Source organism: Cannabis sativa, chromosome 2, assembly GCF_029168945.1.
Source record: "Cannabis sativa cultivar Pink pepper isolate KNU-18-1 chromosome 2, ASM2916894v1, whole genome shotgun sequence".
In the NCBI taxonomy this organism is placed as follows: Eukaryota; Viridiplantae; Streptophyta; class Magnoliopsida; order Rosales; family Cannabaceae; genus Cannabis; species Cannabis sativa.
Window position 1 is genome coordinate 7,199,993 of NC_083602.1, and position 72,089 is coordinate 7,272,081.

The following is a 72,089-nucleotide window of genomic DNA, read 5'->3' on the forward strand; positions in this document are numbered from 1 at the left end:
CAAGACAACAAAGAAATCCTACAAAATTCACAGAAAAAAATGCCAAAAACAAAGAAGCACATCATGGCTACATTGCTTATCAGGTAAGATGAAACATGTAGACCAAAGATTGTCCTAACTGACAAAAAATTGAATTTCGAATTATAAATACAGGCTTCACGCAAAATTGCTTGAACAATAATGACTTACGCGATGTCCCCAGCAGTGGATGGTGAACCATACTCATCAAAAAGGCGCATAAGATCTCCAAATTGCCCGTGTAAATCACCAAATATCTTAATAGGAGCCCTTAGCTGTAAGACACTAGGTTCACTAGAGAATATCCTCTCAGCACTATCACACAGATCTGCTATTTCATTGCAATCTAAGAAAAATTGTCGACGAACTGGAGGTTTCCAGCCACGAGGTTTCAAAAGATGAGCTATCACCTGAAGGATAAAATAGGAAACTCATTAAAAATGACAAAACTTGACAATAATAGGACTTACACATACACATTAAGTCTTAATAATAAACAATAATTTAATCATTCCACCAAAGGAAAAGTAACTCATTATTTTTCTCTAAACCTAGGCCAAAGAAGATCCAAGTCTCACAACTCAGAGATTACAACTAACTTAGAAAAAAAAAACAACGCGCTTTCATTCCGATACATTTCGAGTTACTGTAAAGAATGAAAAAGAAAGTGAAGCTTCCCTAAGGACCAATGCATCTGTACTATCACAACCATTGACCCAGTGCGTCCCACTGGGCAGAGTCAACAAACGCATCTATCCATTGCATTTCTTAAAAAAAATGTTTAGTTCATAGTCAAACAAACTTGGTCACGAGTGAGACTACTATTTAGTTTAAAATACATAACTCTTGAATTTTAAGAGAAACATCAAGTCATTAACTAGAGTTTCATAGCATTAAAATCTCAGGGCCATAGTGTCCAGCATGATCACATAGGGTTAGAAGTTAAGGGAATGTGAGATGCAACATGTTAACCTGAAAATCTTAAGGTGAATTAGAAAAGAAACAGACATGTAAGTTGGCAAAAAGTGACTTCATAAGGTATGTCAATGAGCAACATGATTGCATGCTATACCTTTTTAGGAACACTGTTGATCGACATCTGTCGATCTAATAATTTCCTTGCTGCAGTCGCACTTTCTGGAGTTCCATAGCAAACTCTCCTGCCTTCATTTTCAAATTGGTCAATCGAAAGCTGTCTGACCATGCCACCTAGAGCTCCACCAGTCTCAGCAGCTACAACCACCTGGAAAATGTATGTGTGAGAATATGAAGTATAGCAGCATCAAGTAGCAACCTAAAAGTAATACTGACAGCTCTGTGATGCAACCGAACTCCAGCTGGAGGAATGCTATTTGCCCCTGCAGAATCAGGCTTGATTAAGGTAGATATTTGCTTCCCACTAGGGGTTGCCTCTGAACCACGGTCTCTGTCAGGTAGCTCAACTTCTCCGTTGACTTGACGTGCTTTAGCAGCAGCCAACGTGGCACTAATTGCCTCTGCTTCGGCTGCTGCCGCTTCAACTAAATACTCAACACCTTTACTTGTTCTCCTACATATTATTGAAAATAAATAAAAAATTAGTAGCTCTTTTATGAGAAGGCACAACTTCCACGACCACTTCACCAAGACAACTTACCGGGTTCCCTGTAGCAAGGCATTCTCAGTGCTTATATCAGTATACATGTCTCCATTTACAGGGGGTGCAACTGGATTTCCCACTATAACTGTTCCATCTGGAGCTGCTTCAGGCAACGACCTTGTTCTTTCATCAACAAAATACCTGCTAGGCAAACGACCTGCTTGTAAATTTGATGTCGCAGCTGCAGCAGCCGCATGTGAAGCTGCACTTGTAGTTTCAGCAGCAGCAAGATCTTCAGCAACAAGTAGATCATCAAGCAGCACACCTATTGCACAAATAAACCACATTACTATGTAACACAATCAGCTTGCCAGCTAAAATGACAATTTGAATTCTTGGTAGGCAGTAATAAGAGTTTTATATTCCTAAATAAGTGGGATTTTTCAATCAGGTTTCATGCCTATAAAGTGTATTACCAAGAGAAAAAAGAAATGCTTTCAATATAGTAGGCATTTAATTCATCACCAGATCTGATTTAACTTGGGCAATCTAAATGACACAAAGCTAAAACGAACTCACATCAAAATCCAACAACAATGTTTTGAAAAGTGTGCATGCCAATAAACAGCTCTTATAGAAAGAAATAACATCTGTTTTCCCATACCTATATAACTATTTCCATTGAATAATCCATCTTAACTCCAAATGACTGAGACTCTTAAAATTAGTTTCCCAAGAAAATTAGTAACAGGCATCTATAAATAGGTTTACCAAATGTAAAACATTCATAAGTTTGCTGATCAAATAATCAGAATTATCATTTAGTTCAGTTCAAATTATAAATAGTATCTGGTTGAAGGATTCCTGTTCTAAGATAGAGAATGATAACAAATTCTATTTTCAAAAGAATAGATTCATGTCTTACCACCACGTAAACCACCATAGATAAAGATTAAATCGCCAACTGCCGCAGCTGCATGCCTGCATCGCCTTGTCAACTCTACTGCAGCATCTCCACCAGCAGCGTCAGCACTGTATCTGCCAGTCCTGGGGCTTGTAACAACAGATTTTGTATCACACCAAACCCCTGCTGCGGTATCCAACACTGTACACAAGAGAATTGTTAGATTTTCTACAGCAGTCTCAGACATTGTAGCCTTAAATGAGCAACTCCCAGCGTTACACAGATATGCAGCAGAAGAACTTTCCTATTTTTTCTGAATGATAGGTCAGTTTGAAAATTTCTAATGACAAGCAATCAATAATACTAAGTGCCAGAAATAAATTAAAGTTTTAGCGCTTTTGTGTTTTTATTCCCAGAACAGAAAACAAATTAAGAAATTAGAAAAAAGAAACAGATGCAAGGCAATGGGCCAAGACAATGAAGGTCAACTCCAATTAATAACAAAATAATGGCCAGAATCAAACAAATGGGGAAAGAAAATACAAATGGCAAAGAACATATCAAACAAAAAACACATGTCACATGTACATCTGGAACTGCCATTCCCGCATACCATATCAAAAACTCCAAAACTGCCAACAGCGTAATCGCATACCTGCAACACTTGATGAGTCTTCTACCATGCGTCCACCACCAAGTGCACCACCAGAGACATGTAACCGTGCATTAACAAAAACCTAGGATCACAAAATATAAAAGGGATTCAACATTCTATGGCAATTTTGTATGAAACAATAACATAAAAACAACATAAATGCATCAATAGAACCAAAAGACAAAAAACCCACTGCTGCATGTTGATATCTCGGAGACGGTGAAACACCCGGAGCAATAGCCCATTCCCAACGGCCATCCCTATGTTTAGCAAGCCCATATGCACTTGCCAGTGGCTGCACAAAGACCAAAAAACTATTATACATGACTTCACTAAATCTTTGAGCTTAAGGAGACTGAACAACTTCTCAGGACTGGACAAGATACATGGCTTAAGAAAAGGCAAATTTGCAAACCGAATATAAAGATTTTTATGATGGAGAGAAAATAATTCAAAGTTATCATGTCCTTGCTGTCAAAGTATAAGATACTTGTACAAATATTATGAAAGCCCCTGTTGTTCCTAAACTGTTCAAAGGGTATACAAATGTTTGACTCCGATACAGGGACAAACTATCTAAATTAAAAAGTTTTTTATATATTAAAATAGGGGGGAGGGGGGAGAAAGCATAATTTGAAATTCATGAACAACTTTCTCTTTTTTTCAAATCCATAAGAAACAAAACAACTTATCATTAATGCATTTTTATTTGGAAAGGACCGGCTAGAATAACTTCCATGTCTTCAAAAGATACAAGTAAATGAAGGTCACTAGATTGAAATGTACAGCTCAACAAAGTTTAGCATATATGATTGCATTTGACTCCCAGGACAATCAGATAAATATCCCACATTCTATACTTGAAAGTGAGACTTAAATAACAATAAGATATACCAATGGTAAAAAATTCCTAAAATCATCATGTGCAACCACTAAATGCAATAGAACATTTTCATAAGAAAATGCAATTAAATTTTACAAAAAAGCAAATAAAAAAAATTATGCCAATAAATAATTTAGCTCACCACACTGTTAGCATCTCTCCCTCCGCAAAGAAGAAGAAGGCCATCTGAGCGTGCACTTGCAGTTGCATACCTAGTCAGGTTGAAAAAACAAAGAAATGACCGTCAAATCAGTGAAATACAATGTTATAAAAATGAATAAAAAAACTAAAAGGAACCCATATAAACAGGGTTCTCTTGTTAGTGAAATTTTTCGCATATCAAAGCATACATGATACTGATGCTCAGGAAAAGAAAAATTCAATAGAGTTCTATCTGTACAGTGAAAATTTTAACATCTATAAAATAATTTTCAATCTGATTCAATATTATTTCCTATTGACTATTATAACTACAACAAAAATTTACAATGTGCAACACAAGAAGTAACAAATTTATCCAGCTGCAAGTATAACTAAAACAAACCAAAAAAAATATTGCCAAGGAACTCTTTGAATTTCTTTGTTCTACCAAATCAAAATTCAAAACTCTATACTAACAATTTTTCATGTTATATCAGATAGCATTTGTATTGGTCCTCTCAATGGATCCTATGATTATTGGAAGGCAAAGCTCTAGCACATTGCTAAGAATAATCGAACCTGCAATCTCGTGAGAGAGACAAAGTATGAATCCATTATGTAAAATTATACATCATCCCATTTCTTTTGTTTCCTTTCTCCTGATACTTATCCCTCCAGCTGATACACACTTTAGGAGGCAGGAAACTCTAACAACTTTCTAGGTAGGTCCCCATAGTGAATACAACCCAGACCTCATGGTAGCAAATCATGCGCCTAACCACTAGATCTCATCCATGTCTTAACACTCATTTATTTCTGGTTTTCTTTTCGGCACTGTAACAACCTATTCTTGCTTGGAATCATAGAAACTTAATAGTGACAAAAGCAACGCCAGATTCCTTTACTCGTAGATGCTCCGTGAATATGAAGGACAACATTACAGCAATTTTCAAGCAAGCAACAATGTCTAAACCAACTGAATAGAGATTCTACCAGCAAAAATAATTGACACATTTTATATATTGATAAACCAACATTTTCCACAGCAATATAATATTAACATTCATAGACCTGCCACCTGACTTGACATTTTAGGTTACGTCAAAATAAATTGAGAAACTAAATCATTAAAGCACCCCAAGAGTTTCACAGTTTGACAGAGGAATACTTGCATAACAGCACTCAATCAACAAGGGTAGCACATCAATTTAAGAAATATTTAGCATCAAGTTCACACAAATTGTTATAATTAAGAGTGAGAGAATGAATTACATGCACGGTGGAGGACCATCTCCCTCAGGTTCCAATTTCCGCCATTCATAAGGCTTTGCAGCTGTGTCTAGAGCCCAAACATCAGCTAAAGGACGTTTCCCTGGAAAGCACATTCAGTTACCCTTTTCAGAATTATTTTATTTTTAGCATTTAGTAATTATTCCTCTCATTTGGATAATAAAAAATATAAGGATAGACCTCAAGTGCTCACCATCATTTCCACCAATTGCCATAAGATATCTCTGCCCCACTAAAGCCATCACATGACCATAACGTGGCCCAGGTCCTGGACCTTGAACAACAACTCTACAAGAACAATAGCTCAAGTTCATAAAACATATAAAAGAAGTAAGAGCAAACGCAAAACCATCTAACAACTCAAACATTCGCAATTCCTTACCTGTGCCATCTAGGTCTTTGTTGTGTGAGATCAAGAACATGAAGATCTTCAGCAGATAAACCAGCTGGACCAATTCCACCCTATACAAACATGAAGACTCCAGTGAGGAAATAAATAACAAATTACAATCATACACTGGCCCGGAAATATGATTTGAAAGCAGAGACATAAAAGAGCACGTAATATACCAACCTGAATAACAACCATAGTTCCAACAGCAGTTGCTACATGCGCTGCCCTTGGTGTGGGCGGTTCGCCAAAAGGAGTGATCCTACAGCAAAGTGACTAAATTTTAAGTGACAAATTGAAAATGTGATAGAGAGGGAAAAATGGACACAAAAGCAGAGAAGGGTACAACAATAAGCAGAACTTTTTAATTTCAGGCCTACCTAGACCACTTATTTGTTAACACATCATAACAATGGACATCAGCAGTGGCACCTGCCAATCCTGAAATTCAAGCAAAATCATAAAGGTGATCAGAGTTTAATACAATTACGAAAAAAATATAATTTCTCTGTAAAGCTCAAAAGATATTGCCTTGTTTAAAAGATAAGTACTAAAATTTCATCAACTTTGGGTAACAGGTGAGCTACGAGCAGCTTCCAATGAAGTAAAAACATGAAAGCACTAGTTTTTATGTTTTCTCAAAAGATACTATAGGCTTGACATCTACAAGGTTATAGGCATGATTGAAAATGATGAGAATAATAAAACGGCAGCACAAGAGGAGGCTCACAGTTTCTATAAAATTAGCTTCATGTCTTAAAAAAAAAAAAAAAAAAAAGCTCCATGTCTTCAAAATCAATGACAATGATTGTTATTCTCCACTTTAATAAAAACAAAAAATTTTCACTGTGACTAACTAAAACTAACAAAAATAAGTCTTTAAAGAGTAGACCGAGAACAATCAGGCACGACTATTATGAGTACTGACAACACAATTACAAATACCACGTAACAGTTAGAAACAAGAGAACAACAAAGCTTAGCTTCCTTTCATCAGAAAGGACAAAATATTGAACTCCAAGCGCCAAATAAAAACTCTTGCTAAACAAAATTAACTAAATATGTAGCTCATAATCACAACGAATTCATTGTCACCCATTATAAATAGGGGCTTTTTTATTTTGATATTTCAAAACAGTTTTTTTTGCATTTTTACAGAATTCCACATAGAAACCCCTATTGCAACTAGCGCTGCAACCTAAATTACAACAAAAAATCGTATAGGAACCCCTATTACAACTAGCGTTGCAACCACTTTAGAAACCCAAACCGTAAATTTGAAAAAAAAGTTAAAAAAACAGCATATGGGGTAATTCCCCTTATAAATAATAATGGACTCCACAAAACCAAGGATCAAAATTAATTTGCTTGGAAAATAAAAACCACAAGGACAAGCAGCATGTGCATTAATCAACTAAAGTTTTAACTATACGATCAATAAAAGATCCCTCCATCTCTCAAATTACAAATTAATAATTTTCTGCTTACAGCCACTAATCAATGGTGCTCCGCTGTATACTATAAGATAAATTTGGCGAGAATAAGTTGTTTTAGATTACATAATTAGGAAGATATAAAACAAACTCAACAAGTATTCAATCAGCTTACAGGTATTAATCATAATCAAGCTAAAGAACTAGGAATTCAATTAGCAGGGTAACTTGTTTTAAAACACCCAAAGCAAGAAGAAAATGACCAAATTCTTAAAACAATCATTGCATAAAAACCAATAAAGTTAGGTTTAACAAATTATTCAGTCCGACTAGATGTGAAAAATGGAAGCACATATAACTTGAAACAACTTGATAGGCACAGAAAAAAGAACATGCAGCTTATGTTAGAGTTCCATAATTTGTTATTTCCAAACATTCAAATAAAATCATATTAGAAGATATCAAATTAAAGAACGTACGGATGCCGGCACTTCCAGCGGAAGATGGAGTCCCAGAAGCCGCAGAATTTCCCTCAAGGGCGGTGGCACCGCCAAATAAAATCAACCTGGGGCCAATGTAACCCGGCGTACCCTCGTCTCCCACAGCTGCAACCGCCGTCAACGTATGACCGCACCTCGGCCCCGGTCCATCCTCTTTCTTCTCTATAATTGCATTCACGACCGTGTAGGTCGGGGCATGGCGCGGACCAACCACCGGAGTCTGCTGCACCTGAGCACCAGCAGCCACGCCCTGCTGCTGAGGCTGAGTTTGCTGCGAAACCGGCTGTTGCGCAGACGACTGCGGAGGAGATCCACCTCCGGCTTGCGACTGCTCATCTAACTGCTGTTGCTGCTGCTGTTGTTGTTGTTCCCTATCCATGGCAGGAGGCGAAGCAGGTGTTGTTGTCGTGCTATGATTCTCCACCGCCGGATCGTGATCGTTCTCCGGCACCATCGACGCATCCACATCCATTATTCCAACCCTTTGATTCAAGTCCTACTTTAAAGATCGGAGCTAGAATTTAACCGAATTAGCATTCCTAATCAACATTTCGATCGATTCCAAGAATCCAACCCAAAAAAAAAAAACAAAAACCAATATATCCACACAATCGAAACCCTAGGCCCGGATCCTCCAGAGTTGTATTAATATGATCCAAAAAAGAAAATTTAGGCGGATAAAACTCTCCCGATAAAATCTCTAGGTTTTCCTCTCGGAAGCGCTTCGAGCTTGAGGTTGAGGAATAGAAAAAGGAGACAATCTCAAAGCCCACCCCAAAACAATTACAAAGCACATCAAAAGTGAGAAAGCCAAAAATAAAAATAAAATAAAATAAATTAACACCAAATCTCTTCCTTTCTTTTTCCTCTCTTTCTCTCTCTAAAAATCTCTTTATTTTCTCTCTCTACCTATGGCTGGCTCAAAAAAAAAATTAAATGCAAATTGTAATCTGTTATCACTTTTCCTTTTTTAATTAATTTTTCTGTTTTTTTTTTTTGGTTATTTTTTGATGATTAGATAGGATAGGAATTGGGAACGGTGTTGCTCATGTCGTTTTATTTTTCAATTTTATTTTATTACCAAAAAAAAATAACAAATTAATTAGTTAACCTAATCGACCGGTTAAAGGTGGAAGAGCGCCGCCTGGTAATGGTGTCTAAACGGAGTGGGTTACCGGATTAACCGGGAGGGTAAATAACTAAAAACGGTAATCACCGGTTTTAATCCTATTTATAAGGGAGTTTTTCTTTTTTCACTAAACATGGAATTGCACTGAATTTAGAAGAGGTTAAAACTCACGCTCTTATACATATTTAATTTTCCTTTTGGGTAAATTAGAATAAAGTTTTTTTTACCTTAGATTCTATCACAACATGTCTTGTACTTCTTTTTTTTAAAAAAAAATAAAAATTGCTGCAAATTTATTATGCTTTTTTTCAAACATTCAATGCAACAACATTTTTTATGCTTCCAAATTTATTATATTTTTAATTTTTAATGATATGCTCATTAATTTAGTGGTTACAAAGAAACTAGGATATCAATTCTCTTATGTTGACTTAAAGCATTACAAAGAAGAATATGCAAAACATATCATATTATATTATGATGATACTATGTACTCTAAAAACATCTAAAATTTTAATACTAGTACGTAATAGGCCAAAGTTGTAGTGGTAATTCGTAAGTTGGAAGTTGGAAGTTAACATCAACAATATTAAAATTTAAATTTATTCAATATGTGAAAATTTTAAAATGTAGTTACAAAAATGAGTTTTGTTTATTTTTTATATTTTTACGAGTAATTATACTTTAATACAAAGCCGTCTCAAATATTTTGAAGGCCCTGTTTTAATTTAAAAAAGTAGGCCTCTAATAAAAAAAATTATAATTTATAAATAATATTTTTAAATGTTATCATATTATAAAAATATATTTTACATAATTAAGCACCAAAAAATTTAAACAATTTTATTAAAATTGTTGTTATTTCTAATAAAACTTCAAGCTAATATTTAATATTATGGAAAAAAAATTAAAAGAAATTAAGGAAAAACTTTTTTTTTTATTTGGCATAACACATTAGTGGAAGATTGGGTTAAAAAAATTCTAACAAGTCATAATGGGCCTTTTTAATTTGTGGGTCTTGTGCATTAGCACTTGTTGCACAGCTAAATAGCCGGTCCTGCTTTAATATCTATATATATTTGAATTATTGATAAAAAGAAAATTATACATATATTTAAAAAATAAATAAAAAAATTATTTTCGTAAAGAAATTTTTCTAATCAATTAATCTCATTTTTATCTATAGTGCATATTTTACTAAACTATATACTGTAATATTACTATTGCATGTTACATGTTAATGACATAGAAAAGACATATAACAAAGATCTAATCGTACTAAGGATACAAGTTAAATAAATATTTCAAAAGGATATAAATTAAAATCTATATTTATTAAGAGTACTTCCATCAAATAAGGTAAACTTTAACTATTATAGCTCATTCTTTAAAGTATAATGAAAATATAGTAAAAGTAACTTTCAATTAAATGAGTTATTACACATTTTTTTAGCTCAACGAATAGTGGTTCTCTAATAGTGAATAAATATTCATTGAGCTATTAATATTATATTAATTTTTTAAGGCTTTCTTTAATGCATGTGTTTGTGATATAATTGTAATTATTTATTTAATTGTTATAAAACAATAAAATATATTAAAAATAATAATTTATAAATGATATGAAAAAGTTAATGTATGGTGTAGTGTAAATGTAAATAGTAAGGTAAAATAGAGAAAATTAGATTTTAGTAAGATATTTTAAAAAATAGAGTAGATAAGCCGATGTGTGTGCTCTACGACCATATCCAGTGGATGGTATATTTTTTCTGCAAAAATTGGCTCAAAAAATGAGTCAATGTGATATTTAAGTCAAATTTTACAATTATGTTCCAATACATTTGGAAAAAAATTATTTTAATAGAAAATTGTAAAAAAGTCAACAAAAATATTAAATTTTTATCAAAAGCATATAAAAATTATATTAAATATATAAAGAAAAGTATACAAAATTATTAATTATATTAATGAGTGGCAAAAGAGTAAATAAAAAAGTATTGTGGTGTAAAATTTGGTTCATGTTATATTTTGTTTTAAGTTTGGCACAACTTTTAACATGTACCAAATTTAAATCACATTGTACATTACTATTGGAGTCAATTTTATTAACATAAGCTAAAAATACATATACATCACATTTATAACACTCCATTAGAGATGCTATAAGAATGTGTTTGGTAATCATTATTTAAATCCTATGTTGGTATAATCTATTTTCAAAAGAATAATTAGTAATTTTACTCTCTAACTTTCAATAATACTGATTCTGCCTCTAAAATTTATGACTTGTTAAAAATCTCCTAAACTTTTATATTTATAGAAATTTAGTCATTTTGTTAGGTTCCGTCACATTATTCTGCTTAAATGCTGACATGTCTTTGTAAATTAGAAACTTTGTCCCTTAAACATCGACAACTATCAAATTGTACCCCTCAAAATAAAATGGAGAAAGATTCAACTGTTTCTTTTGATAAATTTATTTAGATCTTGAAAAAATTATTTTGATTAGAAAATTTAAAAAAATAAATTTTAAAACTAACTAAACGATTTAAAAAATTATTTACTTTTGTTAAAAATCTTTTTAGATATAAAAAATATATATTAAAATTCAATATTTAAAAAAAAAGTTTTGTAGAAACAAGTTTGAGTGTTTTTTTTTCTCTAAAAATTTAAATTTCTTTAAGTAAACATAACATTTTTTTAGTTTAATTTTTAATTATTTTTCAAAATAATTTAAATTTGTATTGAATTTTTAATTATTTTCTTTTATTTTTTTAAGAAATGAGTTTATAAATATAAATAAATTTTAGTTTTTCTTCAAAAAAATCTTAATTTGTTTAAATTATTTATTGGATTTTTAATCATTTTGGTTTAATTTTTTAAGATACGTGTTTATAAATAAAATAAAGTTAAAAAATATATTTTTTAGGAATAATTTAGGTTTTTTTAAGTAAATATTTTTATCAAGTTTTTTAATAATTTATGTTAATTTTTTCAGAACTAATAAAATATTATAATTTTTAAAATTATTTTTTTCAATAAAAGGGGAAAAATTTGTATTGATTAAAGTTTAAGAATAAAAATTTTAATTTTTAACGGTAAAATAAACGGAATCTAATAGAATAGACATAATATTTTGGTAAATCAATAATATTAATTGAATATTCTATATTTTGTAATCATACTTGTATTCAAACTTATTCAAATTTGGATAGCAAAATTTATCAATAAGATAAAAAAAAAAATTCAATTACATGTGTTATAATTTCAAATTTGTATATATTTTAAAATACAAATATCAATTTATATTTTTGATAAAAACACAAAATATCACATGAATGTATTCTCTTTTTCTATTAAAAAGTGAGAATATTTTTAAATAACATATTTGGTAAAATTCTTTCATATTTCATTTAAAAAAAAAATCCAAATTTGGAAAATTAATTGGGAAATGGCGCGTGGTGGTCACATGATAGGAGAGGAGCGTGAGAAAATAAAACATGGGAGCTGACAAATACATATGGGGTAAGAGCTGGCTGGGTTTGTTTTGATACTAAAAATATCATTATCGTTACTAATAAAATATTTTTTTTAAAAAAAAAATTACTAATAAAATATTTTTGTATTATTATTATTTATTATTATTATATGTTTTGCAGTTATTCACAAAAGTTCCTATCATTTATTAACTGCATCTTGTTACCAGTTTTTCTTGATTCGAAAGCATCTCCTTTCTTCCCTTGCACAAACCCAAACAATTAATTTTATAAGACAACATTTTGTATTTATTTATTTATTTTGCAAAGAAAGTAAATGAATATTCACTAATACTTTATTAGTCTTTTTTTATTATTTGTCTTTTTACTAGTAGAAAAAGTAAATAAAATAGGAAAAAAAAAATGAAAACTTATATCTATTAGGAGAATTAGTTGTTTTTGTGAGAAAAAGAAGGAGATAGTAGTGGTATTGTTTTTATTTTAAGACAGCATATGCAATTTTAGATATTGTTTGTAATAGAAAAGGAACAAAAAAACATAAAAACAGTTGATCAACGGCAAAGAGAGATAAGCAATTTTAGACATTGGAAAAGGAAAGAACAACAAAAAGCAGTTGATTGACATGCCGCATACATGGGAATTCTCATTGGATACATATTACTTCTTCTCACAAATTCATTATGATTTCTTCTTTCAAAAAAAAAAAAAATCAATATAATTTCTCTTCTTTTTTTTTTTGTAAAGAAGTTTAATAAGATCATATTTTTTTTTTAAGTTTTTTTGACAATATATATAATTATAGGCAAGGACAGAGGGACTTTAGCCTATATGTAGGCTTAAGCCCTCACTCAAATATATACATCAAATTTTTCACATGTAGAAATATTCATATATTAATTCACTTCACTCAATTTATTAAAGCCCAATTTACAGAAGCCCTCACTCAATATCTTAAGGGTTATTTACAAAAATATGGGAAAATAAAGATAAGTTTTGATATATATGGCATAAAAACTTAATTACACTAAATATGGCATTTTTTTAAAAAACTTACAAATATGGGAAAAAGTCTTGAGTAATGCCATAAAAAACTTAAAATTTGTGTTTCTTTTTATTTATTTTTTCTTTTTTAAAAAAATAAAATACTAAAATAAATAAAAAATGATCTCAACTATAGATATTATTTTTTTTTACAGAAATTAAACTTGTTTTTTTTTATTTAAACTACTATTTTTTTCTTTGTTTTTTTGTTAAAAACTAATTATTTCATTAAAAGCAACAGAAAAAAAAAAAACCAGTTTCATCAACATCATCCTGAAGAAAAAACAATATAAAAAATTATAATCTAAAGATAATATAAACTTTAAAAATCAGTTTCATCAACATTGAAAGAAACTATTAATTTCATTAAAAGAATAAAAAAAATAGTTTCATTATGTTATTAGAATTTTTTTTCAAGTTACTTTTTTATTATTTTGTTTCTAGGTTGGAAACTTACACTTATATTTTGTTATTAAATTATTGGTAGGCATTATGTGTTGTTTTGATTATATTTGTGATTAGTATTTTTTTTTTTGTATATTTGTGTGTGTGTATGTTTTTATTTGATTGTCTGATGAAACTGGTTTCAATTAACTTTATTATTAACATTTGTATTTTGTTATGATTTTTTATAACGTCAAAACTGGTTTCACATGTCGAAACTGGTTTCACATGTTTTAACTATTCTGTAATGGGGTTGCTCAATTTTTATGATATTATTATATATTTTTTCGTTTGTATAAAACCAGTTTTATTATTGTATGATATTTGAACAACAATTTTTATTTTATTTTAATTAATCAGTTTCTGACATACATATTATTTTATTATTTTCATAACTGGTTTTTTTAAGTAATTAATTTTTTTTTATTGTTGTTCATAATTGAGTTTTATTCAATTTTTTATTAATTTATCTCAAGAAACTGGTTTTTATTTGTTTGTTTTTATTTTGGTTGTTTTACTAACTGGTTTCTCACATTCCACTGTTTTTTTTTTGTTATTCTTTTATGGTTTTTATTGCACTTTTGTCTCTTTAATTTTCTTTGTTTCTTTTTTTTCTCTTTGATTTTAATTTGTGATCCTCTTTGTTATATTTGCTGCATATTGTATGTTTAAATTAACTCTAATTTTTTAGCAAGCAAATAAAAAATTAAATGCCAAAATAAAGAATGAAGTTAGAAGTTTGATTATTAGGTATTGATATAAATTTTATATGTTCGAAACTGGTTTTTAAATTTAGTATCGTTAATTTGTAAAAGTTTAGTTATTAGGCATTGTGTATTTTTTATTATGTTATTGTTGAAACTATTTTTTTTTTTTTGCCTCTTTTAATGAAATAATTCGTTTATTTTAATATTGATGAAACTGGTTTTTAAAGTTAGTATCGTCTTTAGATTGTAATTTTTTTCATTATCTTGTTGATGAAACTATTTTTTGTATTCTTTAAATGAAATTATTAGTTTCTTTCAATGTTGATGAAACTAGTTTTTAAAGTTTGGATTCTTTTTAGATTATGATTTTTTATATTGTTTTTTTTTTCAGGATGATATTGATGAAACTGGTTTTTTTTTTTTCTGCTGTTTTTAATGGAATAATTAGTTTTTAACAAAAAAAAAACGAATAGTAGTTTAAATAAAAAAACAAGTTTAATTTTTGTAAAAAAAAAATGAAATATAAAAATGTACACTTATTATATATATTAAGAGAAAAAAATTAGGTTGAGAAAAAAATTGAAAAAAAAAAGAGAGACACAAAGAGAAATTAGAAAAAAAAATAGAGAGAGATAAGCGAAAGAAAGAAAAAAAAAAGTAGCAACTGACTTAAAAGTTGAAAAGAAAAAAGAGAGCCAAAATTGACTAAAAAATATATAAAAAAGACAAAAAAAAAAAACTTTTTGAAGTTTCAATAAGTAAAAAAGAAAAAAAAAATTAATAAAAGTATAAAAGTAAAATGTTCTTGTCAAATTAAAAATGTAATATTTGAAAAAAAATGTAGTATTTGGTGTAAATTTTTCAAATAAAAAGAAACCTTTAAATGTAAGTGTAAAATAAATTAAAAAAATAAATAAAACTAATTAATCTAAAAACAAAAACATAAAATATGGGATTGGATAATAAGTTTATAAAAATATGGCATATCAAATACCATAAAAAACTTAAATGTGAAAAAATGCCATAGAAAAGTGGCAAACCTAAAAATGCCATATTTTTCTAACTTTGTTATGAAATCCCATATTTCATGTAATTTTCCCATATCTTAATCATGATTCATGAGCCTACCCTCATTCTAATCAAGCCCATTTTAAAAGTAGCCCAATACAAATAATAATAAAAAAATAACACTTTATTAAAAAATAAAATAATACTATTGACAATGTTTTATTTTATTTTGTTGAAGATGAAAATTTAAAAAGATATATTTATCAGTTATTTTTATTAGTTTTGACTTAATATTTATTCAAGCCCTCACTCAGCTAAATTTCTAGCTTCGTCACTGATTATAGGGTAATATATAGTAAGACCTAGCAAAAGTTCTCTACCGGTAGGGAACTTTTCTTTTGACCATTGATTTTAGATCTTGTGGTTATATGATGTAAGGTATATACTCTTACTATAAAACTGCTTGTATACAATTAAAACTTTATATATATTATAATAATATTTAATGATATATTATTTTTAAAAAATTAAATGATATTAATAATTAAAAAAATTATTAATTTTTATTTTTCATTATTATTATTATTTTTAACTTAATTTAAATTATTTTTATGTAGGTATTTATTTTTAAAAGTTTTTTTGATGTAGGATTACTTGAATAATTTTAGATGCTCTTTCATTGGTACCATACCAACTTGCTTTTCTTAAACTAAATTCTTTTTGCAGTAAAAATAAAATCTAACCGACTTAATTAATTAATACTACAAACATACTGCAATTATAGTTTGCTTTCATATGCTTTTAAGGTAGATGAAAAGTAAAAAAAAAAGTTTAGGAGAAGCAATTATTTTTTAAAAATAAATACCAATATAAAAATAGTTCAAATAAATTTTATAAAAAAATAATAATAATTCAAAATAAAAAATTAATAAAATTTTATTTTTTAAAAAAATAAATATTATTATCATATGTATAAAGTTTTAATTGTATACAAACAGTCTTATCGTAAGAGTATACACCTTGTATCATAATAACCACATGATCTAAAATCAATGGTCAAAAAAAGTTCTCTACCGGTAGGAAACTTTTGTTAGGTCCTACCATAGTCTTGCCCTATAATTATATATATCTCCGTTGTATAAGGGTATATTTATTTGCACTAATTCAATTAGATTAAGGGATATTCGCGGCTAAACCACATGAACTTTACGTTTTGTAACAGTTAACTACAAAAACCAAAATTTTGGCGGCATAACTACCTAAACCCTGGTTCCGTTTTGTTCTGCACTCCTCCGTCCAAAAATTATAGTTAAGTGCCACGGTGGACTAATGTGTACACGTGATAAATTTTTAGTGATCCATGTAATATTAGTTTTAAAAAATAATTATAAATATTTTTTAAAAAAATTAAAAAATCAGATTAAAAAAATTATTTTTTTTTCTTTTTTACTTTTTTTAATTTAAAAAAATTAAAAAATTAATTTTTTTATTTACTTCTTTTTTTCTTTTTCTTCTTCTTCTTCTTTCTCCTTTCTTCTTCTTTTTCTGCAGAACCCCTCCCAACCCTCATTCTCTCTCTCGTCTCACCACCGGAGCCGAAGCACCCAGATCGGAGGTGGAGGCGGAGTTGGTCTGCACAAACCCTCTCTCTCTCTCTCTCTCTCTCTCTCTCTCTCTCTCTCTCTCTCTCTCTTCGTGGTGGTTGTTGGAGTTGGTTGACGTAGCACAAGGGGGTTGGGGGTGGTTGTCGGGGTTGGTCGACGTCGCACAAGGGGTCGAGGGTGGTCGTTGGGGTTGGTCGACGTCGCACAAGGGGGCACAAGGGGGTTGGGTTTGGTGGGTTTTTTAGTGAAGAAGAAGAAGAAGAAAAGAAAAAGGAAAGTGAAAACAAATAAAAAAAAAATTATAATTTATTTATTTTTATAATTTTAAATTATATTTTATAATTTTTCAATTATTTTTTTTTTAAAAAAAAAAGAAAAAGAAAAAAAAAGTAAAACAAATATTTTTAATTTTTTTTTCTTATTTTTAATTTTTTTTTAAATTAATATTACCTGGACCACTGAAAATTTATCACGTGTTCAAGTGTGTATACGTGGACAGTCCATTGTGGCACTTAACTGTGATTTTTGGACGGAGGTGTACATAGCAAAATGGAATGGGAGTTCAGTAGGTTTTGCCGCCAAAATTGGGAAATTTGATTTTCTATGCATATTTTATACCTAAATTTATTCCCTAAACTAATAGTTATAGCTATTGAAAAAATGGGTATACTTTTCCCTAAATCCTAAAATACCCCTCCCATTTTTCTCAACCTCTCTCTCTCTCTCTCTCTCTCTCTCTCTCTTCCTCCTTTCTCTACCATGAGCCACCAAAACCCCCAAAGCCTCCACGCGCGAGCCACCTCCTCCACCGCACAAAACCCACGCTGATCCACCTCCTCCACCGCACCGCTCGATCGCCTTGAGCACCACGAAAACCCACGTCGATCCACCTCCTCTACCATGAACCCATCTCGACCAAACCACTGCGCCCAATGCAGTCCGATGCTCATGCGAATGGGTTGCAGAAGACGAAGACCCGATGGGTCCGATGCGGACCCAATAGGGTCCGATGCTTATGTTGGATTTTCTCATTGGGTCCGATGGGGCCCGATGGTGTTGAGTGATTTTTTTAAAAAAATTGTGTTGGGTCCGATGGTGGGTCTGATGGGGTCCGATGCCTATGTAAATTAGAGGGGAAAGAGAGAGGGGAGTCAGATTTGAATGAGGGGGGTAATGTGGGAATTAAGTAAATATTGTCCTATTTTTACCAATATAGTGTATGATTAAGGCTCAAATTTATATATTTTAAGCCTTTAATTACACATATAAAATTAATATAAATTGAATATTTCAAAGATTTAATGGTAAATTTATTTTTATTGGAAATATTTAATTTACTTTAATTTTATGTTATTTTTCAAAAGTTTTACGAAGAGAATGAGTTGTATGGAAGAAGCCTAGTTCAAGATCAAATCCAATTCGTTGGCTTATCTCTCCAACATATCTATGATGTATAATAGATATTATATAAGTGTAATAATCATTAATACTTGTTTGAAGAAGGGAGTTCACGTCATTTTCTATTTCAAAGCCCAAGTCTTCAAGCCCATCAATCTCAGCCATTCATTGTAATTGAAACGTGACAGCCCAAGTACACCACAAGGTCAACCAATTTTTCTTACACTCAACACTACTCTGACATGTTCTCCTTGCATCATGTATCAGCGTTTGAAAGCTTCATCAAATTATAGTATTTATCGTGGCCTATAATTTCTATTAGTGGAGCCACTATCTCCACTTTTCTTGTACACGAGATATACTGATCTTGGAGCAAAGGTTCTCTATAAATAGAAGCCACATACAATAAAAAAGGGCATGAGATTTTACCTAGAGTTATTATACCAAAATTTTATCTTTTTCTTTCTTTCTTCTTTATTTTACTTTATTAATTTTGGTGTAAAGACAATGCCTTTTCTAGGCTAATTTCTTTGGCAAGACTCAAGTGTAAGTTCATGCAATTTTTATTCTTCTAATATATTGATTCTCTTTGTTCTTCATTTTCACATTTGTTATATTAAATTTCTCTTCTTCTTAATTGCACTTTAAATTTAATAGTACCTTTTATATAAGTTCAGTCATGCTTTTCTTATGTAAGTTAGGCTATTAATTATTAGAGTGTTTATTATATTATATGATTTTTACTGCATTCTGCCAATGGTATTTTGTCGATTTAAATTATATAATATGATAGTATTTTTAGAAGTAGTTTTAATTTAATTAGAGAACATATTTTTCTAGTGAGCTTAATCATACATATTTTCCAACTATAATTAATGGTGTAGAATTATAGTTGAGGTTAAAGAATCAATTTTATTAGGAAAATATAATTGCATGTACAAAGCTTGTGTCTTCCATAATCATTTTCTGATCACTTCTCATTTTAATTACTTGTTTAATTTTTAAAAATCATTTCTCAATATTCTCATCACATTCAAGGTTCATATTTTATTCTTGTAAAATTACTAATTGTCCTTTTGAGTGTATTTTTCCTCCCTGTGGATACGACATATAGCCCGTTTACTACCGCGACCGCAGTGTAACTAATTGGGCGACATCAATTTTTGGCGCCGTTGCCGGGGAGGTTTCTGCGCTACAAGAGGTTAGTATAGTAGTTTTATTTTTTTTAATTTTTTTTTGTCTCTCTTTATTTGTTTACATCAAAAAAAAAAAAAAAAACTTTTTAGTTAATATAGTATAATTTAATTTTTTTTAAGTTATATATAGATTCAAAAAAAAAAAAAATCATTATATATTATTATTTTATTTATTTTTTTCTTCTTTCCCCTTTTAGTAAAAAAAAAAAAGAAGCAAGTAGTTTAATTTTTTTTTTTTTAGTTTATTTGTTAGTTGTATTTATTATTTTGCTACTATATTAGGGTGTTAGTTTTCTTTTTTTTTTGGTACATTATTTTATTTTGTATACATTTTTTTTCTAGGATTAGCCATTTTTTTTTTTATATTTATTTATTTTAGGTTAGTTGTAGACTTTTACCCTTTAGGCTAAAAAAAAAAAAAAAAAAAAAAAAAAAAAAAAAAAAAAAGTTGTGCATAAAATATTTTCATAAACTTTTTAGTGTAAACCCAATTGTGTAATGGTAAAAGTGGTACAAACTGAGATCATTCTGTCTAAGAAAGATTGGCTTTAAAGGTTTGTGATAGAGTACCCTCTACACTTTCTAGCAACCCCGGGGAGTTCTAGTAAAAGTGTGGGACGAAGCGGTACCTTGGCAACCTTCCCAATCGGCCTGGGAATATCTTGTGTGAATACCCTTGCATTATTACATAGTTGTAATTTACATTATTTAACAAGTGAAAATACACACACACACAAAAAAAAAAAAAAAAGTGAATGTCACGAAATAGAGACAGATTAGGGAGATTTGTAAAACAACAAATTGAAATTTTAGAAAACTCTCCTAAATCGTCTTCTTCCACTCGTTCTCATTCACCACCATCACCCATACTTCCTGCACTTCCAATGATGGCTCAACAACAGGAAATCCAACCAAGAACGCTACAGGATTATCTACATCCTACGCGTACGGCCACACCTTCATGCATAATGTATCCCATGAATATGCCCAACTTCGATTTCAAACCTGGCATGATTCAACTTTTACCAACCTTTCATGGTATGGAAAATGAGAGTCCATATGTGCATATTCAGGCCTTCGAAGAGGTGGTGGCCACATTCAACAACCAAGCTGACATCATTAACTTGGTGAGATTGAAGTTCTTTCCTTTCTCACTCAAGGATAAAGCCAAAAGCTGGTTGTATTCCTTAAGGCCAAGGTCTATTGGGACATGGGATGAGATGACAAAAGTATTTTTCTCTAAATTTTTTCCACCCCATAAGACCGAAAGAAATTTCTTAAGAGGCAAATCTCTACCTTCACCCAAAAGGACCATGAAACGTTTCATCAGGTCTGGGAGAGGTTTAAAGATTTGATGGGCCAGTGCCCACATCATGGATACGAAAGTTGGCGTCTTGTCAGCTATTTCTATGACGGTCTCACAGCCGACAAAAGACAATTCGTACAAATGATGTGCAATGGCGACTTCCTACAGAAAGATCCCGAAGAAGCTTTGGAATATCTTGAAGAAATTTCTGAAAAATCATACACATGGAGTGCGCCAAGTCCTACAGACAAGCCACGAACAGCCGGAGTCTACCAATTGAAGGAGGAGGACAGTGTGAAAGCTCAACTTGAAGCTTTGAAAAAACAATTTGAGGCTTTCAAAACTCAAGAAGGTAAAGCACTCCAGATGGCTGCAAAAGTGGAAAAGCAAGAACCATGCTTCATTTGTGGAGGGACTGATCATCAACCACAAGAGTGCCCTAGTCTTAGTATGTTAAGGGGAGGAGATGAGGAACAGTGTAATGCCTTAGGGGATTACAAGAAGCCTTATAATGCCTACTCCAACACATACAATCCTGGTTGGCGTAACCATCCCAATTTCAGTTGGAAGGATACAAGTCAAAATCAAGCATCTGGGAGCCAATGGAGGCCTGATCAACAAAAGAATTCTCTTGAGAGTTCCATGAAAATTCTCGCAGAATCCCAACTAGAGTTCAGGACTTATTTCACTCAGGTGATAGAGGAATTGAAGGACATAAAGATTCAAATAACAAAGTTAAATGATTCTTCAGTCATTCAAGAGCGTGGTAAGCTTCCCGCTCAGCCTCTAATCACTCCCAAAGGGCAACATATGGCACAAACCTCCGCTCCTTCAGAGTCTAATCTCAAAGGGGTTAATGCTATTACTACCCGAAGTGGTCAAAGTACGGTATCACCATTACCCAAGACCACTAGTGTACCAATGCCCGCTCCAGATGCTGATGTGCCACAGAACCTTCCAGTAAAGGTGCCCTTTCCTCAGGCTTTGAAATCCACTGGAAAGGTACTGGAAAGTCATAGTGAGATCCTTGACTTTTTGACACAAGTTAAGGTTAACCTGCCATTACTTCATGTAATCAAGCAAGTACCGGCTTATGCCAAAGTTATCAAGGATCTATGCACTATCAAAAGGAAGCACCATGTCAAGAAAACTGCATTCTTGGCAGAACAAGCTAGTGCGGTGATCGACTGCAAGACACCGCTTAAATACAAAGATCCTGGTTGTCCCACCATTTCATGTCAAATAGGGGAACAGGAATTTGGCCAAGCCCTCCTGGACTTAGGTGCAAGTGTAAATCTCATGCCTTATTCCATATACTTGCAACTAGGCCTAGGAGAACTTAAGCCCACATCTGTGGTGCTACAATTGGCCGATCGATCAGTTAAGAAACCTCGGGGAATAGTTGAAGATGTCTTGATTCAAATTGATAAATTCTATTACCCTGTGGATTTTCTCATCTTGGACACTCAATCTGAAGTCAACTTAGAGTCCAAAATTCCCATCATTCTCGGACGACCATTCCTCGCAACAGCAAATGCACTCATCAATTGTAGGAATGGTCTCATGAAAATCTCTTTTGGGAACATGACTCTAGAGGTGAATGTTTTCAACATTGGTAAACAACCACCTGATAACGATGAGTGTTTCCAATCATTTCTGATCGATACACTTATTTCAGAAGAGGTAGAAGCACAATACACTTCCACTCATCTCAATGACCTCTTCGAAATTTCTGAGATTTCTGAGTCGGGTAATACTGAAATCAACTCTGAAGTCATCAATCAATTACCGACCAAAAGAACCATGTTTTGGAATCCAATCTTCGAGGGACTTCCTCAAGATAGGGAAACACCAAAACCATCCACTGTACAAGCTCCTCAACCAAACTTGGCTCAACTTCCTAAGGAACTTAAGCATGTCTTCTTGGGAGCAAACAACACCTTCCCTGTCATCATATCCTCCACCCTTAATGCAACTCAAGAGCAACAACTTATCAATGTGCTCACAGAGCAAAGAGGAGCAATTGGTTGGACGTTAGCTGACATTAAAGGGATTAGTCCCTTGATTTGCTCCCATCACATTAAATTGGAAGACGGGGCCATACCACGACGTGATCCTCAAAGGAGATTAAACCCACCAATGAAGGAAGTGGTAAAGACAGAAATCTTGAAGCTTCTGGATTACGGGATACTTTATCCTGTTGCCGACAGTAAGTGGGTTAGCCCAACTCAGGTTGTTCCCAAGAAATCGGGAGTAACAGTGGTACCAAATGATAAGGGAGAACTCATCCCTACCAAGGTCACAACAGGTTGGCGCATGTGCATTGATTATAGAAAATTAAATGCCGCCACCTGTAAAGACCATTTCCCACTTCCATTCATCGATCAAATCTTGGAACGTGTGGCAGGTCATCCTTTCTATAGCTTTCTCGATGGTTATTCGGGGTACTACCAAATCGAAATTGCTTTAGAAGATCAGGAAAAGACCACATTCACTTGTCCTTTTGGTACCTATGCCTTTCGGCGTATGCCATTTGGCCTGTGTAATGCCCCAGCCACCTTCCAGCGCTGCATGATGAGTATCTTTAGTGATATGATCGAGAATTGTATGGAAGTATATATGGATGATTTGACAGTCTTTGGTGATTCATTTGAATCAAGCCTTCTCAATTTGGAAGCTGTGCTTAAACGATGCAAAGAGAAAGGCTTGGTACTCAACTGGGAGAAGTGTCATTTCATGGTGCCATCTGGCATAGTCTTGGGGCATATTGTTTCACAACAAGGAATTGAGGTTGATCAATCCAAGATTGAACTCATATCAAAGCTGCCCGCCCCCAAGACTGTTAAGGATGTTCGATCCTTTCTTGGGCATGCTGGATTCTATAGGAGGTTCATCCAGAATTTTTCGACGATAGCTCGACCTTTGTCGAACCTATTGGCAAAAGACGTGGTGTTTAACTGGACACCGGAGTGTGAGGAATCCTTCCAAACACTTGTCACCAAACTCACTTCTGCCCCTATCATTCAACCACCTGATTGGAACTTGCCATTCGAGATCATGTGTGATGCTAGCAATTACGCTATAGGGGCCGTCCTTGGTCAACGAAGGGAAGGGAAGCCCTTCGTCGTATACTATGCAAGTAGAACTCTTAATAGTGCTCAAATGAACTATTCTACTACTGAGAAAGAGTTGCTTGCCGTAGTATTCGCGCTTGACAAGTTTCGTTCCTACCTGATCGGTTCCCCTATCACGGTCTTCACCGACCACTCTGCTCTTAAGTACCTCCTTTCCAAAAAGGATGCTAAGGCACGCTTAATTAGGTGGATCCTTCTGTTACAGGAATTTGACTTGACCATCAAGGATAAGAAAGGAGTTGAAAATGTGGTAGCGGACCACCTATCTCGTTTAGAGTTTTCTGATTCCGTTGATGGCCCTGCTATCCGAGATGACTTCCCTGATGAACATCTCTACACCATCACTAAGTTACCATGGTACGCTCATATTGTTAATTACTTAGTGATTGGTGAGCTTCCTGCTTCCTGGAATGCACAGGATAAACGTAAATTTTTGGTCGAGGTCCGTAACTTTTACTGGGATGATCCATATCTTTTCAAGTACTGCCCCGACCAAATTATGAGACGTTGCATTCCAGATGATGAAATTTTTAGTGTCTTGAACTTTTGCCACAACGAAGCATGTGGTGGTCATTTTTCTATGAAAAAGACTGCTGCAAAAATCTTACAGTGTGGTCTATACTGGCCCACTTTGTTCAAAGACACTAACAATTTCTGTCGATCTTGTGAAAGGTGCCAGAAACTAGGTGCGCTATCCCGACGACACATGATGCCATTGAACCCAATGCTCGTAATAGAAATATTCGACTGTTGGGGAATTGATTTTATGGGACCGTTCCCACCTTCTTCTGGCTACCTTTACATTCTCCTCGCCATAGACTATGTCTCCAAGTGGGTTGAAGCCGTGCCATGTCGAAATGCAGATAACACAACTGTTGTGAAATTCTTAAAAGAAAATGTGTTATCTCGTTTTGGCACACCACGAGCTATCATCAGTGATCAAGGCACCCATTTCTGCAACCACTCTTTTGAGCATTTGATGCAAAAGTATGGTGTACTTCACAAGGTTGCATTACCTTATCACCCACAGACAAATGGCCAAGCTGAGTTAGCTAATCGTGAAATTAAGCAAATTTTAGAAAAGACGGTTAACCCTGACCGCAAAGATTGGTCCTCCCGACTTCTCGATGCTCTCTGGGCCTACCGCACTGCTTACAAAACTCAGCTAGGCATGTCTCCTTACAGACTAGTCTATGGCAAGGCCTGCCATCTCCCTGTTGAACTGGAACATAAGGCATATTGGGCTGTAAAAAACCTAAATTCTGATCTCAACGCGGCAGGCCTTAATCGTAAGCTTCAGTTGTCAGAAATTGAGGAGTTGCGCAATGATGCTTATGACAACTCAAGGATCTACAAGGCTAAATTAAAAGCGGCTCATGACAAGCAGATCCTGAGAAAAGAATTTGAGCCAAATCAGCGAGTGCATCTTTATGACACTCGCTTGCATCTCCACCCCCGGGAAGCCGAGATCCCGTGACTGGGCCGTATATTGTAAAAACTGTCTTCCCCCACGGTGTTGTTGAGGTCGAAGACCCAACCGATGGGAGAAAATTCAAAGTGAATGGCCAGAGACTGAAACACTACATAGAGAGGGTGCCCCAGCCTATCGAGGATATCCTCGTGGCTCCGGTTTACCAGCCCTGAGTAGTGTTTCCTTGATCTTGTAGACAGGTTTGTTCTCTTTTTCCTTTTATCTTTGTCATCTTATTTTGTTATTTGTTATCATTTTTTGTTTTTCAGTTTTGATGTTTTTAGAGGATCAATATCGCTGCTATCCATGGTTGCTTGCTCTCCAGGTGTTCTCTTTCCCTATTCTTTTAATTTTTATATCTTTAGACATTGAGGACACTGTATTATTTTAGTTGGGGGTGGTGAGCATATTCAAGCATGTTTCTTAATTTTTGTCATATTAATATTTTCATGGTCAAATTTTTCAAAAATTACTCATTTATTCTTGTAAAATGTTATTTTCAAGCCAATTTTTACTATCTTTGTTACTTAGAATTTTTCTAGAGTTACAAATTGCACATGCCAAACTTTGTGGTAAGAAGATTGTTAGCACATATTTGCTTAGAAAAGCTACCAAGTTTAAGTGTTTATATTTTTGTGAGTGGCGAGATTTGAGAAAATAACTTTTGAATTTTTATTGATTCTTAGAAATGATTATAATTATTTTGGACATGGTACTAGGGTTTGATTGGATGTTGCTTTAAGGGATAATTTTTATAGACAAATCTTATTAAGGAGCCTTTTGTAATTATTTTCTTTAGGAAAAAAAAAAAAAACAAGAGCAACATTTCCATCATTATATCCAACATGTTGCCTCTTGTTCAAAAAAAAAAAACAACAAAAAAAAAATTGCAAGAGCAACATTTCTATCAATTTGTCTAACATGTTGCCTGTTGTTTGAAAAAAAAAAAAAAAAAGAAAAAGAAAAAAAGAAAAAAAAAAGTTTGTAGTATTTCATTTTTTTTTTATTTGTTTTGGCTCCTAGAATAAATGTAAAAGATTGTCTATTTTTGTCCCGAAAAGCTGGTTTGTGGTACTCTTATGGTGGTTTGTCCAAATAATTCATAATCTATCTTCGTTTCAATATTTATTCAAATGTTTGTCCTAAATTAATCTATCCTTTTCGAGTGCTCACTTTTCAATTTTCAACTCCATGAGTGAAATCCTTAGCCATGAATAAATATTTTCAATACCTGTGAGGCAAATGGAGTTGAGACTTTTACTTGGTATATTTTTCGGAAGCATCTATGTGTTATGGTTTGTGGTAAGAAGGTTCAGGTTTGGTGCACACACTCACAATTCTAGATTTATTTAAGGTAATTTTGTATAGTTCTTATTGGCTTGCTACTAATATTTTGCTTGAATATTTGTGCTATTTTTAAACCTTTTGACCTAAAAATATCATATTGACATTCTTTTTGTTCGCTTGAATTGCTAGAGACTAGCAATAAGCTAGTTGGGGGTTGTGATTAAGGCTCAAATTTATATATTTTAAGCCTTTAATTACACATATAAAATTAATATAAATTGAATATTTCAAAGATTTAATGGTAAATTTATTTTTATTGGAAATATTTAATTTACTTTAATTTTATGTTATTTTTCAAAAGTTTTACGAAGAGAATGAGTTGTATGGAAGAAGCCTAGTTCAAGATCAAATCCAATTCGTTGGCTTATCTCTCCAACATATCTATGATGTATAATAGATATTATATAAGTGTAATAATCATTAATACTTGTTTGAAGAAGGGAGTTCACGTCATTTTCTATTTCAAAGCCCAAGTCTTCAAGCCCATCAATCTCAGCCATTCATTGTAATTGAAACGTGACAGCCCAAGTACACCACAAGGTCAACCAATTTTTCTTACACTCAACACTACTCTGACATGTTCTCCTTGCATCATGTATCAGCGTTTGAAAGCTTCATCAAATTATAGTATTTATCGTGGCCTATAATTTCTATTAGTGGAGCCACTATCTCCACTTTTCTTGTACACGAGATATACTGATCTTGGAGCAAAGGTTCTCTATAAATAGAAGCCACATACAATAAAAAAAGGCATGAGATTTTACCTAGAGTTATTATACCAAAATTTTATCTTTTTCTTTCTTTCTTCTTTATTTTACTTTATTAATTTTGGTGTAAAGACAATGCCTTTTCTAGGCTAATTTCTTTGGCAAGACTCAAGTGTAAGTTCATGCAATTTTTATTCTTCTAATATATTGATTCTCTTTGTTCTTCATTTTCACATTTGTTATATTAAATTTCTCTTCTTCTTAATTGCACTTTAAATTTAATAGTACCTTTTATATAAGTTCAGTCATGCTTTTCTTATGTAAGTTAGGCTATTAATTATTAGAGTGTTTATTATATTATATGATTTTTACTGCATTCTGCCAATGGTATTTTGTCGATTTAAATTATATAATATGATAGTATTTTTAGAAGTAGTTTTAATTTAATTAGAGAACATATTTTTCTAGTGAGCTTAATCATACATATTTTCCAACTATAATTAATGGTGTAGAATTATAGTTGAGGTTAAAGAATCAATTTTATTAGGAAAATATAATTGCATGTACAAAGCTTGTGTCTTCCATAATCATTTTCTGATCACTTCTCATTTTAATTACTTGTTTAATTTTTAAAAATCATTTCTCAATATTCTCATCACATTCAAGGTTCATATTTTATTCTTGTAAAATTACTAATTGTCCTTTTGAGTGTATTTTTCCTCCCTGTGGATACGACATATAGCCCGTTTACTACCGCGACCGCAGTGTAACTAATTGGGCGACATCAGTGTATTTTAGGTTTAAGGGAAAAATTTCTCCTTAATGTAAGGATAGAAAATCAAATTTCCCCTAAAATTTTAGTTTTTGTGGTTAAGTGTTACAAAATCTAAAGTTCAGATGGTTTAGCCGCCAATATCTCTTAAATTAATAATACTTATTAAGTGCATTTGTTTTTTTTTTTATTCTTAACACGCATGGCCTCTTAACACATCTTACTGGGTAAGATGTCAACTAAATCTAATTTTTTTAAGACACATACATATATAGTTTTCATTAGGCTTTTTCAAGAATATATATATATAAAAAAAGCAATTATATTATTAAAAGACTAATTAGGAATTTTGTCCCCTGAACTTTTACATGTACTAAATCATGCCCCTGAACTTTTAAGGTCGTTAAAAATGTCCCCTGAACTATTGAGATTGTTGGATTTAAGGACTTTTTTTCAATTTTAGTAAAAAAAGTCTAACATGGACGAAAGTTTAAGGGCCATAATTTAGTACATGTCAAAGTTCGAGGGGCATAATTTGGTAGATATCAAAGTCTGAGGAGCATGATTTAGTGCATAAACAATCACTGAAATAGTAAAATTGAATGAAATTAGACAAAAGTCCTTAAATTCAACAATCTCAATAGTTCAAGAAGCATTTTTAACAACCTTAAAAGTTTAAGGGGCATGGATTTGGTACATGTTAAAGTTCAGGAGGTAAAAATCCTAATTAGTCTTATTAAAATACAGTGAATTAGTCATTTCAACAATTGTACAGCCTCAAACAAAAAATTACAAACATATCTCCTCTTTTAAAGCTTCAGCCACACAAAAACAGAAAAATCACCAACGAAAGCAACCATCGTTCAACCCATCAAGACAACTGAAAAGAAGCCCAAGCAAGAGAAATACCAACATTAATTCTGACAATTTTATCAAAGAAAAAGACAAGAATCAATCGAAACAAATGTTGATTCGTATTGATGAAAGAAACAAACAACCTCACGCACACAACATTTGATCGACCAACTCAGCAACCCAATACAACCGAAAGGAAACCCAGCAAGAACGAGAACCACTATTAATTCGGGGTGACTTCACATGAGAAGACGACCGTAATCAATCAAAACAAGGACTGTTTCGAATTCATAAAAAAAGTGTAAGAAAATTACTACGAAACTAAAATTCAACCAGAAATCCGATTTAATTCGCATACATCTAATACCCTGGCTTCAATTTTCAGATCCATAAAATGCACGTCTCAAAAAAGTTGAACTGGAGTTCACAAACAATCCAACTCAAGTATAATTTTAAAAAAATTGCATCAATACTATAGTTAATTATTTATCTCGGTGTATGTTCGTTGTTTTCTAAATTTCTAATGATGAATTTATTCATGTTAAATCACGAATACACGTAGACAGAGTTACGTAAGTAGAAACACTTATCTGATTTTTAATATTTCATAACAGTTACATAAATATTTTTCTAATAATTGTTTATCCACATATTACTATTAAGTTACAAGTAATTATCGATAAGTGACAAAAAATATTGACGAATAGTTTCTTACAGATACACATTCACATTAAACATTTTTTGTTGCAATTAAGTTGCACGTTAGTTGAATAATGATTTTGCTACTACAATATCTTAGTATTATAAAAACAGGGCCCGAAATTATCGAATACGTGACCTAAACAGATAAAACATGATTGTTGTAATATTCGTTTGTTTTAAATATGTAGAATTATTAGTTATTTTATAATTTCATGTTAGTTGGCTCGCAATAGATATAACAGTTGCATTATAATTTCATTACAGTTGCCTTGAAGTTGATTTCTTCTTTTCCTTCTGGCCGTCGGAATTGAATTTTTTTTTTTCAAGCAAAGACACTTTCGACTTTTTCTTCACTGGACGACGACCACCTTTAGCCACGGGGGACTAAAATCGGAGTCATCATCGTTGATGACTGGGTGTTTCCTTTAGCCTTGTTAACAACTGATTTATGACCTATTTTTGATTTTTTTTTTGGCATTGGAAATAGAGAAGCAGAAGATAATATATATATATATATATATATATATATATATATATAAACTGATAAAGGAGGCAGTTAGAAGAAGAAGATGGCGAAAGTTATGGCTAGGAGGTAGTTTTCGTGGATTTTGAATGTAGGTTTCAAAAGAGTAATGGATGGAAGGTGATTTTTATTTTATTACCTTAATTTTTCTTATTGTTTTTTTTTAATTATTATTAAATATTATTATCAATTACTACATAGAAATTTAGTTACATATTCTAAAATTTAATTACATTTAGAAAATATGTTAGGATTTTTTTTTTATTATTTTTACACTTTAAAGCAGTCTTTTTTTTTGTAATTTTATAGAAATCCACATAGAAATCCAAATGACAACTAACGGAGCAACTTAAATTACAACCAAAATCTACATAGCAACCCACATAAAAACTACCGGAACAACCCAAACTGTAAATTTTTAAAAAAAAAAGTTAAAAATACTATACGGAGTAATTACTTTAACATGACTTTTATTTTTATTTTTATTCTTTGAACTTTTTTATTTATAAAAATACATTTTCAGTAAAAACAGTAAACTGGTTTTTGGTTGTTTTATAGTTTATTTAAAGTTATCATGATTTTGTTTTTCTAGTTGTTCTTGGTTTTTTTTTATAGTTGTCGTTAGGTTGATTTTTTGTTATTTTTTATTCTATTTCTTACTTTATGCTGAAAAAATGTATTTTTGTAATTTTAAAACTTAAAAAAAGTATTTTTGTAAATAAAAACTTTAAATCGTAAAATTATAAATAAAACATAAAAAAAAGTATTTTTAAAAATTTCTCAAAATATAGAAAAGAAAAAAAAGTAAAGAAAATAAAATCCTAGAATAATAAGGTACTACCTCATATTAGGGTTGTTCATCCGATCCAATCCGCACTTTTTTCGTCAAACAACATTCAATCCGCACTAAGTGCGAATTTCATTTTTTTGGATCCAATCCAATCCGCACAATAGCTCAAATCTAATCCACAAAAGTGCGGATTGGATCGGTTACTTTGGATTGGTTACTTTTTAATATTAAATTATTTAATATTTATGAAAAAATATTTTTTTTCACATAACTAGCAACAAAATAAAACAAATTATAGTTATTTTATGTCTCTAACAACACATTAAATAAATAAAATAACAAATAACAAATTCAAAGGAAGAAAAAAAATTGTATATATAAAAAAAATATTTAATTTTATTTGAAATTGTATGTTGAAAAAAAAATATATAAGAATAGAATATACATTTTATCTATTAAGTTTTGCAATATAATTGTATTGTATGTATTAGACTTTTAAATTACTATTTTCTTTACATTAAAATGTTATTTGTATATATATTTTTTTGATTTTGTTATAAATATGTGTGGATTGGATTGAATCGGTTACTTTTACATGTTAATCAACATCCAATCCGTACAAGTACGGATTTTGAATTTTCTAATCCAATCCAATTCGCACAAGTACGGATATCCGCACTTTGCGGATTGGATTGGATTGGATCGTGCGGATTGGATTGGATCGACTATTTTATGAACACCCCTACCTCATATTTTTTAAGCTTGTAAATATATCTATAGATATAAATATATGGAAGAGGTTTCAATGGTTATATTTTTATTGTAACTATCATAGTTACAATTTTTTAAGCCATTAGATTACTATTAAATGGTTGTGATTAATTTAGAAATTAAATAAAAATAAATAATAAATAACTTGTAACCTAAAAGTAACATAATAATTTATTTCCTTATAAAATTTTAATTAAGATTAATTATACTTTAAAAATAAATTAATTATAATTATTAATTAATTTTTTGTAATGTATTACTATATAAAGATATTTTAGCAATTTATTTTTTTTGCACTTAAATTATTTAAAATTTTATAGCAAAATTTTTTATAATTTAAAATTATACACATATAATTTCATAATTTAAATTTTATTATACTCGTAATCTTAATTTTAAATTAGGGGAATTACCCCATATGCAATTTTTTTAACTTTTTTTTTTTTTCAAATTTACGATTTGGATTTCTAAAGTAGTTGCAGCGCTAGTTGCACTAGAGGTTTCGATACTATTTTTTGTTGCGATTTAGGTTGCAGCGCTAGTTGCAATAGGGATTTCTATGTAAAATTCCGTAAAAATGCAAAAAAAAAAAAAAAAAAAAAAAAAAAAAAAAAAGCTTATTTTGAAATGTAAAAATGAAAAAATCCCTTTAAATTATTACACTTAATTATTTATTTTTTTATTTAAATATTTAAAAAAGTAAAAAAGTGAAATAAGTTGAAGGATTTTTTAGAAAAAAAAAAGGCTACACTTGTTATCGATTGACTAGCTTAAGGCCTCATACTTAATTCATCTAATTGTAACAAAATAATTAAATATTATTTAAAAATAATTAATTATTTAAAAATTTATTATAAGAAGAGAATTTTAATTTGTGTAAAAAGAAGTCTAATTTTTGTAAGAAAATAAATTTTATTATAAATATTATAATTATATGGATTAATTGTTAAAATAATTAGAGTAATGATTTAAATATAAATAAAAAAATTATTTATAAATAGTAATTGCTAAAAGAGGTCTTGTTAAATATTTAATTAATTATTTTAAGAATATAGTTAATTATAATTAATTAATTCTAAAAAAAGAATATTTACCTATTAGTAACCTGCTATTACAAGTCAAAGAAAAATGTAACCATGATGGTTACAATAAAAATGTAACCATTGAATAGTCACCCATAAATATATATCTAAATCAGGTATAATTAATTGACTAATTAGGATTTTTTTTCCCGAACTTTGACATGTACCAAATCATGTCCCCTGAACTTTTTTGGCCGTTAAAATTTTCCTTGAACTATTTAAATTGTTAGATTTAAATTGAGTTTTAAAGGTTAAATGCAAGTAAATGAAAGTATTAGAGGTTTTGGCACAATTAACCCCATATTAAAATATAGCCATTAAAACATCCTCCAGTTTAAATAAACGAACCCAAATATATAAATAATATATTTTAGATGAACTAAAATTTTTATAAGACATTAATCAATCACATGCATAACTAAAAATAAATATAATTAATATTGGGTCACATCAAAAAGGAAAAAAAATTAAAAGTTTTATTTAAAAAATTTATGGGCAAAACCTAAAATATATTTAGACATGTGAGAATTTTTTATAAATTAGTGAAAAATGATATGAATTTTTTTAGTGAAAACTTAAAACTCTCAAAAAAAAAAAAAAAATTATAAAAATAGCTTGCAAATTAATAGAGACAAAACCCCTACAAATTTTCTTATACAACATATGTTAATATTTTTTAAAAAAAATAATATTATTGAATTATTGTGTTCACCAAACATTGTAAATTAATTCCAGTTAATCAAATAAATGGTCGGATCAGGATCAAACAAAATTTGTAACAAAATCCAATAAAAGAATTGGAAACTTCTTTGGAAAAATGGAATAAATTCACAGAGTAGTTATTTATTTTTGGTTTCAAGATATTCAAAATATATCTAGTTTAGTTGGCATTTACAAAAAAAAAAAAAAAATGTTATATATTGGTACAAAGTCTATGTCTTTCGCACCTCCAAATATGTTCAATCTTTATTGAACACCATTCTGATTTCGTTAAAAAGAGAGAAAAATGAACAAATGCTTGTTAATGATGATATTTTCTACTCATTAGCTCATTGGTAATGATATTAGTTCTACACCAAAAGTGAACAGTTTTTACTTCCAATATGAAGAACAAGAGAAGAGACGAAACAAAATCCATCCCAAACACATAAAATCCAAAATTAATTCTTGACTTACTTAAACTAATGATAAGAAATTCACAAACAAGAAACCAATCTCAGCATTCAATTTCCTATTTAATGTCATATATAAGCATTGCTTCAGTGCAACAGATAGATATATTGACATCCCATATGGAAATGAAAATGGAAACCGCAAAGCACGAAGAAGACCTGAGATTGAACTGTTTTAGCTTGATTTCTCAGTCGTCCTCTCTTTCGGGTGGAAGCCCACATGGCAAAAGCATTTTCTGCATAGAAAATAAGAAAGATGGTTCAGTAAGAATTTCATTAGAATCTATAACTGGAGAAGAAGCAGTTATGATAAACTATACATAAACTTTTGCTCCAGATTACAATATTAAGTTCCAAGTTCCAAATATCACCAATGAATTACCAAAGCATAAGCATCTTGACTAAAGTTAAACAGAAGGAGACATAATTTTAAGTTGAGCAGTAGAAATCTTAAATATGTCATGACTCATAAGCAGCAGTCTTAAAAAAAGAAAGCAAGGAGAAAATCGTTAACTCAAAAACACACAGAGGGTTAGAATGAAATGAACAAGATTATTCATTAAAACATAGCAATAGCAATGGCATGGAATTCCCTATAGAAGTGGCAACATCACAAATGAGATAGGTTCATCTGTAAGTTCAATTAAGCTAAATTGCTTTCTTGTAACCCAACAAGAGAGGAACAAGAGAAAGAGAAAGAGAAGAACCTGCATAAAGTTGTAGCGTTCTCTTCCAATGGATTCATTTTCAGCAATAGCAAAGTAGGCCAGAAGTGGGTAATGTCCAACATAGGATGCATAGCTATCACGTTGAATGTTCACAGCCCATTCACTACAAAATCCCCACCAAAAAATCAATCATCTCATCTCCTCTCATCACAACTACATGTATATATAATTATGTTCATAATGATATGACAATCTCACAAAAATGACAAAAGAAAAACTTACAATCTGTTCAAGTCGGCATGGCCAGTACCAACATATTTAGCTTGTAGATGTTCAAGCTGGGAATTGATATTGAACCTATCACTGGCCTACACCCACCATACACACACAATTGTTAACAAACAACAACTATCAAAATAACAATTGCAGCCTGGTCTAATCTAGGGTTCATATTATAAGACAGACCAAAATAACACAACGATTGAAATTTAGTCTTCTAGGGTTTACAGTTCAAAAAAAATTTGGGAGAAAGATTGATCGAGTATCAAAAACGAAGAATTTATTAAATAAATAATTAAAAGGAAAAAAGATTTAAGATTTAAGAACTGAAGAAGCAGAAGAAAAAGAAGTACCTGCATATTTGGGTCTCGGAGGAAGAGAGAACGAGTTGGTGGAACCGCCAAACTATTTCTTACCTAGTAATGATTAAAAGCAGGAGCAGGTAGTGATAGTCAAAGAAGAGAAAAACTTCACCAGTTGTTTTCTTGGTTTTCGTTTGTTGCTCAAGAACTTGTTCAGATGCAAATTTATATATCAAATTAAAAGTGAAATAAAAGTGACGAAGAGCCTTTCAGATGAATTTATATAGATATATATATATAGCTGCTACTTGATCACATTCACAGCCTTAGAGCTTCTCGCCGGTAACAGAAAACGGCAAAGAAAGAGACCGAAATTGAGCGAGAGAGAGAGAGAGAGAGAGAGAGAGAGTTATCGTGTCACAGTGTTAGGGGGAAAATGAAGCTAAAAAAAATTACATTTTATTTAGGGTAAATACCATTTTGGACCCTCTGTTTTACAAAAGTTTCCAATTGGACCCTGTGTTTTGTTAAATGACAAAATGGACCATGTATTTTTTAAAATAGTACAAATAGGGTCTTGAATTGATTTTTTTGTCAAAATAAAGTTTAATTATAATCAGATCTAAAAGTGCTATGACAAAACTGTTTACATTTTTTGTATATGTTCATATTAAGCATTGTCTTCAAGTTGGTTGTATTAAAAAAAAATTGTCAAAAATTAAGCTCAGGGTCCTATTTTTACTATTTTAGAAAATACAGGGTCTATTTTGTCATTTAACAAAACACAGGGTCCAATCTGTAACTTTTGCAAAACACAGGGTCCAAAATGGTATTTACCCTTTTATTTATGGCCTTTTTAATTTTATACTTTTAAAAAGTTTTTTTTTTTTTTTTTTATTTTTACAAAATTCTACATAGAAATTCCTATTGCAACTAGTCCTGCAACTTAAATTGCAACAAAAAATATTGCAACTGCAACCACTTTAGAAACTAAAGCCGTAAATTTGAAAAAAAAATAAAAAAAAATAGTATATGGGGTAATTCCCCTTTAATTTATTCTGTTTTTCATATATTTAATTGGGAAATTTACTTATATTTTTTTATATATATATTTGTATGAATTATTTTTATTTTTATTTTTATGGATTTGTGATTTTTAAGTAAAAAAAATAATATTTTTTTTATATCGTTACAATATTATATTATATTTCTACAACGAAATAACATTAATTTTTAGAATAACCTAAAATAATAGTTTTTTTTTTTTTTTTTCAAAACAACATAAAAATAATGGTCTATGAGAAGGAAAGAAAAACTAAAAATATATTTAAAAAATCAGAATTTTTTAAAAATGTAAATTTTGGTATGGACAAATGCAAGCCAGTTGCTACTCCCATTGCTCAATATTTCAAACTATCAGCATCTCAGTCTTTAAACAATGAAACTGAGAGAATCAAGATGATCAGAATCCCATATGCTAACTGTGTTAGGAGTCTTATGTACTCCATGGTGTGCACCAGACCTGATTTGACACATGCCACGAGTGTTGTTAGCAAATACATCTCAGATCCAGGTACAGAACACTGGGAAGCATTCAAATAGATCATGCGGTATGTGAAATGTACATTAAACACAAGTATTGTGTTCAATAGTGAATACCAACACAAATAAGAAGTTACTCGCTATGTTGACTCAGACTTTGCTGCAAATATAGACACTAGAAGGAGTTGTACAGGGTATGTGTTCACTGTGTTAGGAGATTGTGTAAGCTGGAAGTCTAACCTGTAGAAAGTTGTTGCATGGTCTTCCACAGAATCAAAATATATGGCTGCAATTGAGGCTATCAAGGAGGTTATATGTCTTAGCAAAAAAAAAAAAAAAAGGAGGCTATCTGGTTAAAGGGATTGACAAATGAATTGGGATTCAGCTCAGAGGACATTATTGTCCATTGTGACAATGAAAGTGCTTTACATCTCATGAAAAATTCAATGTTTCATGAGAGGTCAAAACACATTGACATCAAGCTATATTTCATCAAAGATGTAGTGATGGAAAAATAGGTTCAAGTAAGGAAAATTTGTACTCGTGATAACCCTGCCTACTAACATCTTCACAAAAAGTCTAAATACTAATTATCAGACAGTGATCAAGTGAATCAAAATTAGGTGGATTTGACTCACTTAACTCTCTGCCACATCAACATGCTCCCTAATCCTAGTTCGCAAAAACTGTTAGTTAAAACAGTTGGAGCTGAAACTAGTCAAAGACTGCTTCAACATCCAATATAAAAGGCAACCATCCTAGGTTTGAACACTTAAGAGTGTTTGGTTACACAACCTATGTACATATCAAACAAGACACACTGAAGCCAAAGGCTCTAAGGTGTTTGTTTCTAGGATATCCAGAGGGAGTTAAGGGCTACAAATTATGATGCCTTAAACCAGGACACAAGAAATGCTTGATAAGCAGAGATGTTGTGTTTAAGGAAGAGGAAATGGCTATGAAGACCAAGGTCATTCCTAAAATAGTTCAAACAACACTGCAAGAAGGAAGGCAAATTGAGGTGGACTAATCACATGATAACTCTTCACAATTAGAAGACACAATTGAGAATGAGAGTGGTCAAGGTGATCTAAGCAGCTACCAACTAGCGAAAGACAGAGAAAGAAGAGAAAGCAGGCCACCAAATAGGTTTGGTTATGTTAATTTTATTGCCTATGCATTGACTGTAGTAGAGGAAATAAATAGCTTTGAACCAACCAGCTATCAAGAAACAATTAATGGGAAAGATGGAACAACTTGGTTACAAGCTATAAATGAGGAAAATGTCTCTCTAGTGAAGAACAAGACCTGGATAATGGTCAGAAAACTAGAGGGATGCAAATTGGTAGGCTACAAGTGGATTTTTAAGCACAAAGAAGGAATTCCTAGTGCTGAACCCACCAAATTCAAAGCAAAATTGGTTGCAAAGGGGTTTACACAGAAAGAAGGTGTAGAATTCAATGAGATATTCTCACCAGTGGTTAAATAAGTCTCAATCAGGGCAATGATGGCCAAAGCTGCTAAATTTGGCCTAGAAGTTGACCAAATGGATGTAAGATCTGCTTTCTTACATGGAGAACTTGAGGAGAAAGTCTACATGGAGGTTCCAGAAGGGTTTGACAAAGAATATGCAGACCAAGTTTGCTTACTGAAGAAATCACTCTACGGGCTCAAGCAAGCACCAAGGCAGTGGAATCTCAGATTTGACTCTTAAATGATCAAAATAGGATTCATCAAAAGTAAGTATGTTCCTTGTGTCTATTTCACTGATCACATATACTTATTATTATATGTTGATGAAATCCTAATAATTGGAAAGGAGAGATCAAAGTTAAATGATCTCAAGATGAAACTCAATGAAGAGTTTGAAATGAAAGACATTGGAAAGGCTAAAAGAATTCTGGGAATAGACATACATAGACCTACTCAAACTTGTATCACTCTATCACAAAGGAGCTACCTGCAAAAACTTCTAGACAAGTTTGGTATGGACAAATGCAAGCCAATTGCTACTCCCATTACTCAACATTTTAAACTATCAATATCTCAGTCTCCAAACAATGAAACTAAGAGAATCAAGATGACCAGAATCCCATATGCCAGCTGTGTTGGGAGTCTTATGTACTCCTTGGTGTGCACCAGACCTAATTTGACACATGCCATGAGTGTTGTTAACAGATACATCTCAGATCCAGTCACAGAACACTAGGAAGCATTAAAATGGATCATGAGGTATGTAAAAGGTACATTAAACACAAGGATTGTGTTTAATAGTGAATACTAACACAAATAAGAAGTTACTGGCTATATTAACTCAGACTTTGCTGCAAATATAAATACTAGAAGGAGCTGTACGGGCTATGTGTTCACTGTGCTAAGAGGTTGTGTTAGCTGGAAGTCTAACATGCCAAAAGTTGTTGCATTGTCATCCATAGAAGCAGAATATATGGCTGCAACTGAGGCTATCAAGGAGGCTACCTGGTTAAAGGGATTGACAAATGAATTGAGATTCAACTCAGAGGACATTATTGTCCATTGTGACAACGAAAGTGCTTTACATCTCATGAAGAATCCAATGTTTCATGAGAGGTCAAAACACATTGACATCAAGCTATATTTCATCAGAGATGTAATGATAAAAAAAATAGGTTCAGGTAAGAAAAATTTGTACTCATGATAACCTTGCCTACTAACATTTTCACAAAAAGTGTAACTAGAGACAAATTTATCCATTGTTTGAACCTCTAGAGCATACTCGATTGCAAGAGTATGGTCAACTCTTTCAATACTAATTAGACAATGAGCAAGTGAATCAAATTAGGTAGATTTGTGGTGGATTTGACTCACTTAACTCCCTGCCATATCAACATGCTCCCTAATCCTAGTTGGGAAAAACTATTAGTTAAAACAGTTAGAGCTAAAACCAGTCAAAGACAGCTTCAACATCCAATATAAAAGGCAGCCATTCTCTTTGATCGAAGATTGTTTTGAAGTGTAAAAGGCAGCCATCCAATACAAAAATTCATAAAAATACAAAAATAAATTATTTTAAAGTGTAAAAATAAAAAAATTTCAAAAAATTATTAGAGAAAAAAAAAGTACACATTGCCCAAAAAAAAACTTATTTCCAACTAATAGTATTTGGTAATTAATGGAGATTGTTTCAGCAAATTAAAGGAAAACAAAAAGAGTTAAAAAAATAATATATTCATAACATATACTCATTCTTGAATATCAAAATATATCTTTTCAAAAAAATAAAATAATAAATAAATAATATCAAAATATATTTTCTCCTTAAATTAATTGGCTTACATACATTTTATGTATTCAATATCTTAAAATACGATTAAGGCTTTACACATAATTGACCTTAATAAAAATGCAACAGAACAACAAAAAATTTATAACGTGCATTGCACTAGCAAATATAGATCTAATGGTTTTCTATGAGATAGGAAATGAAAAAATATTAACCCCTACACGTTTGTGAATGATTAATTGTCTGATAATCTATAACCTATATAAAAGTGAGAATAGCTTTTTGGGCTTTCACTAATTGAATTACATAATTAGCCTTTACTATATATTGAATAAAAAATTTTAACTAACCAATTGAAACATGTACACTATTTATTTATTTATTTATTTTTCTAAACTAAGCTTCTCCCTAATTAACATTTTATCTTTTGTGAATATTTGTCTTATGTTTTTTTAAGTATATTTTCAAATAAATAATGCCTCTTTATTTTTTAAGCTAATTTTACTAATAATTATTATTTATATAACCATACCTATATATATATATTTTGAATGAAACCATGCCTATATATTAATAAGCATATAATATAATAAAAGAAAATTATATATAATCGTTGTAAATTAATTACTTTTCTCCTGAATATTGACCACTACTAAATTATGCCTCTTCTTAAAAAAATTAATTAAATATTTTTTTCTAATAATTAAAAAAATCCAACCAAAAATATATTATTGTTGATTCATATAAGAAATTTACACCTTCAATTCTTATGTTTTGAGAATAGCAATTTAGTATGTAAAGAATATGAATATGATTGGTAAATTGAAAAAAAAAATTAAATCTGATTTGTTTAAATAAACTTAATTTTTGAAAGAAAGAATTTTAAATATTTAATATTGCTTTTTAAAATAATAGTTATTAGATATAATAGTATTATTTTTAAAATCTCATATAATTTCTAATACTAAAAGGGAATATAGGCTTTTAAAAAAAATACTGTATGTTTGTAAATTGAAGAGTTCACAAAATTTTATCACCATGATGTATATTTTAGAGTATACAATTTGATAGTGTTATAAATTCTGTAGATAAAATATTAATTATTTTTTAAAAATAATTGTGCCTAAATGAGCTACACGTGCGAAGCACGTGAGACTCCACTAGTAATTATAAAAATAAATATTTATATTTTTGCTTATTGCTTAGAATGTTTTGACTTGTAAAACATTTAATTTTTTGAAAAAGAGTGTTCTCTTTACGTTTTTCTATTGCTTATGGTGTCGTTTAGTTAGGAGGAATGAAAATATAAGAATAGAAATAAGAATGGGAATAGGAATAAGAATTGAATAAAATTTAAAATGCATAAAAAAATTGATAAAAAAATCATTAAATTTTTTATCGGATAAATACCATTTGGACCCTGTGTTTTGCAAAAGTTACCAATTGGACCATCTGTTTTGTTAAATAACAAAACGAACACTATTTTTTTTTTCAAAATAGTACAAATAGTATCCTGAGTTTAATTTTTGACAATTTTTTTTTAATATAACCAACTTGAAATTACGAACAGATACAGAAAATATAAACAGTTTTGTCATAACACCTTTAAATAGGATTATTATTAAATTTTATTTGACAAAAAATCAGTTTAGGGTCCTATTTTTACCATTTTAGAAAATATAAGATCCATTTCGTCATTTAACAAAACAAATGGTCCAATCGGTAACTTTTACAAAACACAGTATCTATAATGGTATTTACCTTTTTTTCTCTTTTTATATTGGAATGATCTTTTTTCTTTCTTTTTAAAATGAAATAGTCATTCCACCAAAATAGTGGAAGGAACATTCCATTGAAATGATTCCAATACTTTAAAACACAACTAAACAAAAGAATAGAATGAAAATTGTTTCTTTTATATTCTTTTTTATTTCATTACCTCTAACTAAATGCCATATTAGTATATTAGTGTTGTGGTTGTTTGTAATATCTTAAAAGTATCATATGCGATAGTTTTCCATTACTTTTTTTTACATCGAACACTTTTTTCATAAGGAAATGTGTAAAGCTGCTAGATTAAATTTTTCCTCTTAGTTGCCATAAATCTGACAATACTTACCAATTAAAAGTTGCATCTCATATCAAGTTTGGACTAAATTTATTTTTGTAAGAAAATTCTAATATGAATATATCCTTTCGAAAGCAATAAATAATAATAATAAAACAATAAAAATAATTTAGACAAACATCAGTATTCCTATTCTACTTGGTCGTATTTAAATAAAATTATGTTTTTATATTTAGATAAATAGAACTATGTTTTAAAACCGATCACACACTAATATATCAAACATAATCCAATCTATTTGAATCTCAAGCAAAACTCATATCCTCATAATTAGTCTTTGAAATCTACTGATCTTATGGTGTACAATCAAAATTGAGTGGGTTCATAGCTTATATGAAAAACAGTACTAATAAATAACCCAATAAGAACAACAGAAACAAATATACACAGGCCATCCTTGTAAAAACCCAACAAACATCATTTAACTTGGCACTGCTTTAGAAGATTTAGAGCACATTTAATTTCCTTTTGAACTTTCTTCTTAATACTTGAACCTCATATGATCTGGGATTGCCTTGGTGGTGGTTGCCAAGGGGACATGGCCTGGCATATAATGCCATTAGTTGGAGAGATTACTCGAACCAGAAAAGTAATCAGACTGTTTTTAGAGAACCGGCATTCACAGGCTTCTGGAAAACTCTTACAACTGGCATTCCATCATCGTTGTCATTTCCGACCCTCCAAGTACGATTCTTGTTCCTTTGAGGCTTCTTGTGGAGCTTATGTGGAGCCCTAGGCTTCTTTGCAGTACCCTTTTTGGAAGTAAGCCCGTTAGCCATGTCAAATGAATTGAGATCTTCAAGCACATTTTCAAGATTAGGGGCATTGTTGTTTTTATCAGCTGGAGTATTCTCAACGTCAGACGTGTCTGAACTAGTTCCTACATTATCTTCCTCATCGTCTGTCATTCCTGGGGGAAGCTGATAATGCTGAAGCTTACCATCTATATAATCCTTCAACATTTGGCGGGCAGCTCTTGTTTCATCCGGCAATCCACTTGAGGCAACATACCCACGAGATGCACAATAGGACCTCAACAGCTCTGCAGCTAGAGGCGGTCGTGACTGTGGTTCATATGGTTTGGGTTTTGGAAGTTTAATTTTGTAAACATCTTCAATAACTTGCCTTGGAACTCGGTTGGCTACTACTTGTACAGCCTGCCTGTGCTCAGTCATCCGATCAATTGGCAGTACCCCTGAAGCAATCATCTCATACCTTGAACTTGTAAACGATGGAAATACTAATCCAGGGCAATCGCATAACGTTAGCTCCTCAGAAATGATCAATGTTTGAAAATGCTTAGTCTTCCCTGGTGTAGAGGTGACACCTGTGCGCTTCTGGCCTACCAATGCATTAATGGTTGAACTCTTGCCCACATTTGGATACCCAACAAATCCCACAACCACATTGTTTGAAGCGGAACTTTCAGATACACTTCCTCCTTGGGAATTGGCATCAGTTGAACTAACATCGCTGGAGCCAGCATTCCTCCTCCTCTTCGCTATTTGTTCTGCCTCAGACTGTAAACGGGCCAAAAGCTCATCCCTCCCATATACTTTCGTATCGGGATCATCTGATTCCTGAATGCTGCTCTGCGGATCACTGGAGGTTTTCCCTAGTAGAGCTGCAGAAGCTGCTTTGGCGGACCAAAAAACAAAGAGAATTTCATGAAGACGGAAATACTGTGCCCATTTCTCCCTGCCAATAAAATTTTTAATAAGTGTCACGAACTGAAAATAGATGAACCCAAAAAATTGAATTGAGAAGCTACTAACCTGACAGAATATGGTAATAGATCTGCTTTGTTAACCAGAAGTAACGTTTTTTTGTGCTTGTCAAGTTCTTGTGCATAAATCTGTGCAAGTAGTATCGCATCAATTGCTCAAGTGTCAAATATGAAATAATCCTCTAAAAAGTAATGTCATCGTTAAAGAGCAATGCTTAGTAGCTTTAAAAAAAATTAATGTTGCTAAGAGTCTTAAGACCATGCTAGAATGGGGATGACGAGAATATAGATTAGACACCATAAAAGAAAACTACAATATCTCACAGAGCAAAACTAATACCACTATATCTGTAACATCTTTTCTTTTGTAAATTTATGAAACACAAAAAATTTCTATTTGTTAATGTAAGATATCAAGCAGAAGGGTCATTTTTCATGGATCGGTAGCTAGATATATCCAAAACTTTTCTATTCTCCCTTCCTGAAGTGCCATATTTGGGACAGCACATCTGATAAAATAGGTTTAGTAACAACAAACATTTTTTTCCTGAAACAAGAAAACAAATGATTACCTCGAGATCAGGGCAGCGGTAAAACAAAGGATTTCGCGCATCAACCACCATCACAATCTGGAATGAACCAAGAAGATCAGTAGTCACTCAAGATAAAATACAGAACACGACTAAAAGGCTTGTAATTTCATATTGACCATTAATGTATATTCAGATAAGAACGCACAATATGCAACAGGTAGAGATACCATCTATGGGAATCAAAGTCAGAGATTTCTCGCTTCGGTTACCAACACAGCAAAGTTCAAATCCCAGAGCTTATTACTACATATATTTTTTATAAGATGGTAATTTATGAGTATATTTGAGGCATAAATTCTCAAAATTTTATGTTTGTAACAGGCAGCGACCACCAATCACGAAGTGAAATGTGTTGGTCCAGTCAACACCTAACAAAGCTTAATAAATGGAGCCTAAAAAATCACTGCCGGTTACAAATGTGAAACTTTGGAACTTATGCAGCAAATATCTTAATTTTTATATCATATGCCTTTGCCTGAATTACATTGTAAATTATATGATTTAATAACTAAACAGGAAAAGCTTCTACTATGCAGAGACATACCATTAAAGCATAATATATTTAATTGATTAATGATTTCATATATCTGAGTTTTAAAAGGCTTTTCCAATTACTAGGCACCATGACATAATTATTTTTGCATAACTGCTAAAATTTGAACAAATGAACTTCATACAAATATATTTTCAAGTATAACATAATCTGTATCAAGAGCAAAGAAATTACCAGCCATTCTAATTCTTAGTTTTACTTTTATAGCCAAAAATCTCAGCATAATCTGATTATTTCTTGCCTAAACATAAAAACAGATAATGCTAAAGAAGTCAATAATAACTTGACTCTTTTTGTTTTCAAACAGCAGAAGAAAAGTTTATGGTGTTTGATCTAAATTATCAATAGAAAATAAATGCCTACCAAGTCACTTCGTTCCAGCACTCGCCAAAGCTGTCTCCAAATGTCTAGATTCTTCTCGAATGGAGTAAGAACAAGGTTCTCATTCTCTTCTAGTCTGCAAGTGAATACCATCATATGAGAACGTGGAAGAGCAACAATAGAAATTTGCAATCAAATTCACAAAACAACAAGAAAATAGTATGGAATATTGCGTCCATAAAATTAAGCAAGTAGTTCAAACTAGAATAAACCAATAACAGGACATTCTTGATTCATGTAAGATCATTAAAAGATACTAATAATATTTATTCAAAATTTCCAACTTATGGTAATTAATGACAAGCATTTGAAGATAACAAGTATTTTAAACCAAATCCCTAATAAAGTTCAGAAGGTAAAACTTGAAGGCATAATAAAAAGAACAGAAATATATATGCCCTCAATCAATGGACTAAGTTCTAATCTAATTTTTATTTTATTTTTCTCATTATTTACTATACTCGCCATTTTACTAGTGAAATATCGCAACATTAAAGGAAATTAGAGCTCCTATAACATGCATGTTCCTCTGTTTCTGGGCAATACAATATTTATTATCTTACAGCACTACAGCTTGGATCCAAATTATTAACTTAGTACAAAATATATTTATATGTTATTGTTTATTATCATCAATAGTCAATATGCTTCAATCAGGTTCAAGACTTCATAGTCATATATTATCCAAATTAATGCACTCCGTTAACACAGCAAGCTCATTTCAAATTCACATCAGAAGAAGGATAATATCCATAAGCCAGTTCTCCCATTAATCTCAAATAAAGTATTTAATTCAAAAATCTCACAATTCACAAGCTGAATTCAGTAGAAAATTTTTCAAATGACGCAAATAAATCAACCCTGTTCTAATTTAAAGTCATTAAACTCACACATACTTCCACTTCAAGAATTTTATTATAATTATTGTGGTCGAACAAATGTAGGGGAGACAGTAGAATTACAAAAAAAAATATTAAAGATAATAGCTTTGGACACAAATATATATTTTATATTATGTAATATTTGTCAATCACTGTTTCATCTTGCATCAAGAGAACAATAAACTTTATTTCGATTTCGTTTTAAAACATATCAATAAAAAAGCATTAGAATTAAAGTAGTAAACTAACCTTGCAAGGCTTCGACGCCATGTCAAGAAAGACTGCTTTTCATTGGCATCAAGCACGTCCACAGACATTCCAGCATACCATTTTGGCCTGCGGAAGGATTTATCAAAAAAGGAACTAGAATTGTAAAAGTAATATTAAAGGTAATAACATTAAGAAGGTATACACAAGCATACCTGCGAGGAACTCGAAGACTGCTGGCATGTAATTCCTCCTCCTCCTTTTGTTTTTCCCCCTTTTCCTTAGAAGGCAGATCACTGGAACTCGAACTTCCATCCCTACTCACAAACAAACAGGCATAACGAAAGTTTAAGCACACTAAACCTCAGCTAAACCACAATATGCTTAACATAAGGAACAACACATTAAAAAAGAAAAAGAACATATCATTTAGAAAACTGTTAAAAACAAATTAGCTAGCCTAAAGTCATGATTTTAGTAGTGCCATCTCCTAAACCCTACCTAAACTCATACATAGATGTTCAGGGATAGGTAAGAAAGGTACCCAACAAGGGAAAATCGCCCAGAGCATATGAACAAGATTATTCTTTCTCAAGTTGGTTACATATAATACTCAGATGTCCTCAGTTCTCTTCTTTCAGATTGTAGTGACTATTGAATTTCTTCTATAATCATGGTACTTTATAAAATTTATAAACAGGAAAGAAAAAAAAGGTTTTTAAGGTCCAGGGAACTTATGACAGACAAAACGATAATGCGGCATGAATGTTATTGGTATTAATTTAAAGCTTAAAGTTTATGTTTTTCATATCCAAATTGAAAAGTTCCTAATTAACCCTAAACACCCACCCTTAGGGAAGCTCAGGTTTAAAGCCGGAGTCCATAACAGAAGCTCAAAAACAATATCAACACAATATAACCCTAACAAGTAGAATAGGTAGATAAGAATCTGAAACTCACAAAGCGATAGGAACTTTAGGCTCAAAGGCGTTGAGGGAGAAGAGACGGTCAGCCTCTTCAGCCTTCTCGATAATGGCGTCGATGTCGGTGACTTCGGTTACTGATTCGAGAACTTTCTTATGCTGACTCTGATAGAAGCGTCCCTTTTCCTTGGACTCTATGATCATCTGGTTGTGCTGCCTCACCAGAGCCCTACCCAGCCCTGCTTTGTCGTTCTTCCCCATTATTGGTTTCTCTTTTTTCTTTTTCTCTGTTTCAATGGAGGATGGCTATGATTCAATGGCGGTGTACTAATGGAAACGTTTCCAAGGGTTAGTGATTCATATTCATAGCCCTCTTTTCTTTTTATTATTAATTTAAATTAGGTATAAAAATGGTTGGGTGCTTCTATATAGTTAAAAAAAAAATTCAGTCCAATTTTTTTTTTGATAGTGATAATTTACAAAGTCAGCGTTTAAACTCTCATCTTAAATAATTAGAAAGTGTAAAAGATAAAAAATTGGTTTATGAAAAACCGTGTTTTTGCAAATGCCAGTTGTATATAAGAAAATATAAAAACTGTATGCGTTTGCAGCAGCAGAAAGTAATTCTGCTACAGCAAAACGGAACAGGCAGAATATAAAATATTTGCAGAAAAATAAATAACTTGACACAAGAGATTTATACGTGGTATCAGTGTTCTCCCGAACACTCCTAGTCCACGGGGCCACGCCCAGAGAATGAAATCAATTAATAAAGTATCAAAATTACAATGACAATTGACTTAAACAAGTTTAGACTCCCTCTAAAGAATTGCCGCAATCCTTTGTAATCCACTTTATGAATCTGACTTCTTGAAACACCTTCAAGCCCGAACTCCCTTCGTCTTTGAAGTGTGAGTGCTTACTTCCTCCCGAAGTAAGGCTTCAACAAGTCTTCTCCCGAAGACCAAGTGCTTACTTCCTCCCGAAGTAAGGCTTCAACAAGTCTTCTCCCGAAGACCAAGTGCTTACTTCCTCCCGAAGTAAGGCTTCAACAAGTCTTCTCCCGGAGACCAAGTGCTTACTTCCTCCCGAAGTAAGGCTTTATCAAGTCTTCTCCCGAAGACCAATCTCTTGTTCAGTCAAGTAGTTCTTCACAACCTCTAGGATAGAGTAAGAACAGAAATAGAACAACTAGAACCTAGATGTACAACTAGGCTCTCACAAAACAAAGAAAGACTCTCTTCTCTCAAAAGATAAATGTAGAAAATGAATAATGGAAGAGGTAATTCGAATGGTTGCTCTCTAGGCTCTATTTATAGATCATAGAAACCAAAGAGGCAACGACAAGTTCGAATTAGCAGCTGTACAAAAACTTTCCAAAAGAAACATGATCTGCTACATCAGATTCGGATGCTGACGCAGCAGATCTGCCCAGAAACGGGAAACTTACTAAAATCGAGTCCGATCTTCTATCAATGCTTGATTCCTGCCAAAAACAGATTAGATATTCTGATTGTATCAAGATACAATCGAAATTAATAAGGAAAAGACAATAATCAAAGTTTCCCTAAAAAAGACAACTTTCCAAAAGAGAATTCCTTCTCTTTTGAGAAGTTTTCAACAAAGGAAAGTTCAGCTAAAAGTGCAACTTTCCAAAGAAGGAAAATGGCAACTATAATCCGAATTTATAAGGCAAGAAATCGAATATGAATGCATAGCAATCTTACCATAAATGGAAAAATTATTTTGTCAACTAACTTGCCAAAAAAAAGACTTTACAATCTCCCCCTTTGGCACTTTAGATGAACAAAATAATTTTTAACATAAAGTACCTGCAAGATAAAGTTAGCAAGAGCAAATAACAACTCCCCCTGAGTAACACACTCGAAATTGTAAAACAACAAAACAGCATGCTAACTTTTAATCCAAAGAAGTTCACAAGTACCAAACACAACTCCCCCTGGAAAAAGGGTCTAGAGTTGATAAAAACAAATTGAATGCTCAATAAAATACACATTAATTAAGAAATATTTTGACAACTAAATTGCCAAAAAAGGACCTAACATATCTCCCCCTTTGGCACTTTAGATAATCAAAATATTATTAATTAACAAACACCTACAAAACAAAGTTAGCAAAATAAACATAAAAACTCCCCCTGAGAAGCACAACATTAAACCAAAATAAACAGCTAACTTTGACCAAAGATGAACACAAACACAAACCTCAACTCCCCCTAGACAGTTGAGTATACAATTACTCCCCCTTTTTGTTTATCTATAAGGGCCAAAGACAAAAAGAAATGAAAATATAGAAATATGTCCAACAAAAACAAAAAGAAAGAAAACTTATGCCCCATAAAGCTTGATCAATGAGGACAACTGCTTGGACATCTCTTGCTGAACCTCCTCCATGGCAGCAAGACGATTGGAGCAGCAAGAAGAGCATTTGAGGGGGCTTGTTTAGATTCTACCATTTTCCTTTTTGGGATGCCCTAGGTTCTTTGTTCTCACCATTTTGATCTGAAAGAGACAATGAACAGCAAACAAGCAAGAGAGACAAAGAAATAGAATCGGGTAGGTGGTGAGAGTTTAGCAAAAAGGAAACCAATTTCAACATATTTGAGAAACCACCAGCCCACGATTACAAAAGGAAACTGCCCACTCCTTGCAACTTCTTTCCCTTTTTTTTTAAAAAAAAAATAAAAGGAAACTAGAATTACCAACAATATTTCCAAAAATAAGTCAATCTTTCAAGATTAAAGACACATTACCATATAAAAGATCAATCTTTAAATGGAAACATATCAAAAATAAATCAAAGAAGAATGAATGTTGATACTTACCATTTAGGCACAAGGTTTCCTTAACCCATGTAGCAAGTCACTCGCCTCCCTCTTTTTTATTATTTTATTAATTTTTTTATATATATATTTTTTTTAAATTAAAACCGAAAATAAAATACAATGTGTACAATAGATATATGTGATTCGAATCAAGCAAAGAAATCAAATATCATTGACAATTGACAAAATACAATACATGTTATGCTTTTAAAGAAAATAACTAATCAGTATCTCAGGGACAAATCATACTTAATTGATGTTGAGGAAAAAGATATGCATGTTACTAAAAATTGTGAACCAGGATTATCAATTTAATTTTAATAGAGGAGACTTACAAATTTGAACACACTTGTCAGACATAAGTGTGTGCAGTGAAAATAGGATCATTGTCCTTGGCAAGATTTTTCATTTTCGCCTTTTTCAATTTGATCCCGCAACTGGATGCTTTCACACCATACTGAAGGTAGCCCTTTTCTATGGTAGTGCATCCTCATCATAGTTGCTAATTACAATGTTCCAGCTGTTAGGCTAATTTTAGCTGATCTAATTTATGTGCGTTTTTAGCTGTGTTGGGATGGAATTACGCTTGTTTTCTATGTTTTCAGGTTCTTTGGAATAAAAGAGGTCTCGGGTGCAGAAATTCGTTAAAAGACGTGCTGAGCCGAAGAAAACACAATTTCTGAGTAATTGTGCACATCTGGCCGCGGCTAAACACAATTTGGCCGCAGCTAGATCTCGAAGGGTTTCAAAGGCACAGTCGCCGCGGCGATGAAGAGTCTCGCCGCGGCCATTTAAGAGTTACAGAGAGACCCCTAATTTTCAATTATCTCGCCGCGGCGAGAGGAAGCTTAGCCGCGGCGAGATCCCGTACGGACCAGGGGCATTTTCGTCCATCGAACCCTAAATTTTAGTTATAAATAGAAAACTGCGATTGGAAGTCTGGAGAGCGATCAGAAACCCTAAAATACAGTTGAGAGCGGCAGGAAGAGCACAGAGATTGAAGTGAAGATCCAGAATTCATCCACCAACAGTTCTTTTCTTTATTCCTCTTTAATTTCTTTATGTTGAATATTGCTATAGGAATGGTTATGGATTTGTTTCTGAACTAAATTTCCCATTTAGGGAGGATGATGATTGTTGTTTAATGTTTTGCCTCGTTAATGTTTAATTACCATTCCTCAATTCTTGTGTGTGAAATTATCTTAATTTGTTCTTAATTTCATGTTTAAGATTGATCACCTTGTGCATGCTCTATGATCTCAATTCGAAATTTGAAAAGTGAGAATTGAGAATGCTAAAATTAAGATAATCGATGTTCTATGTGAAACGAAAGTATTTGCATGACTTATGCGACGAGTAGATTATTACTTAATGCTGATTTCATGTTAGTTTAATTAAGGAATTAATTAGATAACATGTGATTTAGAATCTGGAAGATCTGAAAGGAGCTAGGTTATTTCATAATCTGTCACTCACTCCAAGAATAGGATAGTAATTAAGCATTAACGATTTGGGTAAACAACAACAAGATTCTCCTCCCTACTATCTCATCTTGCTCAACTTTCAATTGTGTTATTAAGTTTTCTGAATTTCTTTCAAATTTTACTATTTTTAAATCATAATTGCTTTCGATTTGCCGAATAGAATCATAAGTATAATTTAGTGGTATTTAATCTAATTCCCTGTGGGATCGACCTCACCTGTGTGAGATTTACTACTTGATTGCGTATACTTGCGTAGCATTTATAAAATATAGCAACAAGTTGCTAAAGCCATTGGGAATTTTTCACAGAACAACAACAACAACAATTATGTGTTCAACTAGGGTAACAACCGAAGAAATAGTGGGTTCTATCAGCAAAGAAATCAGAACCAACAGTTTAATCAGCAACAAGCCTCTGGTGGAAGTTCTAGTTTGCAAACAGATTTACTGCTTCAATTTATGACTGAAACTAGATCTTCAATTAAAGACCTGCAGACTCAGATGGGCCAGCTAGAAACTCAGGTAGCAACCCGCCCTCAAGGAAATTTGCCTAGCACAACTGAAGTTAATCCTAAAGAAAACTGCAAAGCAATTACCCTGAGGAGCGGTAAGAAGTATGATGGGCCTGAGTTACCACAACCAGTTGAGGTAAATGAAGAAATAAATGCTCAACCAGTGCAAACACCAACACCAACAGCAGAGAAGGCTACTGACAGCCCAGCACCACCACCACAGTCTCCACCTATTAGTATTGATCATCATGTGAAAATACCCTATCCTCAGAGGCTCAGAAAGTCAAGCTTAGACAAGCAGTTCACCAAGTTTCTAGAAGTCTTCAAAAGACTTCACATTAACATTCCTTTTGCTAAAGCCCTAGAGCAGATGCCAAGTTATGTGAAGTTTATGAAGGAAATTTTGTCAAAGAAGAGGAAGATGGAAGATTATGAGACAGTGGCTCTAACTGAAGAGTGTAGCGCTATTCTACAGAAGAAACTCCCTCCGAAACTCAGAGATCCAGGGAGCTTCACTATTCCTTGTACTATTGGAAAAATTGAAGGAATAAATGCACTATGTGATTTGGGAGCCAGTATAAACTTAATGCCTTTGTCAGTGTTTAAAAGACTGCAGCTGGGTGAAGCAAAGCCAACTACTGTAACTCTTCAATTGGCAGATCGATCGCTAGCTCACCCTAGAGGAGTCATTGAGGATGTGTTAGTAAAAGTGGACAAGTTCATCTTTCCAGCTGACTTCATTGTTCTGGATATGGAAGAAGATAGTAATGTTCCTATCATCCTGGGGAGACCTTTCTTGGCAACAGGGAAAGCACTAATTGATGTTCAGAAAGGAGAGTTAAAGCTGAGGGTACAAGGAGATGAAGTTGTATTTAATGTGCTCAAAGCAATGACCTACCCTACGGCTAGTGACAACTGTTTTGCAATTGATGTGGTGGACCAGTTGGTGGAGACAAAGACGCATGCTGAAGACCCTCTTAATCTGACTTTGGTACAAGAAGAGGTGGTGGAACAAGACGGTAAGGAAGCTTATGAGTATGCTTTGTGGCTCGACTCTTATGGACCGCTGAATAGAAAATACTATGAAGAGTTAGGAGTCATACCAACAAAGCCTACCCCATCTACTGAAAAGCCTCCTCAACTAGAGTTAAAAGTCCTACCAGAGCATCTCAGGTATGAATATTTGGAAGAAAATAAGACACTTCCTGTTATTGTGGCATCTTCCCTATCTTCTGTAGAGACAGACAAGCTATTACGTGTTCTAAGGAAGCATACAAAAGCCATTGGATGGACTTTAGCAGATATTAAAGGGATCAGCCCTTCAACTGTAATGCATAGAATCTTAATGGAGGAAGGAGTGAAGCCAACCATTGATGCACAACGAAGATTAAATCCACCAATGAAGGAGGTTGTCAGAAAAGAAGTCTTAAAGTGGTTAGATGCCGGGGTAGCGTATCCTATTTCAGATAGTAAATGGGTGAGTCCAGTCCAAGTTGTTCCAAAGAAAGGAGGGATGACGGTGGTGAAGAATGAAAAGAATGAACTCATCCCAACCAGAACTGTCACGGGATGGAGAATTTGCATTGACTACCGGAAACTCAACAAGGCCACAAGAAAAGATCACTTTCCACTCCCATTCATTGATCAGATGTTAGACAAGTTGGCAGGTCAAGAGTACTATTGTTTCCTTGATGGGTACTCAGGGTATCACCAAATAGCTATAGCACCGGAGGATCAAGAGAAAACAACATTCACATGTCCATATGGTACTTTTGCTTTTTGACGAATGCCATTTGGGCTGTGTAATGCTCCAGCAACATTTCAGAGGTGTATGATGGTCATATTTTCAGATTTAATAGAAAAGTGCATCGAGGTGTTCATGGATGATTTTTCAGTGTTTGGTTCATCGTTTGACCAATGTTTGAGCAACTTGGAATTGGTTTTAACAAGATGTGAAGACTCTAATTTGGTGTTGAACTGGGAAAAGTGCCATTTCATGGTTACAGAAGGAATAGTGCTGGGACATAAAATCTCGAAAGAAGGTATTGAGGTTGACAGAGCCAAAGTATCTACAATTGAGAACTTGCCTCCTCCAGTTTCAGTTAAGGGAGTTCGAAGCTTCTTGGGTCATGCCGGGTTCTATAGAAGATTTATCAAAGACTTCTCCAAGGTTGCCAAACCGCTATCCAATCTTCTCGCTAGTGGAGTACCTTTTGAATTTGGGAAAGATTGTCTTGAAGCATTCCAGATTCTCAAGGAGAAGTTAATCTCAGCACCGATCGTGACTACCAAACTGGGAATTACCTTTTGAAATCATGTGCGATGCAAGTGATTATGCTATTGGAGCAGTTTTGGGACAACGGGTTGACAAGGTATTCAGAACCATTTACTATGCAAGCAAAACCTTGAATGATGCTCAACTGAACTACGCTACTACAGAAAAAGAGATGCTGGCTATAGTGTTTGCATGTGACAAATTTCGACCCTACTTGATTGGCAATAAAGTGATAGTGTATACAGATCATTCAGCAATCAAATACTTGATGACTAAGAAGGATGCCAAACCACGACTGATTCGATGGGTTCTTCTCTTGCAAGAATTTGATCTAGACATAAAAGACAAGAAGGGTACTGAAAACTTGGTGGCAGATCACTTGTCAAGACTAGAGCTGGAAGAAAGTCAGAATACGAAAGAGGTACAAATAAATGAACAATTTCCCGATGAACAACTCTTTAGTGTGAGGGAAAGTCTTATGGTACCATGGTATGCTGATTATGTTAACTACTTAGCAGCCAATATCACTCCTCCTGAGCTATCTCGCCAACAATTAAAGAAATTCTTTTCCGAGGTGAAACATTACTACTGGGAAGAGCCAATCCTCTACAAGCACTGTGCAGATCAGATAATAAGAAGGTGTGTGCCTGAAGAGGAGATGTACTCTATTCTTAATCACTGTCATGCTCTACCATGTGGGGGACACTTCAGTGGAACTAGAACAGCTGCCAAGGTGTTGCAAAGCGGGTTCTTTTGGCCAACACTTTTCAAAGATGCTAGTACTTTTGTGAAGGCATGTGATCGTTGTTAGCGTACAGGAAACATCTCAAGGAGAAACGAAATGCCTTTGACAGGAATCTTGGAAGTAGAGTTGTTTGATGTATGGGGGATAGACTTTATGGGTCCTTTTCCTTCATCGTTTAGCAATCTATACATTTTACTAGCAGTGGATTACGTATCAAAATGGGTAGAAGCTGCAACAACACCAGCTAATGATGGAAAAACAGTTCTTCGGTTCCTTCAGAAGAATATATTCACACGGTTTGGTACTCCCCGAGCGATCATAAGCGATGAAGGGAGTCATTTCTGCAACAAACAGTTCGAAGCACTTCTTTCAAAATATAGTGTTCGTCATAGAACTGCCCTCCCCTATCATCCGCAAAGTAATGGCCAAGCCGAGATTTCTAACCGGGAAATAAAGATGATTCTGGAGAAAACGGTGCAGAGAACAAGGAAAGATTGGTCAAGAAAGTTGGATGACGCATTGTGGGCCTACAGAACAGCGTTCAAAACGCCAATCGGGATGTCACCATATCGATTGGTGTTTGGAAAGGCGTGTCATTTACCGGCGGAGTTAGAACACAAAGCTTATTGGGCAATGAAAACTCTAAACATGGACTTAAAGGCTGCTGGGCAGAAAAGACTACTACAGTTGGATGAGTTGGAAGAATTTCGAAACGAAGCTTATGAGAACGCCAAGATTTACAAGGAAAGAACTAAGAGATGGCATGACCGAAATCTAGTCAGAAAGGAGTTTCAACCTGGTCAACAAGTTCTACTCTTCAACTCAAGACTAAAGTTGTTTCCTGGTAAATTAAAGTCAAGGTGGTCAGGGCCATTTACGGTGATCAAAGTGTTTCCCTATGGAGCAGTGGAACTAAAAGGTGAAGGTCCTAATACTTTCAAAGTGAATGGGCAGCGATTAAAGCTCTACTTGGGAGGTCAATTTGATCAAACCAAGTCCGCCATGATTCTGGCGCCACTGTGAAGATCTCGATCAACGTCTAGCTAAGCAACGATAAAGTTAGCGCTAATTGGGAGGCAACCCAAGTGTTATTTTGATTTAGTTAAACTCTTTTTAAGTTTACTGTTATTTTTCTTTTTGTCCATTTTTTATTAGTGAAAAAAAAAACCATCAGTGGCCGCGGCTATGGGATGTATGGCCGCGGCCAGATAAGCCTTACAGAGAGAGCTTTATTTTCACGATTTCTAGCCGCGGCGAGGGGACATACCGCCGCGGCCAGATAAGCCTTACAGAGGGGGCCTTATTTTCACGAATTCTCGCCGCGGCGAGAATGGTCAGTTTTAATTTAAATACCCCAAATCCCTAACATTTCAAAAAATCACACCCCATTCAAACCCTCTCTTCTCCACGCCAAAAACACCATATTTCACCATTTTTTCTTCATCTAATTCCATTCAAAACTCATTTTCACCAAATCTAACCATAAACTTTCATCAACAATCATCCTAAACCCTTATTTCTCTCATCAAACACTAATTCCCACTCAAAATCAACCCCAAATCCCTAAAACCTCACCCAAAAAAAAAAAAAAAATTAAAAACCCTTATTCATCCTTTTCTTTCTCAAAAGCTTCAAGATTTCAACAATGGAGGATGATTAAAGGAGGAATTGTCATTGAGGTATTGATTCTAAGACTTCCAATCCAATTTTTATTGAAGAATTTGTGAATTTGTTGGATAGTTTTGGATTATTTGTTGGATAATTGGGATTTTTGCTATATACATTGTTGAAATTGATTGTGTGAATAGAATTGGGTTAGATTGAAAGGGAATTAAGTCCCGGGAAGTCGATTTTTAAGGGGAAGTGCTGTCGAAATTTTGAAAAATCTTGAGAGTTAGGATAGAATTTTGGTGAGATGGGTCCAAAGAGGTCAAGAGTCAATGAGGAAGGGGGAGCTTCATCATCCAACCCACCTAGGGGTCGCTCTAATCTTGATAGAGTTAGGTTTACCAACATGGATGCTCAAGAGCGGTTTTTGAAATTGAAAGATAGGGCATTCATTGAAGATAGAGGGATAGACATTGTGAACCTAAGCCAAACTGCCAACATTCCCCCTGCATTTGCATCTATTAGGGATCAAATCCTACATAGGCAGTGGACTAAGTTCGTGGATGTCACTGAGCGTGGTAACCAAACTCTAGCTTTGGAATTTTTAGCCAACTGGCCTGAAAGAGGGGATGGCAAGGTAAGAGTTAGGGGGGTCAGAGTGCCTGCTACCACAGCCGATATTCATGCTCTTTATGACCTCCCAACTTTCACTGTGGAAGAACAACCCTTGAAACGGCAATTTCGAGAGAGAAGTTTGAATTATGTGGATATTGCTGAGACTCTAGGGTATCCTGGCCTTAGGTTCCATGAGCTTGCTGGAGAACCATACCAATTGTACCGATGTGAACTTAACCCAGTGGCCAAGGCTTGGCTTTACTTTGTTAGTGCAAGGATGCTCCCCAATAAGCATTTTTCTGATGCTCAAATAGACAGGATTAAATGGGTTTATGGCATTATGAAAGGGTATAATTTGAATGTGGGGGATATTATTCGAGTGACCTTTGACATAATGGTTGATGGATCTTTCGGTGGAGGACTTGGGTTGGCTGGAATTATCACTGATCTGTGTGAGAAACATGGGGTACCGCAGTACTCATATGATACCAAGGCACCGCCACAGCGCCCTATTAACTTGGCCACTGTTCTTCGCTTCAAACCTCCTCATCCTCATGGTCAACCGCCAGTTCAAAGAGGTCCTCCGGCAAGAGAAGAAGAAGAACGTGAGGACATCGAACCACCACGTCTTGTCGGGCCTCTTGACCCCGCCATGCAGTACACTCACGATCAGCTGAATTATCTGATTCAGCAAACATGCATATGCAAAATTACATGGCCCAGAGGAGTATCTTCGATGAGCAGCAGGTGGCTCAATTGAATACACTTGTCACGAGGATGAATATCGGTGTGGACGAACCGAACTATTTTGCCATGCCACCCCGTTTCAACCCTTATGACCAGCCACCGCCGCCAAACCCCTTCTAAGGGGCTCAGGTAAGTTTCTCTCACCCTGGTTTATTTTCACACATTGGGGACAATGTGCATTTTTAGTTTGGGGGGGGGGGGAACTTAAATTTTTTCGCGTTTATTTGTTTTAGTTTAGTTTGTTTTAGTTTTTGTTAGTCCTGTGTGATAGCTAAATTGAAAGATTGATTGAATTGTTGTTATTCACTTGTGCAATGGATTAAAACATAACTGTGTGCTTGACTTGCAACTGTTTGAATTAAGATGGATGTGTGCTAGGAAGTGGTTCATGTAGATTTAAAACATTTGTTATTCTCGCATATCACCTCTGTTCTATTTGGTTTGTGGAATGATTGACTATACATGAAATAGAATTTGTTTGACATACTCTCTTGAAGCGAAATCCTTGATGATTTCTGTTTGGAAAGTGATTTAGGCAAGTTTTCTTTGGAACGATTGAGCCTTTCAAGCCTACCTAGAAATTTTTACCATAGTACACCCAAAGTTGAGCCTTAGCCTGTTTTAAAAATTTTTCACCACTTAACTGAGCTGAATTCGTTATCTTAAACTCTTTTCACCCTGAACATACCTTATTATGCCATGAGCCTTGAAGCAAGTTTGGGGGGGATAAGTGCTGTAAGTGGAAAAATAAAGTGTAGGGGTGAGAGATTGAGAAAAAAAAAAGAATAATATTGTGTGTTGTGCCTATGAAAAAAAAGAAGAAACAAAAAAAATGCAAAAAAATGTCTTCTTCAAGAAAAAAAAAAGTTAAGAAAATTATGAGGTACACACATAAGAAAAATTGCAATCTCTTATTTCTGTTTTTGGGATATATGGAAAGAAAGCAAAATAAATGTCTAGGCTTGCTTGGTTAATAGTGCTTATGGTATAGTATAGCCTGAATGACTTCTCACCTACCCATGTACCTAAGCCATGCGATGTTAACCGAAAAAGACCTATTGATTCCAAATAGAAATTTGTCAACATTAGTGGAGAGAGGTATGTCATTCAAACTTATTGATCATGTGTTAGTGGGATGTTGGAAAGTTTAGAACAGTTGTGATATTGATGGCAATTGCGATGTTTTATGTTTGTATGAATTACTTACTTGTAAATTGCACATTCAACTTAGTTCTTAGAGTTGGCAAGTTGAAATTCTGGTTATTGAGGGATTGAAGTTGTGCAGGTGGTGGTAACAGTTAAATTGTCGGAAAGTTTAGCTATCATTGTCAGTTTGTTTTTAGTTTAGTCTTAGTTTACTCGGGGACGAGTAAAGAGTCAGTTTGGGGGAGTTTGTTAGGCTAATTTTAGCCTATGTTTTGGATCTAATTTATGTGCGTCTTTAGCTGTGTTGGGACGGAATTACGCTTGTTTTCTATGTTTTCAGGTTCTTTGGAATAAAAGAGGTCTCGGGTGCAGAAATTCGTTAAAAGACGTGCTGAGCCGAAGAAAACACAATTTCTGAGTAATTGTGCACATCTGGCCGCGGCTAAACACAATTTGGCCGCGGCTAGATCTCGAAGGGTTTCAAAGGCACAGTCGCCGCGGCGATGAAGAGTCTCGCCGCGGCCATTTAAGAGTTACAGAGAGACCCCTAATTTTCAATTATCTCGCCGTGGCGAGAGGAAGCTTAGCCGCGGCGAGATCCCGTACGGACCAGGGGCATTTTCGTCCATCGAACCCTAAATTTTAGTTATAAATAGAAAACTGCGATTGGAAGTCTGGAGAGCGATCAAAAACCCTAAAATACAGCTGAGAGCGGCAGGAAGAGCACAGAGATTGAAGTGAAGATCCAGAATTCATCCACCAACAGTTCTTTTCTTTATTCCTCTTTAATTTCTTTATGTTGAATATTGCTATAGGAATGGTTATGGATTTGTTTCTGAACTAAATTTCCCATTTAGGGAGGATGATGATTGTTGTTTAATGTTTTGCCTCGTTAATGTTTAATTACCATTCCTCAATTCTTGTGTGTGAAATTATCTTAATTTGTTCTTAATTTCATGTTTAAGATTGATCACCTTGTGCATGCTCTATGATCTCAATTCGAAATCTGAAAAGTGAGAATTGAGAATGCTAAAATTAAGATAATCGATGTTCTATGTGAAACGAAAGTATTTGCATGACTTATGTGACGAGTAGATTATTACTTAATGCTGATTTCATGTTAGTTTAATTAAGGAATTAATTAGATAACATGTGATTTAGAATCTAGAAGATCTGAAAGGAGCTAGGTTATTTCATAATCTGTCATTCACTCCAAGAATAGGATAGTAATTAAGCATTAACGATTTGGGTAAACAACAACAGGATTCTCCTCCCTACTATCTCATCTTGCTCAACTTTCAATTGTGTTATTAAGTTTTCTGAATTTCTTTCAAATTTTACTATTTTTAAATCATAATTGCTTTCGATTTGCTGAATAGAATCATAAGTATAATTTAGTGGTATTTAATCTAATTCCCTGTGGGATCGACCTCACCTGTGTGAGATTTACTACTTGATTGCGTATACTTGCGTAGCATTTATAAAATTTAGCAACACCAGCTTACTCAACAGATGGCTTTCACACCTCAGTATGGGTAGCTCTATTCCAGCAAGGGGCCTGACAAGACTGAAACAAAAATTGCTCAACTCTGTATAAGTACATTATTTAATCCTAGACACAAATAAAGAGTAACATGAACCTTTTAACACAACATCACAAAGTATGATCAGACTGAGATCCTAACTAATTATAATCCAAAAGCATAAACATGATTTGTCAAAATACAATGATAGGAGATTAAGAGCTAGAGATGAATCACATAACACTATTGTACAAAAATTATGAACATGATAAAATTAAACAATGCAAACTCCCAAAGACTTTCTGAGGGAGTCAAAGCGACTTGCATCTAGGGCCTTTGTTAAAATATCAGCTAATTGTTTTTCAGTATCAACATATTCTAATTGCAATGATTTATTTTCAACAAGTTCCCTGACAAAGTGATGTCTTATATCAATGTGCTTTGTTCTAGAATGTTGAACAGGATTTTTGGAAATATTTATGGCACTAGTATTATCACAAAAAATAGTCAAAACACCTAATTCAAACCCATAATCAATCAACATTTGTTTCAACCACAATAGTTGAGTACAACAACTGCCAGCAGCTATGTACTCAGCTTCGGCAGTGGACAAGGAGATGAAATTCTGTTTCTTGCTATGCCAAGATACTAGATTATTCACAAGAAAGAAACACCCTCCACTTGTGCTCTTTCGATCATCAGCATTGCCTGCCCAATCTGCATCACTAAAACAAGCAAGATTTGAATTAGTATCTTTTGAGTACCAAATTCCATAATCAGGGGTGCTATTAACATATCTAATAATCCTTTTTACAGCTGATACATGAGATTCCATAGGATTACTTTGATATCTAGCACACACTCCCACACTGTAACAGATATCAGGACGACTAGCAGTTAAATACAAAAGACTTCCAATCATGCTACGATAGAGTGTAGTGTCTACCATTACTCCATTCTCATCTTTTGTTAATTTCAGTGTGGTGCTCATTGGAGTACTTACCTGCTTAGCCGATTCAAGGCCGAATTTCTTGACAAGGTTCTTAGCATACTTACTTTGAGATACAAATGTACCTCCTTCCATTTGTCTCACTTGAAGACCCAGAAAGAAATTAAGCTCACCAACCATGCTCATTTCAAATTCACTTTTCATTTGATCAACAAATACCTGCACTTCATGGTTAGATGCAGAACCAAAAACTATATCATCAACATAAATTTGAGCAATGATAAAATCAGATTTTATATGCTTGATGAAAAGAGTTTTATCCACACTACCTCTGTGATAGTCATGAGAAAGTAAAAATTGAGTCAACCTTTCATACCAAGCTCGAGGAGCTTGTTTCAGACCATACAAAGCTTTTTCAAGCTTGTATACATGGTCTGGAAATTGAGGATCTTCGAATCCTTTTGGTTGCTCAACATAAACTTCCTCATTCAAAATACCATTTAGGAAGGCAGATTTCACATCCATTTGAAACAATTTAATATTCAAAATACAAGCAATACACAAAAGTAAACGAATTGATTCTAATCTTGCAACATGAGCAAAAGTTTCATCAAAATCAATACCTTCTACCTGTGTGTACCCTTGTGCCACCAAACAAGCCTTGTTTCTCACAATTGTACCGAACTCATCACTTTTATTTTTAAATAACCACTTTGTTCCAATTACATTTATACCTTTTGGTCTTCGGACCAAAATCCATACCTTGTTGCGAACAAATTGGTTGAGTTCCTCTTGCATTGCATTGAGCCATTCCTCAAAGGTCATGGCTTCCTTCACATTTTTCGGTTCATATTGAGAAACAAAACAAAGAAAGCTGATTAAATTAACATACCTTCTGCGAGTTACCATGCTTTCTTCAGGATTTCCAAGAATGAGATCTTTTGGATGATTCAATTTGACTCTGGTGCTTGGTTCTTTCTGAATAGAATCAGTGATGATGTTTGGATGAGTCAAGATAGACGATTCTGGTTCTCCAGTTTCAGTTGCAGTAGCAGATTCGTCATTTGCAGCATCAGAAATGGGTTCTGCTGCATCAGGATCTGCTTTAGCTGCTTCTGGAGGAGCATCCATGAGACTATCTATTTTGGCTTCTGTGGAAAACTCTGAAAAATCTCTAAAATCATCAACAACCACATTAGCTGATTCCAAAACAGTTTGAGTTCTCATGTTATAAACACGATAAGCTCTACTGTTTAAGGAATATCCAATAAACACACCAACATCACTTTTAGCATCAAATTTACCAATATGCTCACGATCTCTATAGACATAACACACACATCCAAAAACATGAAAATGACTTACATTGGGGCGCTTACCTTTCCAGATTTCATAAGATGTTTTTGAGGTACCTGGACGAATAAACACTCTGTATATTATGTAGCAAGCTGTGTTAATAGCTTCAGCCCATAAGCGCTTTGTCAACTTCTTGCTATTTAACATCACTCTTGCCATTTCCTGCAATGTTCGATTCTTCCTCTCAACAACTCCATTTTGTTGAGGAGTTTTGGGAGCTGAAAATTCATGAGTTATACCTGTAGACTTGCAAAAATCATCATACACAGAATTTTCAAACTCCTTACCATGATCACTTCGAATTCGAACAATTTTTCCAATATTACAACCTTTCTCAACTCTTAATCTCAGACAAAGAGTTTTAAAGGCATCAAAAGTGTCAGATTTTTCTCTTAAGAAATCTACCCAAGTAAAACGAGAGAAATCATCAACACACACAAAGATATATCGTTTACCATTCAAACTTTCAACTTGGATTGGACCCATAAGATCCATGTGAAGCAATTCCAATACTTTTGAGGTATTGATATCAGACACAGGCTTGTGAGTGATTTTAATTGCTTCCCAAGTTGACACGGTTCACACTTACCTTCACTTTCCTTACCAAGCTTGGGAAGACCTCGAACAATACCTGCATTTGACAATTTTTTCAGGTTTTTAAAATTAATATGCCCAAGCTTGGCATGCCACAGATCTGTGGTGTTGTTGATAGCTGAATGACAGGTAAACACAGGGGTTAGAGTGAAACTGTTATCATTGGATCGAAAACCTTGCAAGATACATTCATTGTCATCATTCAGAACATAACAATGATCACTATCAAAAGAAACAGTAAACCCTTGATCACAAATTTGACTGATGCTAAGTAAATTAGCCCTCAGTCCTTCAACTAACATCACATTTTTCAGTCTAGGTAACCCATCAAAATTTAGAGTTCCCATACCAACAACTTTTCCAGATAGGCCATTACCAAAAGTGACTTCTCCACATTGCATAGGCCGAATGTTAGTCAAAAAGTCCTTGTCACCTGTCATATGTCTAGAGCAACCACTGTCAAAATACCACATTTGAGATGCATCAGTTTTATCAGAAAAACCAGCTAGACAATTCTTTTTCACCCATATTTGTTTCAAACCTTTATGTTTCTTTTGAGATTTTTCCAAATTATCAAAATAATTTGTTTTAAACAGATTTTTCAACGTGAAACATTTAGGTCTGATATGTGTTGTGAAAATTATATACGCAAGTATACGCAGTCACACAAGTAATAAAGTGATAAGTAAGATCGTCTCCACAGGGATTGCAAACAAAGTTTGATATAAAATCAACTAATTACAACTTAAAATAAAAAGAAATAATATGTAAATGGTTGAGTAATGATTCAAAATTAAAATTGACAAGAATTAAACTTGCTAAAATTAAAACTACTGCTGCTAGAAAAATTGTTTGCAAGATAAAAAATATAATATGGCAAAAATGGCTTGAATAACTAATTCCTTCTAGTCAGGTTTTTTACAGTCAGTACAGCATTGGTTCAGCATTGCTCTAGCATTCTGCACAGAGATAACTACAAATTCCTCTAGGCTTGTGAGAATTTTCCAACACTCACAACTTTAATTCTACTATTTAGCTCAACATATTCCTATATCAAACCAGCAAGCAGAACACCATTCAAACATTCATTTGGTAAGTTATGCAAGGTAAATGAAATATTCCTATTCCACTTACAAAGAAAAGCTTAAATCTAGGTTTTCACTTGCTCCATTCAAGTTGAACTACTAGATCTAGCCCTTCCGGTACAAGATCTAGCTTAGCAAATTGTTATTCATGGCCAAGAAACAACAATCAATTAAAATGAAACTCACTTGAATGAACAAAGGCAAATAAATGCTAAAGTAAGCTTAAAATTTAATCATACCCAACTTAGAAGTTCATAGCCATTCAAGCCTCAAAAGTTTAGCTCATATTCAAGTAAGAAGATAAAATCCAAGCTAAAAACAATTCATCCATGGCTGCTGCCCAAATTTACAATCTCAAGAAGTTTTTAATACTAAGTACAAACAACAATAAAAGATGAAAATAAAGAAGACTATTAAGAAAGGGTAATATAAAGTCAAACACTAGGCTTGGTCCCCTCTTATTTCTTCTTTGTTGTACTTCCTGCTGCAATTAAAACTCCTCCAGAAAAATGCAGCTGCTCAAGTACGAGATGATGAAGATGATGAAGATGATAATCCATGGTGTACTTCCTTTTTCTCTTCTTTTAGATGCTGAGTTTTTAGGGTACCAACCTCCTACCCCAAAATAGAAGCGCAAACTTTTCCACTTTGGCCCACTAGGGTTAGTCCCCTTTCTTCTACATCAGCCAGCTGGTGTAATTTGAGTAATTGGGCCGAATTTGCTGAGGTGGATAAGTGAGACTCGTGTTTCCACGTCATTGCCAGGATGCTGAATTTGCTTCAGCATTGCTTCAGCAATCTGTCTCAATTTCAGCTTATGTTCCACTCTTCCTTGCTTCCTTTTCTTTTTCCTATCACTTTAATTCTTCCTTTTTCAACAACAAACAAGCAAAATTAATTGGAAAAACACATCTAACAATATCAATATTTACAAGACTTAAAAGTTAGCTTACTAAATAAAAATTAACACTAAAACTAACTAAAATTAAGAAAACAAACACATTTTCACTACTCTTCTCACAATACTTTTAGTTTAAAAGCATAAAAAATAACTCTATACCATAGAGTTATCACACCCCAAACTTAGAGTATTGCTCGTCCTCGAGTAATGAAAAACACAAAGAACTAAACAATAAGAACAGAAAATGACAGCGACACTAACATGCTTGCAGTAGAGAAAAACTTGCTCTTTCACACTTGGTCTAGGGACAAAATTTTCTCTCAGAATTAGATGAAATGGAAATGTAATTGGTAGTAGTGAATATGCCTCGAACTTGTGTGTTTCAACAGAATTTTGCATGCTATTTATGTCCTTAAAACTTATCAAGAGTAACTCAATCAATAAAGTGTGCAAAAACTTCCCACCAATACCTTGAATTTCTATAACAACCACCTTTGATCCTCAAGTTTAAAGGTTTGCTTCCATAAGTTGAATTAGTGCAATCCTCTCCACTAATGTAGCTTAGCTTTACAACTTAGATCAAAAGGGCTTGACTAGGCTTGAATGTTAGGCTTGGGTTAGGGTATGGTAAAGGATGTATTTAAGCTAGCTCAACATTTAATCACTTCACTTGTCAAAAACCGAGCCTCTTCCTTAAGAATTTTTTTTCTCTTGACCCTCTTCCCTAATTCAATACTCACAAGTACTTGATATTAAAATTGACTTCTCTTGCTATATTTATTCTTTTTTTTTTTTTGAACTAAAATGGGTGGAACACCCCAAACTTAGTTGCAAGCATATGTATTTTTTTTTTCTTTTCTTTCATTGCTGATTTTTTTTTTTTTCATATATTAGAAAGACATTTATTACTATATTATACTTATATAATAAATAGCAAGAGAAGGTTAATTGAAAGTTCATATTCATATACTTTGTGAGCTAATTCCCCCACCCCAAACTTACAACCCAACATTGTCGCCAATGTGGCTAAAAGTATAACCTTGAATTAGCTCGCCACAAGTTACACTCACCGCACTCACCCCAAACTTAATGTGAAACTTGGCTCTTGACAAGTGAGCAATTAAGTTAGGATATATGTGGAAATACAAATTAGGATTGGCGTTAGATGTATGATTGGGTTGCACAACAAGAATAGGCTAAACGGCTCAAACTTGGGTGACTGGGGAAAATTGATTTTATAGGGAAGGTTAGAAAGGCTCAAACGTCCAAAGATGGCCTAAATCATTTCTAAGTTATAAAGCTTGCTAGGATTTCGCCTCAAGGATTACACTAGCTAATTCTAGATGCTTAAACTCTCTCAAAGTGTTAGCTATTCTAAAAACTCAAGGTATGGTGGGATAACACAAGCACACAATTGTTGAAAGCATTCCTCATAGGCTAGCATTTAGACAAAAATAACACTTAAAATTAGCATTTTCAACACGCAAACCAAGGCACTCCACAAATGGAGGAAAATGGATATTTTTCATCATCGAGCGCTACACTAAACCAAGCTGAAAATACATGCAGTATTTTTCTCATTTGCAAGCTAAAACATAACATCACAAACATGACAAAATAACATGATTAATACACATCTAATCCACATAATATTTATTACTCACACAACTAAAGACAACAATAAAAGTAAACTAAGTAAACAATCAAACACAACCAGCAATAACAATTTAACTAAGGAAAAAAAGAAAACTCCCTCAAGATATGAACTCTTCCCCACTAGAGTCTCTGCTTCAAAATGCTGAAGCGATGCTGATCCAATGCTGTACTGGGACCTACTGCTTCAACATACAATTTTGCTCACACCATATTGCAGCAGCCCCTTTTTTCTGTCATTCCCTGCTTTGCACCAGCAATAAAGATCACCACACTACAGCAAAATCATTAGTAAATGTAGGAAATTAAAAATTATATATATATATGTAATTATATAAGTATGTATATACTAATTTTTTTTTTTCTTTTTCTTCTTTTCCTCATTTTTTTTTTCTTTTTCTTCTTTTCCTTTTTCTTTCTTTTTTTTTTTTCAAGGGGTGGCACACCCCAAACTTATTACATAGCATATATATAACTAAATATAATCTTGTTCCTCCGCTCTTGGGTTGCCCAAATGTGATTCACTAAAGCCATGACAACCCGAGACCCTTCTTCCTCAAGCCTCTTCCAATGTGATGGATGTCTTTGCTCGATCACCCTCACCACCCCCAAACTTCACTCCTTGGCCTTTCACTAAAAATCTTCTTCTTGAAAGTGCATCACGTAGTTCTACCACCCCATCGGGGTACACTCTCACCACCAAGAAAGATCCATCACACCTTGAGTCTAGTCGTCCATGAGTAGCCTTCGTTAAAGAGTTAGCAAAAATCACTTGTTGCCCAACTTTAAACATTTGAGACCAAAATTTTCTACTAAACTTCTTTTTCTTTCTCTTCTTTTTGGGTGGTTTTTTAGGGTCAAATGATGTTTTGTCTTTGCTTTCTTGCGGCTCGTGATCCTTAGCAATTTCTTTAAGGGGAATCTTCTTTCTCACCTTCTTACTATTTTTGAATTTGGACTCCTCAACCATGTTAGGATCCATATCTCCAATTGCTAAGCATTCTCCTATTGCATCCGGAGCACGCATAGGATGAAAGACCTTGAATGTGGCTTGCTCATCTTGAGCTCTCATGGTAAGCTCTCCCTTTTCAACATCTATCAAAGTTCTTCCCGTGGCAAGAAATGGCCTCCCTAAAATGATTGGAACTTCCCTATCTTCCTCATAGTCAAGAATAATGAAATCGGCCGGAAAAATGAACTTATCCACTTGTACCAACACATCTTCAATTTTTCCTTCCGGATGAGCCATGGAACGATCAGCTAATTGCAAAGTGACGGTGGTTGGCCTTGCTTCTCCAATTCCCAACTTCCTAAAAATAGACATAGGCATGAGATTAGTACTAGCTCCCAAGTCACAAAGAGCTCTTCCAACATCTCGACCCCCTATAGAAATTGGAATTGTAAAGCTGCCCGGATCTTTCAATTTGGGCGGGATTTTACTTTTCAACATAGCACTACAGCCCTCCGTCAAAGCAACCGTTTCAAACTCGCTAAGCCTCCTTTTCTTTGTCAAAATATCCTTCAAAAACTTCACATAAGTTGGCATTTGCTCCAAAGCTTCCACTAATGGTATATTGATGTGGAGCTGCTTTAGAACATCAAGAAATCTCCGGAATTGACCATCGTCTTGTTGCTTCTTGAACCGTTGAGGAAATGGTGGCGGTGGCTTTTGCAAAGACTTTTCTGCAGTAGAATGCTGACTGGATCCGTAATCACGGGGAATTTCAGCAGCTGAAGTTGCTGATTTTTTCTTCATTTCCCCCTCTTTTTGGATTGAAGAGGGCTCTTTACTGCCTGTTGCAGCCACATTTGACTCAATTATTTTTCCACTTCTCAAGGTTACCGCTTTGCAATGTTCCTTCCCATCTCTTCTTGGATTTTCGGTGTCACTAGGCAAGGTGCCTTGTGGTCTATTCTTCAAATCATTGGCCAATTGCCCCAATTGAACTTCAAGATTCCGAAGAGATGCTGCTTGGCTTTGAATTACAGCGTCATTCTTGGCCATATAATCTCTCATTAAACTCTCCAAAGAACTAGTTTGAGAGCCTTGAGGTTGGTGAGGTTGTTGAGGTCTTGGTTGTTGAGAAAAACCCGGTGGGAATGATTGCTTTCCTTGTCCTTGTGCTCCACTTGAACTTGCCCCTTGACCTCCCCATGAAAAGTTCGGATGATGCTTCCATGCCGGATTGTAGGAGTTTGAGTATGGATTGTTGTTGCGGTTGAAGTTTTGATTACCCACATAACACACCGAAGCTGGATTTGAGGGGAAATTTTCTACCACAAAAATGACAAGTGGGAACAAATCCTTTTACCTGAGATCTTACTCTTTTCGAAAATCCTGGAGATTTTGCAGCATCAGAAACTGCTCTTGCTGCGACAGGCTGTGAAACTGTTACAGCAGACTTTGTAGCCTCAGAGTGATTCGTTGGAACACTGGATTTTACAAACTTCGTGACTCCAGAACTCTCCATTCCATTTGAACCAAGACCTGCGAAACCTCTTTGACCTGCATTCTGAGCTTTTTCAAAAATAGAAGATCCAGGGTTAAGCATTTGAACATTTTTCTTAAAATTTTCAAGTTCCTTCTTTAAGAGAGTAATTTTTTCATCTTTATCACAAACACTTGTCTCATACTCTTTTATTTTCAATTCACACATTTCAATTTGATGAGACAATTTTTTATTCAATTTATTCAACTCTCTATTTTCAGAAGCAACCTGAATCCATTTTTCATACATGACTTTGTATGATTCAGCAAGAGACTCTTCACAGATTTCAGACTCATCTGAATCTGATTCCTCTTGTTCGGTAGTATTATTCAGACATACCAATTTAGCTTTCACCTGTGAATCACCCAACACATTAGTCATAACAGAGGTTAGGGCAACATTTTCAGCATTATCTTCATCACTTTCGGTTTCATCATCACTCCAAGTGACATTGAAACTTTTCTTATTCTTTTTCAAAGTGTTTGCACACTCAGCTTGAATATGCCCAAAACCTTCACATTCCCTGCACTGAATTTCCTTTTTGTTAGAGACAGATGGTTTAATAAAAGTATTACCTTTTGAACCTTTCGAAATATTCTTTTTATTTCCCATCTTTTTCATATATTTCTGAAAATTCTTAGTTAATAAAGCAATCTCATCATCACATTCACTATCAGAATTTTCAATATCAGCAGCTTTCAAAGCAATACTTTTACCTTTATCAGCAATGGATTTGGGTTTGTCCTTTTGTTTAATCTGTTGATTTAATTCAAAAGTACGTAAGGAACCCATCAATTCTTCCACCTTCATAGTGCTAAAATCTTTAGCTTCCTCCATTGCCAAAAGTTTAGTATCAAACCTTTCTGGAAGTACTCTAACAATTTTTCTCACAAGAACAGAATCATCAAGCTTTTCTCCAAGAGCAAAATATTCATTAGCAATGTCAGATAATTTTTCATAAAATTCAGTTAAAGTTTCATTATCAGACATTCTAAGCTCATCAAATTTAGTTTGAAGCATGATAAATCTAGATCTTTTCACATCAGAAGTTCCTTCAAACTGAGTTTGAAGGATCTCCCAAGCTTCCTTAGCAGAAACACAAGATGATATAAGTTTAATGTAACCCTCACCTACACCATTAAAGATAGCATGCAAGGCTTTGCTATTGTAGGCAGAAAGTTTATCATCTTCAATAGACCATTCCAGTTCAGATTTTATAGTAGTATTACCTGAAGAATCTGTCTCAACTGGAAGAGACCAACCTGAAAGAACCATTCTCCAAGCTTTCTCATCTTGAGATTTGATGAAGGCTCTCATTCTAACTTTCCAATAAGGATAGTTAGAGTCATTAAGCAACGGTGGTCTAGAAATAGAACTTCCTTCTGCAAAAAATGACATTTTAACACAAAAACGTTATAGGACCACACTAAGAGTTTAGTGTCCCGCTCTGATACCAATTGAAAAACCGTGTTTTTGCAAATGTCAGTTGTATATAAGAAAATATCAAAACTGTATGCGTTTGCAGCAGCAGAAAGTAATTCTGCTACAACAAAACGGAACAGGCAGAATATAAAATATTTGCAGAAAAATAAATAACTTGACACAAGAGATTTATACGTGGTATCAGTGTTCTCCCGAACACTCCTAGTCCACGGGGCCACGCCCAGA

The 72,089-nt window shown here is 33.4% G+C and overlaps 3 protein-coding genes and 1 non-coding gene across 4 annotated transcripts in view; all 4 read right to left on the reverse strand.

The window, feature by feature from the left end:
• Positions 1-8,916, reverse strand: part of LOC115721039 (serine/threonine-protein phosphatase BSL3) — an 11,370-nt gene extending 2,454 nt beyond the window's left edge. The window contains exons 1-14 of the mRNA XM_030650271.2: positions 7,774-8,916; positions 6,242-6,302; positions 6,045-6,123; positions 5,853-5,932; positions 5,664-5,758; positions 5,453-5,552; positions 4,182-4,251; positions 3,350-3,451; positions 3,157-3,238; positions 2,523-2,702; positions 1,655-1,922; positions 1,330-1,567; positions 1,091-1,261; positions 190-428 (exon numbers count right to left, since the gene is read on the reverse strand). Coding sequence (XP_030506131.1) covers positions 190-428; positions 1,091-1,261; positions 1,330-1,567; positions 1,655-1,922; positions 2,523-2,702; positions 3,157-3,238; positions 3,350-3,451; positions 4,182-4,251; positions 5,453-5,552; positions 5,664-5,758; positions 5,853-5,932; positions 6,045-6,123; positions 6,242-6,302; positions 7,774-8,266 — 2,258 coding nt within the window. The 5' untranslated portion in view covers positions 8,267-8,916. The remainder of the gene's footprint in view (positions 1-189; positions 429-1,090; positions 1,262-1,329; positions 1,568-1,654; positions 1,923-2,522; positions 2,703-3,156; positions 3,239-3,349; positions 3,452-4,181; positions 4,252-5,452; positions 5,553-5,663; positions 5,759-5,852; positions 5,933-6,044; positions 6,124-6,241; positions 6,303-7,773) is intronic.
• A 12,175-nt stretch (positions 8,917-21,091) lies between these two features.
• On the reverse strand, positions 21,092-21,198 carry LOC133035245 (small nucleolar RNA R71). The gene has a single exon (XR_009686522.1). It is a non-coding gene; the product is annotated as a small nucleolar RNA R71 (small nucleolar RNA).
• Positions 21,199-34,293: 13,095 nt separating this feature from the next.
• On the reverse strand, positions 34,294-36,152 carry LOC115718393 (uncharacterized protein At4g14342). The gene is made up of 4 exons (XM_030647157.2): positions 35,751-36,152; positions 35,401-35,486; positions 35,158-35,281; positions 34,294-34,686 (listed from the first exon to the last, which is right to left on the reverse strand). Exons 1-4 carry the CDS (start codon positions 35,754-35,756, stop codon positions 34,639-34,641), a joined length of 264 nt encoding a protein of 87 aa, XP_030503017.1. The 5' UTR covers positions 35,757-36,152; the 3' UTR covers positions 34,294-34,638.
• A 6,695-nt stretch (positions 36,153-42,847) lies between these two features.
• LOC115719125 (GTPase LSG1-2) lies at positions 42,848-48,306 on the reverse strand. The gene is made up of 7 exons (XM_030648048.2): positions 47,933-48,306; positions 47,188-47,289; positions 47,015-47,101; positions 45,867-45,960; positions 44,930-44,986; positions 44,407-44,486; positions 42,848-44,329 (listed from the first exon to the last, which is right to left on the reverse strand). Exons 1-7 carry the CDS (start codon positions 48,154-48,156, stop codon positions 43,225-43,227), a joined length of 1,749 nt encoding a protein of 582 aa, XP_030503908.2. The 5' UTR covers positions 48,157-48,306; the 3' UTR covers positions 42,848-43,224.
• Between the last annotated feature and the right edge of the window lie 23,783 nt (positions 48,307-72,089).

Excerpts from the sequence above, each read along its gene's own strand:
- LOC115719125 (XM_030648048.2), bottom strand. The coding sequence starts at position 48,156 with ATGGGGAAGAACGACAAAGCAGGGCTGGGTAGGGCTCTGGTGAGGCAG. Across the intron at positions 47,102-47,187 it reads AGTCTTCGAGTTCCTCGCAG|GCCAAAATGGTATGCTGGAA; the intron begins GTATGCTTGTGT and ends ATCCTTCCGCAG. Across the intron at positions 44,487-44,929 it reads ACCGCTGCCCTGATCTCGAG|ATTTATGCACAAGAACTTGA; the intron begins GTAATCATTTGT and ends CTACTTGCACAG.
- LOC115718393 (XM_030647157.2), bottom strand. Across the intron at positions 35,282-35,400 it reads CATGCCGACTTGAACAGATT|TGAATGGGCTGTGAACATTC; the intron begins GTAAGTTTTTCT and ends GGGATTTTGTAG. Across the intron at positions 34,687-35,157 it reads AACGCTACAACTTTATGCAG|AAAATGCTTTTGCCATGTGG; the intron begins GTTCTTCTCTTT and ends TTTTCTATGCAG.